This window comes from Phyllobates terribilis, unplaced genomic scaffold, assembly GCF_046119375.1.
Source record: "Phyllobates terribilis strain yellow unplaced genomic scaffold, ASM4611937v1 Scaffold_13__5_contigs__length_258822181, whole genome shotgun sequence".
Lineage (NCBI taxonomy): Eukaryota > Metazoa > Chordata > Amphibia > Anura > Dendrobatidae > Phyllobates > Phyllobates terribilis.
Genome location: NW_027362773.1, coordinates 138,016,955 through 138,089,043, shown reverse-complemented (window position 1 = coordinate 138,089,043; position 72,089 = coordinate 138,016,955).

The following is a 72,089-nucleotide window of genomic DNA, read 5'->3' as shown; positions in this document are numbered from 1 at the left end:
GTTTCGCCAAATTCTCCCCAAAAATTCAATTCACTGTAAATTGATTTGACACAAATCTCAATACCACAAGCCACTAATTGCTTGTAAAAAATGTTTATTACACTCTAAGGTCTCCTATGAGTACAATGAACCTCGTATGAGCACTTTAATGCAAATACAGCCTTAGTAATTTTCAAGTGACCTCAACCTATCTGGTTTTAAATAAAATGGATGGTACTTGTGGTAGCCAACGTTGGCATTTGAGTGGCATATGTGAGCTATTTTAACAAGGGCAACACATCATCAAGTAGCAATTTCAGATATCTCCAAGGTCTCCCGATCTGACCCCCTTAGACTTTTATCTTAGGGGGCATCTGAAGGCAATTGTCTATGCTGCGAAGATACGAGATGTGCAGCATCTGAAACAATGGATACTGGAAGCCTGTGCTAGCATTTCTTCTGCGGTGTTGCTATCAGTGTGTCAAGAGTGGGAGAAGAGGGTTGCATTGACAATCCAACACAATGGGCAGCACTTTGAACACATTTTATAAGTGTTCATAAACTTGTAAGTAAATAACTCATGAAAGAATAAAGTTACATTAAAACTAAGCACAACATTGTTTTTCTTATGAAATTCTCAATAAGTTTGATGTGTCACATGACCCTCTTTCCATTGAAAAAAAATAAAGTTGGATCCAAAATGGCTGACTTCAAAATGGCCACCATTGTCACCACACATCTGGAAAAGTTTTCCCCCTCCCATATACTAATGTGCCACAAGCAGGAAGTTGATATCACCAACCATTCCCATTTTATTTAGGTGTATCTGACTAGCCCAGGGGATGGGGATGACTCGGTATCCGGGCCTTTGCCTGGCCTTGGGGATGTCGCGGTGGTCGGCTCCCGGGCCTGTACCCTGGGGTCACTCTTTAAAAAGGGGCTAATAGGTTTCTTAGTTTTATAAAAGTTTGTGACGCCAACTGTGGCTTCTGGTGAGAATCACCAGCGCTGCGCAGTCCACTGAGGCCGATGATAAGGCAGATCGATGGTATAGCTCCCCACAGGTGGAGCTGGGCCTCAGGGTAGCGTACGGAGAGGGGGATGCAGGACAGGTGAGACCCAGCCGGGTCAGAGCAAGAACAGGGACAGACACGATAGTCACTTCAGTACCTTTTACTGATGGAAATTCAGGCACGTCCCGGAGCACTGTAGGGTGAAGGGTGCATATCAGGATCCTCCCCAATGAGCGGGTATAGGGCCTCCTGTTACTTGCCTCTGGGTAGTAAGTTTCTGACCTGTCTGGAGCTAGGCCTAACTTTGTCTCTGTCCTGCGCTGGCTGATCTTGTGGTAGGGCCTTCTCTTGGAGTACACGCTCCCAGCTTACGGGGCCTATGTGTCTCCCAGCTCTGTTACGTATCAGCACTTTAGCGATCCTGGGACCTGTAGTTCTCCAGGGATTCCGGTTGTGCCTTACTGGGTCATAGAGATCCCGGTAAGCTCGGACCCGGTGTCTGATAAATGCTTCAGGGTGAGCTAGTTAAGCTCCTCTGCCCCCTATGTACTAACTCTCCACTCACCTTCGGCCTACTCAGGCCCTCACTAGGCTATACACACTAACGGCAGCTTGCCGCGCTTCACCGATCTTATGGCGCCGGCACACCTAAAGCTCACTATTCTGAGCTACAACTCAACTGAGCTCAACTCTGCATTCAGACCCATACTTGCTGAACTCTCCAGAGGAACTACTCTGCCTGGCTCCACCTTCCCTATTTATATCCCTAACGGGCTCCCTCTGCTGGTCTGAGGTGGAAGGTGGAGATGTGTGAATGTTTATGGGGGCCTCTTGTGGAGGAATCCATCAATGCACACTTCTAGGATCTGTGATACCAAGCGCAGATGGGCGTCACATTCCCCCCTAGCAAAGCTCAGCACTCCCGGACTGAAGTACATTTTATAAAACAATAGGAAACTTGAACAATCTTCCCTTTATGGGAGGCACCAAGCTTAAATGTTGCATAACAATATAACCAAATACAAAGCGTCCTCAGAGTTCAAGTCTCCTGTGGTGAGGTTCCCAGACAGGATGTCCATCTCACAGGGTAGAGTACTTGGTGGTTTTGAGGGACCTGTCCCAAACCCTCAACGTAGGCCCTGGGGTGGCTGCAGGGCATGAAGATCCCGAGTTGGACCTCCAATAGAGCCACTCCAGACAGGTTTTCCTTCTGAGGTCACCTAAAACGCAGCACTCCAGGGAGTGCAATTATATACAAAAAGCAGTTTTTTGGGCTGCACATAGTCCTCAGCCACGCAGTTCTTAGGCAAATAATAAAGGAATTAATAAAGTAGTGTCCATGTCACTTGAATTGTCTATTTACAAGGCAAAGCACAAATTAATATACATTTGCATCAAAATACACGACAATACAGTACAATAATACACAATACCCCAGGGGTAACTATCTACAATTTCAGAAATTTGACTATTTTACTGCTTGTATCTGGCAGGGGTTTTGCCTCTCGTGCTACGTGTTGGTCTCCGTAGTACCGGTATGCGTGAAGTACTAGTAAGTACACTACCTCCCAATGTGTCAGTACTAGGTGTGGAGGGGCTACATAACTGTATTGACCTCTCTACTGGACTAGCAAGCATACCATTGGCTGGGCCTTCTTGCTCTGTTCCAACCGGGGATCCTTCTTCCGGGGATTCTGCTTGAGCAGGCTCTTCTGCAGCACTTATAGGTTCTTTTTGCTGTGGGTAGAAGGTAATTACAGGGATGACTACTGCACCTCCTAGTTGAGGCCAATCTGCCGGGAAATCTCCTAAGTCAGTGTGGATCACTGTTTCTTTAGGCTCCTCCAAGATAATGAGAGGCGCTTCTTCTTGGGGTTTCAGTAAGTCTGGACACAACTTTACGTGGCCCCTGGACACTGTAGCAGACGTTCTTCCTCCATCTCAACTGATTATGCAAGTCTTCTTGTTATCAAACCTTGATGGTAACACAGTGTAGGGTTCACTCTCCCACTGGTCATCAAGTTTGTGGTTTCGTCTTTTCCTTTTTAGTACTACTTCACCAGGTGTGAAGGGTTCTGCTGGCACGTTTTTGTTGTAGTGCGCCTCCTGCTTTTCCCTCACCCGAGTGAGAGTGTCCTCGACATAGGCTTGTACCCTCCTGTACTGCTCTTGTCTGGTTGTGTCCCAGTCCTCAGTGGTCATATCAGCTTCAGGCTCAACAACACCAAGCTCCAGATCCATGGGCAGCTTTCCTGGCCTTGCCCGCATGAGATATGCCGGAGTGCAATTGGTGGAACTTACTGGTATGTGATTATACAGATCTACTAGGTCAGGTAGTAGGTCTGGCCACTGATTTCTCTCCTCAAGTGGTATGGTCTTTAGCAGGTCGATGATGATGTTATTCATCTTCTCACAGAGACCATTGGTTTGTGGGTGGTACGGTGTAGTTCTTATCTTCATACACACGTAGAGATGGCAGAACTCCTTGAACAACTCAGCCTCAAAGGCCGGGCCTTGGTCCGTTAGCACCTGCTCAGGATAACCATGGGGTCTACAGAAATACTCTTGGAACGTCTTTGCTGCTGTCTCTGCCGTCAGGTGTTTGAGGGGGACGACCACCAGGAAACGTGAGTAGTGATCCACCATGGTCAGAGAATAAGCATACCCTGACCTGCTGGGGGACAGCTTGACATGGTCCAGGGCCACGATCTCCAGGGGTCGAGTCATCTTGATAGGTTTCAGGGGTGCCTTCTGGCTGCTGTAGTCTTTTCTTCTAAGGCCACAGGGTCCACAGTCCCGGCACCACCTCTCAATGGAGCTGCGCATTCCTACCCAGTAGAATCGACACTTCAGCAGGGTCTCTAGCTTTTTCCAGCCAAAGTGCCCTGCCTGATCGTGGTAGGCCTCCAACACTATTTGGATGTCTGTCTTGGGGACCACTATCTGCCATACCATCTCATGGGTTTTTGGATTGCTCCGGCACAGCTTCTCACGGTAGATAAACAGTCGGCTTCTCTCGTTCCACAGCTGCTTTGCTTTGAGAGACGCTTCCTTTTCCAGGGAGGAACCTTCTTGGGTTATCAGCTCCTTGATGCGGCTGACAACTGGGTCACTGTCCTGGGTCTCTTTCCAGCTGTGGTGAGGCAGGGGGTTTAATGTCTTTCCACGCTGCCTCCTGGAGGCTCGTTGCTCGTGGATCATCCCATTCCGGTGAAAGGCATCTAGCTCAATCTCTTCCAGGTCATCCACTTCTTCTTATGTGTCTGACTGGTGAGGCATCCTGGACAGGGCATCGGCGTTGGCGTTGTTGCGGCCCGCCCGGTATTTAATTGTGAATTGATAATTTGACAGCCGAGTCATCCATCGTTGTTCCAGTGCTCCTAGCTTAGCTGTTTCAAGATGAGTCAAGGGGTTGTTATCAGTGAAGGCAGTGTACTTACTGGAGGCCAGATAGTGCTTAAACCTTTCAGTGATGGCCCAGACCAAGGCCAGGAACTCCAACTTAAAGCTGCTATAGTTCTCTGGGTTTCTCTCGGTCGGGCGGAGCTTCCTGCTTGCGTATGCGATCACTTTCTCTTGGCCATTCTGCTTCTGACTTAAGACAGCTCACAATCCTTCATTGCATCTGTATACAGCAGGAACAGTTGGCTGTAGTCAGGGTAGGCTAGGACCTCATCACCTGTCAGGATCTCCTTCATCTCCTGAAATGACTCGGCTTGCTCCTTACCCCAGTGGAATGGGGGGTTTCTGCCTTTGGGGAACTGTCCTACCAGGAGGTCTTGCAGAGGAGCTGCTTTCTTGGTGTAGTCTTTTACAAACCTCTGGTAGTATCCTACTAGTCCCAAGAACTGACGCACCTCCTTGAGGTTCTTCGGCTCCGGCCACTTCTGCATGGCTGTGACCTTCTCCGGGTCTGGTGCTACCCCTCCCGGACTGACAATGTGCCCCAGGTACTGTACCTTTCTCTTGAGCAGGTGGCACTTTGAGGGCTTCAGCTTCATCCCGTACTGGGACAGTGACTCAAGTACCTCTGCCAGGTGTTTCAAGTGGTCCTCGTACGTTTTGGAGTACACTATCACATCGTCCAGGTAAAGTAACAGTCTTGAAGTTGCGGTGTCCCAGGCAGCACTCCATCAATCTCTGGAACGTCCCGGGGGCATTGCAGAGTCCAAATGGCAAACTGTTGAACTCACAGAGTCCCATCGGGGTAGTGAAGGCCGTTTTCTCCCGATCCTCCTCAGCCACAGCTACTTGCCAGTACCCACTAGTGAGGTCAAGGGTGGAAAAGTAATTTGCAGACTTTAAGGCAGCTAGGGACTCCTCTATGCGTGGTAAAGGGTATGCATCTTTATGTGTAATGCGATTTACTTGACGGTAATCAACACACATTCTCATGCTCCCGTCCTTTTTCCTAACTAGCACTAGGGGAGCTGCCCAGGGATTACAACTATCCCTTACTACCCCCGCCTTTCTCATATCGTGCAGCATTTCCTTAGCCTTCTGGTAGTGAGCTGGTGGTATAGGCCTGTAACGTTCTTTGATGGGTGGATGGTCACCTGTGGGGATATGATGTTGAACCCCCTTAATCCTCCCGAAGTCAAGTGGATGTTTACTGAACACCTGCGCGTATTCTTGAACCACCCGGTGTACACCCTGTTTTTGATGGGCAGGAGTGGTGTCTGTCCCAACATGGAACTGTTGACACCAATCCTCCACCTGGGTTGCAGGGTCATTATCCTCCACTTCATCTGGTGAGGTTAAGGACTCCGCCTTGTGAATGCAGTTGTTATTTACAGCATGTAATTTGGCAACAGTGGCATAACGTGGCTATCTGACCTCATCTTCCCCACAATTGAGAAGACAGACGGGCACCCTCCCATTGCGCACATCTACCACTCCTCTGGCGGTTAAGAGCGTGGGTCTGTGCTCAGAGCAAAGGGGTTCTACTACCGCCTGGTAGCTCTGTCCTCAAAGACCTATGGCAGTTCTACACCAGATGAGCATTTCACTCATTGGGGGGATGACAATGGGTATGGGGTCCGTTACCCGCACATTACCGATTTCACCTTCTGTTAACCTTATTTGCTGTTGGTACATCAGGACTCAGATCTCCTTTTGCAACGCCCTCCTCTGTCTTGGTCTGGCAGTGTCAGCTATCTGTTGGAGCAAGAACACAACCTCTCCCAAACAGTTACCAACAATGTTAGTGCCTAGTACCATATATGGAATGGTGTCATCAGGATTAGTCTCTACTACAATTAGTCCCTGGTCCTTTAGCTCCACTCTCCCCACCTTTACAGTCACATTCTTAACCCCGATTAGGTTAAGGGGGAGTCCATTCGAGGCATAAACAGAAAGATTTGGAGCTAGCGGACGTAGGTCGTCCATGGACCAGAACCTCTTGTAGAGGATGTCAGGCATGATGGTTACCTGAGATCCTGTGTCCAGCAGAGTGTGCGTGGGGATCCCGTCCAACACAATGGACAGGAAAGGTCTTCCTCCGACGAACCTGTTGTACCAGTCTGAAGGGCCTGGGGAATCTACTCCTGGGTGTCGGCCATCGGCCCCAGGGTTTTCTCGTTTAAAGGACAATTCTGGGCGGTGTGTCCGGTCTTGCGGCAGCGGTAGCAGGTAGGGTCCTTCTGTGGACGGCGCTGGTCACTGGTCCTCGTAGAGGGTGGTGTTGGCCTCCTCCTCCTTCGCATCCAGGGGACATCCTCAGGGCTATCGGCTAATAGGATTTTCCCTCCTTCCTCGGGCTCCGTCCGCAGCTCCAGGGCACTCAGCACAGTGGTCAGGGTTTTGCTCAACTGGCGCACTTCAGAGCGCAGACTGTCCAGCTCTCTAGGGGACGTTGCTGGAACCTTGGCTTCAGCAGCCACTGGGGAAAAGGTGGGTGTAGCAGTCACTGGGGTAGCCCCACCTTGGTAACATTGGATGGCATTTGTTTCCAGGGGCTGCAGTCCTTTTATAGCCATGTCCTTAAGATTGCCAAAGGTAGCCTCTGGATGATCCAAGGACCACCAACGCACAGTCCTGCTCTCCTCTGGAGACCTCAATCCCCGGACAAACTGTTCCTTCAGCATTTTGTTTTCATTTTTGATGCTGGTCGGACTTACCTGTTTCAGAGCCCGCAGGGCCCCCTGTAGATGCCAGGCGTAGTCCCGAACATTGTCCTCCGGCTGTTGGGAACAATTGTAGAACCTCATCCGGAGGTCCGCCTCAGTAATATCCTCAAAGACAGTCTGTAGCTTTTGAAAGATTGCGGACACTGACTCCTGATCTGCGGCCGACCATGTTTCCACTTCCCGCTCCGCACCACCAGTCAGTTGTCCCAATACAACGGCGGCTCTTTGTTTGCCTGTCATAGAGTACATGTCCAAGATACCGCATATCTTCCGTTTGAATCTAGACAGGGTATCTGGTTTGCCGTTGTACTGTGGAAGCCACTTTGCTCCAGGAATGTACGGTAGAGTTATGGGAATGACAGGAGTTACAGGCGTTACCGGTGGAGCGGCCGCCTCGGCCTGCTTGGCGTCGGGCATGGGTTGGACATCAGGGCCGTTGACCGGTATTCCGGCGTTAGGCTGCTCGTCGGACATTCTGGCGCTCCCCTAGCTAACCGTGGCTTACCTTCTTTTCTTTTCTTCCGGTAGGCCGCAGCTCCGCAGGTGACGGTCGCCTTCAGGACCTTGCGTCGCTTGCGTCCTACGTCAGAGTGTTCGGCGACGCTCCTTACATGACCTGGCGCTTTCTGGTTTGGCGTCGAGGCGTGGGGCGTGTCCGGGGCTTCGCGCTCTTTTGCAGATACGCCCCTCAGTTTCCCGTGGTTACGCCCTTCTTCTCGCTCGGCGGCCCAGCAATGGCGGCACTCTTCACCACAGGCAAATATACAGTTCACTTCAATAAAGGCGCACAGTACCCGGTGGCAACGGGCATAACACTCCATCGTTGCAGCGGGCACGAAATCCTATTTGTGACCCCAGGAGAGATGACTAGCCCAGGGCATGGGGATGACTCGGTACCCGGGCCTTTGCCTGGCCTTGGGGATGTCGCGGTGGTCGGCTCCCGGGCCCGTACCCTGGGGTCACTCTTTGAAAAGGGGCTAATAGGTTTCTTAGTTTTATAAAAGTTTGTGACGCCACCTGTAGCTTCTGGTGAGAATCACCAGCGCTGCGCAGTCCATTGAGGCCGATGATAAGGCAGCTCGATGGTATAGCTCCCCACAGGTGGAGCTGGGCCTCAGGGCAGCGTACGGAGAGGGGGATGCAGGACAGGAGAGACCCAGCCGGGTCAGAGCAAGAACAGGGACAGACACGATAGTCACTTCAGTACCTTTTACTGATGGAAATTCAGGCACGTCCCAGAGCACTGTAGGGTGAAGGGTGCATATCAGGATCCTCCCCAAAGAGCGGGTGTAGGGCCTCCTGTTACTTGCCTCTGCGTAGTAAGTTTCTGACCTGCCTGGAGCTAGGCCTAACTTTGTCTCTGTCCTGCGCTGGCTGACCTTGTGGTAGGGCCTTCTCTTGGAGGGCACGCTCCCAGCTTACGGGGCCTATGTGTCTCCCGGTTCTGTTACGTATCAGCACTTTAGCGATCCTGGGACCTGTAGTTCTCCAGGGATTCCGGTTGTGCCTTACTGGGTCATAGAGATCCCGGTAAGCTCGGACCCGGTGTCCGGTAAATTGTTTCGGGGTGAGCTAGTTATGCTCCTCTGCCCTCTATGTACTAACTCTCCACTCGCCTTCGGCCTACTTGGGCCCTCACTAGGCTATACACACTAACGGCAGCATGCCGCGCTTCACCGATCTTATGGCGCCTGCACACCTAAAGCTCACTATTCTGAGCTACAACTCAACTGAGCTCAACTCTGCATTCAGACCCGTACTTCCTGAACTCTCCAGAGGAACTACTCTGCCTGGCTCCACCTTCCCTATTTATATCCCTAAAAGGCTCCCTCTGCTGGTCTGAGGTGGAAGGTGGAGATGTGTGAATGTTTATGGGGGCCTCTTGTGGAGGAATCCATCAATGCACACTTCTAGGATCTGTGATACCAAGCGCAGCTGGGCGTCACATTTCCATATAAATGGCCCTGTAGGCTATAAATCATGTCCTACTGGCTAGACATTCCACAATATCTAAATTAGGTTTCATCCCTGCTCCATATGCTCTCTTACCAAATGTCTATTAATGGATGAGCAAATTTGACGAAATGTCCCCCAGTGAAGAACACTGAGAAAGCCTTTGCAATACAACCAGAAAAAAAAAACGGCATACATAAGGTAAGTATATTCAAAATAATTGGTAAAGGAGATGCAGATGCAATAGGCTCACCTTTTGTAGTTGTTCAGAGATGGGCACAAGAATAGGATAGGTTTTGAAAGATGGGATGAGAATGCTGCCACTGATCTTACTCTTTAGCAGCATTTACCAAGTCTAGCTCAGAGTAAAGTAATCAGAACCATAGGATGATGTGAGATGATGCCCCTCAAAATGATGATGTGGATGCAAGAAATCCTTAAGCACGACAATTGTCAATAATTTTGATTAGAGATGAGCGGATTGATCTCTGGGGGATTCAGTTTGAATGGAATTTCCTGAAATTCACAGTTTCATGTATATTCGAACGCTTTGAGATTTGATTCAATGTTCACAAAAAAATAAGTTGCTCAGCTCCATTTTCATCACTTCTGAAACATCAGAGAGCATACTTATGTCTATTGTGTGGCCATGAGGGCTTCCCCAGCAGCTATGACATCTAGCGGATTATCATACCCTGTACAGGGGAGGGGGTTAGTACCTGGGCCATCACAGATCAGCGGTTCACAGCAGAGCAGAGTTTGTATGGCAGAGTCATTTTCCATCTTCAGAGTCACTTGATATGTCTCTCTCTTTTAAAGAGTGCAAGCTTTTATGGTCAGCAGGGTCCTCTCTGCGTTTCTCCTCTCCACCACATGTATCTTACAAGCAATTACAAGCTTTTCAGTATTGAGATTCGTACAAATTTATTTGCCGCATATCGAATTTTTGGGGTAAATTCGGCAAAGCCGGCAAATTTGAATTTCAAAAGATCCATTCATCTCTAATGGTGATGTTGGTTTATTGGAAAGATCTCAGAATCAATTTGCTTCAAGGATTGACGTCCCTTTATCAAGTCACAGTGATGGAATACATAAAAAAGGACATGAGGTAAATAAATCCCTCCTAAATGGCACCAAATGAGAATGGTACCACCTCTAGAACAAAATAAATTGATTTGCAAACAATAAGATTTGTAAATTAATACATATGAATAGTAAAAAAGCATGCATAGGGCTTACAAATAAAATTAGGTGAAATGGATGATAGATAAAACAAAACATCGGCAGTAAAGTTTATATGGAAAGTGTTCATGTAGTTGCAATTGAGTCGGAATCTATTCGATGCTCATAGAGTGTGAGCTGAGTAACCATAGGAATTGGACACCAGAAAACATTTGAAGCCAAATGTTGCATGTGCTAGGTGGAGCCGGTGCATTAATACAGAGACAAGAGATATTTCTCAAAAGCTAGATGATGCCAAAAATAAAAGGTACAGAGCATTCTGATACATGACAACATCTTTGGATTATAATAGAGCATCATTAATATATAGGCTTAGACTGGCCCACAGGAGAACAGGAGAATTCTCCAGTGGGCCCCCTCCCTCTTATATGAGCAGTAACATAGTAACATAGTTTTTAAGGTTGAAGGAAGACTAAGTCCATCTAGTTCAACCCATAGCCTAACATGTTGTTCCAAAGGAAGGCAAAAAACCTCATGTGGCAAACGCTAAGCTCCACATTGGGGAAAAAAATTCCTTCCTGACTGCACATACGGCAATCAGACTAGTTCCCTGAATCAATGCCCTATCAAGGAATCTAGTATATATAACCTATAATATTATACTTTTCAAGAAAGGCATCCATGCCCTTCTTAAATTTTAGTAGTGAATCACTCATTACAACATCATGCGGCAGAGAGTTCCATAGTCTCACTGCTCTTACAGTAAAGAATCCGTGTCTGTGATTATGATTAAACCTTCTTTCCTCAAGACATAGTAGAGGCCCCCTTGTCCCAGTCTCAGGCCTCAGAGTAAAAAGATCAGTAGAAAGGTCTTTGTACTGTCCCCTCATATACTTGTACATAGTAATAAGATCACCCCTAAGCCTTCGTTTTTCCAAACTAAATAACCCCAAGTGTAATAACCTGTCTTGGTATTGCAGACCCCCCAGTCCTCTAATAACCTTGGTCGCTCTTCTCTGCACCCGCTCTAGTTCAGCTATGTCTTTCTTATACACCGGAGACCAGAACTGTACACAGTATTCTAAGTGTGGTCGCACTAGTGACTTGTATAGAGGTAAAATTATGTTCTCCTCATGAGTATCTATGCCTCTTTTAATGCTTCCCTTTTTTTTTTTGCCTTTTTAGCAGCTGCCTGACACTGGCCACCAAACGTGAGCTTGTCGTCCACCAATACACCCAGGTCTTTTTCAGTGACAGTTTTGCCCAGTGTTTTACAATTAAGCATATAATTATACATTTTATTTCCTCTGCCCAAGTGCATTACCTTACATTTATCCCCATTAAAGCTCATTTGCCATTTATCAGCCAAAGCTTCTAGTTTACATAGATCCTCCTGTAATATAAAATTGTCCGCCTCTGTAATGATTACCCTGTCATCTGCAAATATTGAAATACCACTCTGTATGCCCCCTACAAGGTCATTAAAAAATATGTTAAAAAGAGGGGGGCCCAATACTGACCCCTGTGGTACCCCACTGTTAACTGTGACCCAGTCTGAGTGTGTTCCATTAATCACCCTTTGTTTCCTATCACTGTTCGCCAGTTCTTAACGCACTTACATATATTTTCCCCTATCCCCATTGTTCTCATTTTATGTATCAACCTTTTGTGTGGAACCGTATCAAAAGCTTTTGAAAAGTCTATATGCACAACATCCACTGCATTTCCTTGGTCCAGTCCGGAACCTGCCTCATCATAAAAGCTGATCAGATTAGTTTGACAGGAACGGTCCCTCATAAACCCATGCTGATATTGGGTCATGAGGTTATTCTTCTTCAGATACTCTAGTATTACATCTCTTAGAAAACCCTTGAGGATTTTACCCACAGTAGAGGTTATGCTTACTGGCCGATAATTCCAAAGTTCGGTTTTTGTCCCATTTTTTAATATTGGCACCACATTTGCTATACGCCAGTCCTGTGGTACAGACCCTGTTATTATGGAATCTTTAAAGATTAAAAATAATGGTCTATCTATGACTTTACTTAATTCCTGCAGTACTCGTGGGTGTATCCCATCCGGGCCCGGGAATTTGTCAACTTTACTGATTTTTAGACGCCGCCGTACTTCCTGCTGGGTTAAGCAAGTGACATTTAATGGAGAATTTTTGTTATCACTAATCATGTTTTCTGTCATGCGATTTTTTTGTGTAAATACGGTTGAAAAAAAATCATTTAGCATATTGACTTTTTCCTCATCCTCATCCACCATTTCTGCCAGACTATTTTTAAGGGGGCCAACTCTATCATTTTTTAGTTACTTACTATTTATGTAGTTAAAAGATATTTTGGGATTATTTTTACTTTCTCTGGCAATGAGTCTCTCTGTCTAAATCTTTGCTGCCTTGATTTGGTTTTTACAGCATTTATTTAATTTTCTGTATTTATTTAATGCCTCATCACTACCCACTTACTTTAGTACTCTAAATGCTTTCTTTTTGTCACTTATTGCGCCCCTTACAGCTCTATTTAGCCATAGTGGTTTCCTCCTATTTCTAGCATGTTTATTCCCATAGGGTATATATTGTGCACAGGTCCTATTCAGGATGCTAAAAAATGTCTCCCATTTGCTTTGTGTAGTTTTATCTCTCAGGATATTGTCCCAGTTTATTGCACTAAGATCATCTCTCAACCATTGGAAATTTGCCTTCCTGAAGCTTAGTGTCCTTGTAACCCCTCTACTGCACATCTTATTAAAGGATACATGAAAGCTTATTATTTTGTGATCACTATTACCCAAGTGACCCCCAACTCGCATATTTGATATGCGGCCTGGCCTGTTGGTTAATATTAGGTCTAGCAGTGCCCCCCTTCTTGTTGGGTCCTGAACCAGTTGTGAAAGGTAATTGTCTATCATAGTTGTCAAAAACCTATTACCTTTGCTGTAACTACAGGTTTCTGTTCCCCAATGTATTTCAGGGCAGTTAAAGTCCCCCATAATAATGACTTCGACTTGAGTCGCTGCTTCATCTATTTGCTTTATGAGGATATTCTCCTTTGCTTCCATTATTTTTGGAGACTTGTAACAAACCCCTATCAGTAATTTATAATTTTTTCCCTCTCCCCTTATCTCCACCCACAGGGACTCTACATTTTCATTAGATTCACATATGTTCTCACGCAAGATGGGTTTTAAGGATGATTTTACATATAAACACCCACCCCTCGCTTGTTTGTACGGTCATTTCTGAACAGACTATAGCCCTGTAAATTAACTGCCCAGTCATGGCTCTCGTCCAGCCATGTCTCAGATATCCCTACCATGTCATAATTATTTTCCAACAAAATTAATTCTAATTCCTCAATTTTGTTGGTGAGGCTTCTGGCATTAGTGTACATGCATTTTATGTATCTCTCTGTACCTCTAGTCCTTCTTACTATATTGACTGTTCTAACCCCACCCCCAATTTCTTTATTTGTGCCCAGGTCACTATCTGCACTATCTTCCCCACCTATAAAATGAATACCCTCCCCCCAATCCCTAGTTTAAACACGCCTCCAAGTACATGGCACAATATACTTGAATCACTATGTACAGACAAAGGCAGCATCTTATTCATTTAACAATCTATACAGCTCATTGTTACATAAATTTGTGATTGAGGATAATGTCACATCTGCATATAGTTTAAAAGTCGGGCCCTGGAGTTGGTCCCTTGGGTTAAGTGCATTCAAATTATTTACTACACAGTCATCCCATCTGCATGGACTTGTATACAAGTGGCACTTTTTTTAAAGCATTTGACAAAACAATAATTCAACCTTTGAACATCTTTCTATTCACCACAGCCAACTTTTCCATCTACTGTAGCTCATGTTCATATATCCGATGCTGCCACAAAAGATGGCTGATAGATGATAGCATCCACTGTACAGTCATGACATTGTATTGTAATTCTGTGATATTGTCACACATTGGAATGCTCAGTATCCTTTATTTTGACATCTGTGGAGTAATGCGTCGGGTTCATCAAGCAAATTATAAAATTTTCCAGTATCCAGTTCCTCTAGTGACGCTGATCGCCCTCTATGCACATGTGTGGCTTGCATTCTTGCCTATCATACAAAATAGGACAAATACTTATGACAGGTTTTTTTTATATATATATGTATTATCTATTTTCACCTGTTTTTATGTATGGTTCTTTACTTTTCATTTGTATGAATTTCAAAATAATTGTATTGTTTGCAAAGTATTGTGTTTTAGGGATGGTGTAATCTGCTTTATGGCACCTTTTAGATAGTATTGACATCGGTCATGTTTGTTGTTTTGTATTCTGACGTCGGTGGTCGCGTGACCTGTCACATGACTAAATGACATCATGGCAGGTCCTTTCACACCACCGCGACCCATACAACAGACCTGACATAGTGGAGAAAACACCGGGGGCCATCAGAAGGTAAGTATAATCATTATTCTTTTTTTTTTACCATTCTTATTCTTTATTTTTAACTATTACTTGGTCACACTATATAAATCCATGCCGGTTGCATGGATTAATATAGTGTGACCAAGTTGTCAAGCACTTTTCCAAGTGATGCTAAAATCTCTTGGAAAAGCGCTTGATAACCCGCATGCGGAAATGCATGCAAAAACGCTTGACAAACGCTTCTACCTGGCAGGAAAAACGCATGTAAAAACCGCATGCGTTTTCCTGCCAGGAAGAAGCGGAAAAAATATGCAGCATTTCTGCATCATGGGCACTTAGCCTGAGGGACATCTCTGTCTGATTCTCCATTGGTTCCTCTTTGAGAAAGGAACAGCAATCAAATTCCAACTCCATGAAGGATTTTTATAAAATACTAAAAAGGTAAATAAATTCTTACCTCCTTTACAGTTGTGCTCAAAAGTTTATATACCCCGACAGAATTTTTAATTTCTTGGCCTTGTTTCAGAGAATATGAATGATAACAAAAAACATTTTCTCCACTCATGGTTATTGGTTGGGTGAAGCCATTTATTGTCAAACTACTGTGTTTTCTCTTTTTAAATCTTAATGACAACCAAAAACATCCAAATGATCCTAATCAAAAGTTCACATACCCTAGTTCTTAATACCGTGTATTGCCCCCTGTAACATCAATGACAGCTTGAAGTCTTTTGTGGTAGTTGTTCATGAGGTTCTTTATTTTCTCAGATGGTAAAGCTGCCCATTCTTCTTGGCAAAAGCCTCTAGTTTCTGTAAATTCCTGGGTTGTCTAGCATGAACTGCAGACTTGAGATCTCACCAGAGTGGCTCAATGATATTGAGGTCAAGAGACTGAGATGGCCACTCCAGAACCTTCACTTTGTTCTGTTGTAACCAATGACAGGTCGACTTGGCTTTGTGTTTTGGATTGTTGTCATATTGGAACATCCAAGTACGTCCCATGCACAGCTTCTGAGCTGATGAGTTCAAATTTGCCTCCAGTATTTGCTGATAACGTGCTGCATTCATCATTCCTTCAACTTTTACCAAGTTTCCTGTGCCTTTGCAGCTCACACATCGCCAAAACATCAGTGATCCACCTCCGTGCTTTACTGTAGGAATGGTGTTCCTTTCATCATAGGCCTTGTTGACCTCTCTCCGAATGTAAAGTTTATGGTTGTGGCCAAAAAGTTCAAATTTGGTCTCATCATTCCAAATTACCTTGTTCCAGAAGTTTTGAGGCTTGTCTCTGTGCTGTTTGGTGTATTGTAGTCAAGATACTTTGTGGCATTTGCGCAGTAATGGCTTTCTTCTGGCAACTCGGCCATGCAGCCCATTTTTCTTCAAGTGCCTTCTTATTGTGCATATTGAAACGGCCACACCGCTAGCTTTCAGAGAGTCCTGAATTTCAGCTGATGTTCTTTGTGGGTTTTTCTTTGCATCCCAAACAATTTTCCTGGCAGTTTTGTCTGAAATTCTTGTTGGTTTATCTGACCGTGGTTTGGTTTTTACAGAGCCCCTGATTTTCCGTTTGTTAATCACAGTTTGAGCTCTGCTGACTGGCATTATCAATTCCTTGGATATCTTTTTTTATCCCTTTCCTGTGTTATACAGTTCAACTACCTTTTCCCATAGATCCGTTGACAATTATTTTGCTTTCCCTATGACTCACAATTCAGAAATGTCAGTGGCTGGATGAGAGATGCAAGAGTCTGTCTGGATCCCAGAAACTCTCTCAGCTTTTATGCACACACACTGATTACAAGCAAACAGGTCAAGGTGAGGATGTTACCTTTAGTAGCCATTCAAACCCATTTGTGTCAGATTCTGTGCTTGTTATCAGGCCAAAATCACCAGGGTATGTGAACTTTTGATCAGGGTCATTTGGATGTTTTTGGTTGTCATTAAGATTTAAAAAGAGAAAACACAGTAGTTTGACAATAAATGGCTTCACCCAACCAATAACCATGAGTGGAGAAACATTTTTTTTGTTATCATTCATATTCTCTGAAACAAGGCCAAGAAAGCAAAAATTCTGCCGGCTTATGTAAATTTTTGAGCACAACTGTATATTACTTTAGGAACACAAAAAAACAACAACACAACCAATTGACTTTTTTGTAATTTGTTTTCCTTCTATAGCAAGACTAATTATTATTGGAGCCATGAATTTTACAAAATTTAACAGTGTTTATGATATTTGCTTCACAGGTAATTATGAAGGTATACATAGTGCTTTGGATACATACAAGGCAGATATTTTTGGAGAAGTTTGTCAACACAGCAACGTCCAGACTGTGCAGTGCATAAAAAAAGTAAGTTGCATCTATTACTCGCTATCTATTTTATTCTATGAAAAAAAGTAAAAAAAAACAGTTGATAATGTAATGAATTATTCTAGTGCTGATGGCCAGAGAGTTTCTCCAGACATTATATAAGTATTACTTCATCTGTTGTATAAAAACTGATGCCCAAATGTTTATATATATACGTATATGTATATATATATATATATATATATATATATATATATATATATATATATATACAGTACAGACCAAAAGTTTGGACACACCTTCTCATTTAAAGATTTTTCTGCATTTTCATAAGTATGAAAATTGTACATTCACACTGAAGGCATCAAAACTATGAATTAACACATGTGGAATTATATACTTAACAAAAAGTGTGAAACATGCAGGGAGGGTGCCCGAGTTCCTACCCGGAAATACTCGCCGAGAGCCGAGCTTGTCGAGCAACATGATGCTCGGGCGAGTACCGAGTAGTGGCAAGCGCGTTCGCTCATCACTAGTTGTAATGAAATAAAGAGTAAAAAATGTAAAGGGGTCTGGATACTTTCCGTACCCACTGTATATATATATATATATATATATATATATATATATACAGACCAAAAGTTTGGACACACCTTCTCATTTAAAGATTTTTCTGTATTTTCATGACTTTGAAAATTGTACATTCACACTGAAGGCATCAAAACTATGAATTAACACATGTGGAATTATATACTTAACAAAAAAGTGTGAAACAACTGAAAATATGTCTTATATTCTAGATTCTTCAAAGTAGCCACCTTTTGCTTTGATGACTGCTTTGCACACTCTTGGCATTCTCTTGATGAGCTTCAAGAGGTAGTCGCCGGAAATGGTTTTCACTTCACAGGTGTGCCCTGTCAGGTTTAATAAGTGGGATTTCTTGCCTTATAAATGGGGTTGGGACCATCAGTTGTGTTGTGCAGAAGTCAGGTGGATACACAGCTGATAGGTGTCCTGCACCTGTCATTGCACACTCTCAAGTAGCAGCATCAGAAAGCACGTCCATGTCCTTGTCCCAGCGCAGCGTTCAGTTGTCCATACCCCAGTCCTTGGAACACAAGAACAAATATGCAGCCAACGCCCCACAGGCCACACTACTAAATTTTCACATTAAACCAAGCAATGTGAACTGAGGTCTAAGATGGTACACATGCGAGAAATAGGAGCATGTTCACACTAGCAAAAAGAAGCAAAACCTACAAAAGACAAAAAATATATCTCATACCCTACCATCATTATATATAAATGTAAAGCAAAGTTGCATATTAAATATAGGGTACTTAGTGAACTATTTTTGATCAAAAAAAGTATACAAGCCGTCCCACCAGCGACAAGGTGACCCTAAATTGGGACGGTACCTACACTGTCTATATTAAAAACCTTACTGTATATCAAAGTTGAAGTAATGCATATAAAAGGGTAGACAAATAGGACCGGGTCCCAACTCCAGACCACCTAGGCCCGTGGTAAGCTACATATATACTAATCAGCTCAACAAAGGGGATGCCACACCCTTAATTTGCACAGAATGCAAACAAGACAAAAAACCAAGCAATGTGAACTGAGGTCTAAGATGGTACACATGCAAGAAATAGGAGCATGTTCACACTAGCAAAAAGAAGCAAAACCTACAAAAGACAAAAAATATATCTCATACCCTACCATCATTATATATAAATGTAAAGCAAAGTTGCATATTAAATATAGGGTACTTAGTGAACTATTTTTGATCAAAAAAAGTATACAAGCCGTCCCACCAGCGGCAAGGTGACCCTAAATTGGGACGGTACCTACACTGTCTATATTAAAAACCTTACTGTATATCAAAGTTGAAGTAATGCATATAAAAGGGTAGACAAATAGGACCGGGTCCCAACTCCAGACCACCTAGGCCCGTGGTAAGCTACATATATACTAATCAGCTCAACAAAGGGGATGCCACCCCCTTAATTTGCACAGAATGCAAACAAGACAAAAAAACAAGCAATGTGAACTTGTCTTTTGTAGGTTTTGCTAAATTTTCACATTTCACGACTGCTTGCGCTCAAAATGTTGCCTTTTAGACTCGTGGAGACGGAAGCATTCCGCTACCTGATGGCCGTGGCCGTCCCTCGGCACTCGGTCCACAGCAACCACTATTTCTCCCAGTGTGCCATCCCCGCATTACACAAGCACGTGTCCCAAAACATTAGCCGTACTCTCAACAACGCAGTTACTGGTAAAGTCTACCTAACCACGGACATGTGGACAAGTGCTTGTGGGCATGGACTGTACATCTCGCTGACGGCACACTGGGTTAACATAGTGGAAGCCGGGACCCAGTCGGACCTTGGGATGGAAAACGTCCTCCCGACGCCAAGGATTGCGGACCCTAGGTCAATCAGGGTTGCCTCCACGGTCTACTGCTCCTGCACCTCATCCTCCTCAGCCTCTTCCTCCTCTTCAGCCTCCATATCTGAAATGACCACATCAGTCACAAGCTGGAAGCACTGCAGCACTGCCTCGGCCAAGCGGCAACAGGCTGTGCTGAAGCTAATATGCTTAGGTGACAAACCGCACAATGCTGAAGAGTTGTGGACAGCTCTGAAAGAGCAGGCAGATCTGTGGCTCACACCACTGAACCTACAGCCAGGAATGGTCGTGTGTGAAAATGGCCGGAACCTGGTGGCGGCTCTGTGGAGTGGCGAGCACACACACGTACCATGCCTGGCCCATGTGCTGAACCTCGAGGTTCAGCGGTTTCTCAAATCCTACCCGGAGCTGCCGGTTCTGCTTGTAGAAGTACGCCGCCTGTGTGCCCATTTTAGACAGTCAGCTACAGCTTCCGCCGCCCTTGCAGTGTTTCAGCAGTGTTTGCAGCTTCTGGCTCACAGACTGGTGTGTGATGTCCCCACGTGTTGGAACTCTACACTGCAGATGTTGGGAAGGATTTGTGAGCAGAAGAGGGCAGTTGTTGAGTACCAGCATCAACAAGGACGTCGGTATTCAGTTCAGACTCCACACATAAGACCTCAGGAGTGGACATGGATGTCAGACATATGTACCATCCTCCAAAACTTTGAGGACTCCACCAAGATGGTGAGCGGCGATGACGCCATAATTAGCGTCACCATCCCGCTTCAATGTCTTCTGAAATGCTCTCTGCTCACAATAAAAGAGGAAGCATTGCAGGCGGAGCACGATGAGATGGAGCAAGGAACCATACAGGGTGATTACACACAGCCAAGCCTCATCTCATCCCAACGTGGATTGGGTGACAATGAGGAAGAGGAGGAGAAGGAGGAGGAAGAACAGGAGCTAGTTTCATGCACTATAGACGGTTGTACCTGCACAGCGGTCATACCGTTTGTTCAGCGTGGATGGCCAGAGGACAGAGAGGAGGAGGTGGAGAGCATGGTCAGTCATCCTCTTGGTGAGGACATGGAAGTCTTGCCTGTTAGTAGTCTGGCACGCATGGCTGAGTTTATGTTATACTGCTTTTCCCATGACCCTCGCGTTCTAAAAATTTTGGGTGACAGCCATTACTGGCTGGTGACACTTCTAGACCCACGCTACAAGGAGAACTTTATATCTCTTATTCCTGAGGTGGACAGGTCTACAAAAATGGGGCTGTACTAGAAGGCCCTTGTTGCGGAACTATTAAAAAAATTCCCATCTGAAAACGCTGGCGGCAGAGGGCACACTTCGTTGGACAACCAAGGAGTACAGGCAAGAGAGACACAACTTCAATCCATCAGAGGCAGGGGAACACTGTCAAAGTTCTGGGAGACTTTTCTCAGACCCTCCCTTTGGACAGGCCCTGAGGCACGGGATACTCTCACAAGGAGTGCAAAGTTTGGGAAGATGCTGAGGGAGTACCTTGCCGACCGTACCAAGTACTCCGTGATTCCGCTGTGCCTTATAATTATTGGGTATCCAAGCTGGATACGTGGAATGAACTGGCTCTCTATGCCTTGGAGGTCCTGGCCTGCCCTGCCGCCAGTGTTTTATCAGAGTGGGTTTTTAGTGGCGCTGGTGGAATTATAACTGATAAGCGCATCCGCTTGTAAACTGAAAATGCTGACAGGCTGACTCTTATAAATATGAACAAGGGCTGGATTGGACCAGACTACTCAACACCACCGAATGATAGCAGCGTAACATAAACTCCAATCCAGTGTCTTTTCTTGAGAGGTGTATTCCCATGCACCTTTTCACACCCACACATGGGTATATGCTTCATGATTTTGGCTTTTTGATCTTGTCCTCCTCCTTCTCCTCATCCTCCACCACCATATCACCAGGGTGACCGTGGTCCGTGATGCAACACCCAGCTAATTTTTTTAAAGGGTGTTTATGATGCCCGTAAAAAAAATTTTTGATACTGTATGTTCATGTATACCCCCAGGGATAAATGTTTGTCAGCCCATACACCTAGTGCATGGGCATTACAAGTATAGGAGGCCCGCTCCTTTCTAATGGGAACATTTTTTGATGAGGCCCTCCTCCACGTCTCTTCCAAGGGGCATTGAAGTGCCTCCAGATTTTTGGCTGCCCTTGCATTCACTGCATAGGCTAACACTATGGGAGACTCTCTCCTTTCTAATACGAATTTGTCGTTACTGCGGCCCTGCTCTGTGTGTCTTTAAATTCTTAGTGGGGTTTTTACTAAAAGTAGTCAGCCATTGGACTCACTGCATACCCTATAACTGTATAGCAGACCCTCTCCTTTCTAATGGGAACATGTCGTACCTTGTTACTGTGGCCCTGCTCCGTGTGTCTTTAAATTCTTAGTGGGGTTTTTCCTAAAAGTAGTCAGCCATTGGACTCACTGCATACCCTATAACTGTATAGCAGACCCTCTCCTTTCTAATGGGAACATGTCGTACCTTGTTACTATGGCCCTGCTCTGTGTGTCTTTAAATTCTTAGTGAGGTTTTTCCTAAAATTAGTCAGCTGTTGGACTCACTGCAAACCCTATAACTGTATAGCAGACCCTCTTCTTTCAAATGGGAACATGTCGTACCTTGTTACTGTGGCCTTGTTCCGTGTGTCTTTAAATTCTTAGTGGGGTTTTTCCTAAAATTAGTCAACTGTTGGACTCACTGCATACCCTATAACTGTATAGCAGACCCTCTCCTTTCAAATGGGAACATGTCGTACCTTGTTACTGTGGCCCTGCTCTGTGTGTCTTTAAATTCTTAGTGGGGTTTTTCCTAACATTAGTCAGCCGTTGGACTCCCTGCATACCCTATAACTGTATAGCAGACCTTCTCCTTTCTAATGGGAACATGTCGTACCTTGTTACTGTGGCCCTGCTCCGTGTGTTTTTAAATTCTTAGTGGGGTTTTTCCCAAATTTTGCCAGCCCTTGCAGTCACAGCATGGGCATTACCACTATATGAGACCCGCTCCTTTATAAGGGGAACATTTTTTTTACTGAGACCCTCCTCTATGTCTCTTCAAAGGGGTATTGGGTTGCATCCAAATTTTTGGCAGCCCTTACAGTCACTGGATATGCAATAACAGTATAGGAGACCCACTTGTTAATAATGGGAACAACAAATCATAGCCGGCTGATGGCTCTCTAACAATAGCTAGAGCCGACTGCTGGCCTTTTAAGAATAGTAAGGGCCGTCTGATGTCCCTATAAAAATAGGCTTTATGACTTTCAGAGTCCCTCCATCATAAATAAAACAGGAAGTGTCTGATGATTTGTCACACACCATATTGTCAGCTCAGTTTGTAAAATGTTAAAATGACATTTCCCAGTGAATGCATTTGTCTTAAAAAAAACGTAAAAAAAACAAAACAATAGGATCTTTCTTTAGTATAAAAAACAGCGTCACCAATTTAACAACAATGTAATCACATTGTTCAGCTCATGCACCTCCTCCTCCATCTCCGAAATGACCACATCAATAACAAGCTGACAGCACTTCAGCACTGCCTTGGCCAAGCGGCAACAGGCTGTGCTGAAGATAACATGCTTAATGCTTAATTGACAAACCACCCAGCGCTGCAGAGTTGTTGAAAGCTGTAACACAGCAGCCTGATCTATGGCTCTCACCGGTGAACTTACAGCCAGGCATGGTCATGTGTGACAATGGGCGGAACCTGGTGACGGAGAAATGACCGCCGGGGTAGATACGGTTTCCCTCTATGCCAGTCCTTTCACCAAGCTAAAGAATATGGATGTGGTGAAATACAACTCCCACTGAGAAGCAGTTTCAGATTGAAAAACATTGTGCCCACCAGAGGATTTGATTCTGATGGCTAACCTTTCTCCCCCGCTCAAGAGCCCCATAGCAGCTGCAAAGTTAGCGCTATCATGAACTTTCCTGAGGTAGAAGCCAAGGCACACCAGAGGATTCTCTGGTGGGACCGTCCAACCCTGCCAAGAAGCAGTCCTGGCTAAGAAAAGTGTGTGGAAAGTTTCCCGGACAATCTATGGCTGCTTTTTTACTGACGTGGAAACCCACACAAACACTGGGAGAACATACAAAGTCCTTGCAGATGTTGTCCTTGCTGGGATTTGAACCCAGGATCCCAGCGCTGCAAGTCTTCAGTGCTAACCACTGATCCAATGTGCTGCCGTTAACCCTCTAATATCTAACAGGCTGGCGAAACTTTCACCTGCTGCCACTCTATCTTCAGCTCCTTTGTGAGAAAATGTATTTGGGTAGCCACTCAGTCTACCAAGTAAAATTCCTGAGAAGGAAATAGGGGATGGCTTCGCTACTGGTGCTGGGGGCAATGATAATACCATGGCGTCGTACCATAGTTTGCTGGAAATATTACAGGCTGGTAGGAGGCAAGCAAATTCCCACAGAAAAGTACCAGGAGTAATGTTCAGGGACCCGCGCTTGTAGAAGATGGAGGCAACACCGAGAGAAATAGTGACGGCTGGGGACCGAGTACGGACACGAGGCATGAGGCAAGTGGTTGTGAAAAGCTTCCGCCTCCACGAGCCTAAAAGGCCACATTTCAAGTGCAAGAAGCTTTACAGGACTTTCTGTGAGAAATGACATGCAGGATAGATAGGGTTTCCCTCTATGCCATTCCTTTCACCGAGCTAAATACAACTGTCAGCAAAAAAAGTTGTGAACTGGCTCCGTACCGTCCCTGGCCACATTCACCTGTCCACGTGTTTGTGGTTAGGCGGTCCTTCCCAGTAAGTGCACTGGCGATGGCATGGGTAATGTTGTGGGACCCGTGCTTGTGGAAGGCGGAGGCGATACCGGTAAATATAGTGGCGGCTGGGGACCGAGTATGGACACCCGGCCGCCGCCGGCATGAGGTTGTGAAAAGCTTCCGCCTCCACGAGCTTAAAAGGCCATATTTCAAGTGCAAAAAGCTGCCCAGAAATCTGCCAGTTTAGTGTTGCGGCCTGTGGGTGGGTGGGTGGCTGGCTGCATTCTTGCGCTTGCATTCCAAGTAACAGAAAACTAAGCAGATGGTGGCCTCTATCATCACCATGGCCTCACCTTGGCATTATGAACTCTCCTGAAGGAAAGGCCAGGGCCCGCCGGAGGAGTCTCCGGTTCTCTGGTGGGCCCGTCCAACCCTGCCGAAAAGCAGCCCTGGCTAAGAAAAGTGTGGGGGAAGGTTCCCGGACACTCTACGGCTGTTTTTTTTATGTGGATCGGCCATGCTTATGCATGTTATTTCTCAAACCGCATTGCAGATCAGCCCATTGTCCATCTCTGTATTCAAGAAATTAAATGCGCAAAGAAAGATGTGTGTGTGTGTGTCAAAGCACCACCGACAAGGGTGAGTTGATGTTGGACAGGCTGCCATTGCTTCTGCAACAAGCTGCATTACAGGACTTCCTGTGAGAAATGACATGCAGGGTAGATAGGGTTTCCCTCTATGCCATTCCTTTCACCGAGCTAAATACAACTGTCAGCAAAAAAAGTTGTGGACTGGCTCCGTACCGTCCCTGGCCACATTCACCTGTCCACGTGTTTGTGGTTAGGCGGTCCTTCACAGTAGGTGCACTGGGGAGGGCACAGGTAATGTTGTGGGACCCGTGCTTGTGGAAGGCGGAGGCGATACCGGGAAATATAGTGGCGGCTGGGGACCGAGTATGGACACCTGGCCGCCGCCGGCATGAGGTTGTGAAAAGCTTCTGCCTCCACGAGCTTAATAGGCCACATTTCAAGGGCAAGCAGCTGTTAAAAATTTGGCAGTATAGTTTTGCAGCCTGTGGGTGGGTGGGTGGCTGGCTGCATACTTGCGCTTGCATTCCAAGGAATGGGGTAGGGACAACTGAACGCTGCAGTGGGACAAGGAAGTTGATGGTGATTGTTGCAAGTCTGCAATGACAGGTGCATGGTGGGAGGCATCTTCGCATGCTCCAAGGATCACTTATAATGGGCACACTTTTAGGCAGTGACCTGGAAATCAGAGATGCTTTCAGAGGTTTTCCACATGCTGTTCCCATGTCTTTTCAGCACTGTATGCTTGTGTCTGATGATGTGTAACACACCACATGGCAAGATAAGGTTGAAAAATGTTAAAATGACATTTCTTGGTGAATGCATTTGTCTTGGTTGAAAGCAATGCAAAAGTGCAAAAACACATCAAAAACGCAACGTGTGAACATAGCCCAAGGTGTGGAGGAGTATTTTTGGTTTTGGTTATTTATTTTGCCTTCTATACAAGTCATTACTCTGGAAAGGATGTTCCTTAACATATTTCCCAGGAAATATGAGTCCGTAAAAGTGGCGTAATACTCTGACAACGTTGTTAACAGCAATGACCTGGAAGTCAGAAATGCTTCCAGGGGTCTTCCCCATGCTGCTCCCATGTCATTTGAGCACTGTTCCCATCGATTTGGGCAATTTTTAGGCCCTCTGCAGACCGCCGGGGGGAGCCGTCTGAAAAATGCTCGAGTTTCCCATAGACTTACATTGGGCTCGTTGCTCGGGTCGAGCACCCGAGTATTCCAATTTGCTCGACCCGAGCAATGAGTACCCGAGCATTTTAGTGCTCACTCATCACTAATTACAGCCATTTGGTAAATTTTAAACAGCTAATTTTTTTTCTGTACCCCATATTGACTGAAAAAAAACAGAAATGTAGAAATTTTTGCAAATTTATTAAAAAATAAAAATTGAAATATCACATGGTCATAAGCATTCAGACCCTTTACTCAATATTGAGTAGAAGAACCCTTTTGAAGTAGAACAACCATGAGTCTTCTTGTGAATGATGCAACAAGTTTTTCATACCTGGATTTGGGTATCCTCTGCCAATCTTCCTTTCAGATCCTCTCCAGTTCCGTCAGGTTGGATGGTGAACGTTGGTGGACAGCCATTTTCAGGTCTTTTCAGAGATGCTCAATTGGGTTTAGCTCAGGGCTCTCGCTTGGCCAGTGAAGAATGGTCACAGAGTTGTTCTGAAGCCACTCCTTTATTATTTTAGCTGTGTGCTTAGGGTCATTGTCTTGCTGGAACTTGAACCTTCCGCCAAGTCTAAGGTCCAGAGCACTCTGGAAGAGGTTTTCATCCAGGATATCTCTGTACTTGGCCACATTCATTTTTCCATCAATTGCAACCAGTCGTCTTGTCCCTGCAGCTGAAAAACACCCCAATAGCATGATGCTGCCATCACCATGTTTCACTGTTGGGATTGTATTGGGCAACTGATGAGCAGTGGCTGGTTTTGTCCACACATACCGCTTAGAATTATCACCAAAAAGTTCTATTTTTGTCTCATCAGACCAGAGAATCTTATTTCTCATAGTCTTGGAGTCCTTCATGTATTTTTGAGCAAACTCTATGTGGGCATTCATATGTCTTGCACTGAGGAGAGGCTTCTGTCTGGCCATTCTGCCATAAAGGCCCACCTGGTGGAGGGCTAAAGTGATAGTTGACTTTTTGGAACTTTCTCCCATCTCCCTACTGCATCTCTGGAGCTCAACCACAGTGATCTTGGGGTTCTTCTTTACCTCTCTCACCAAGGCTCTTCTCCCTCTCTCCCCAACCTCTTCAACAACTGTTAAGAGTAGACTTTATGCAGCAGGCCTTCATGGTAAAATAGCTGCTAGGAAACCACTGCTAAGGACAGGCAACAAGCAGAAGAGACTTGTTTGGGCTAAAGAACACAAGGAATGGACATTAGACCAGTGGAAATCTGTGCTTTGTCTGATGAGTCCAAATTTGAGATCTTTGGTTCCATCCACCGTGTCTTTGTGCGATGCAGAAAAGGTGAACGGATGGACTCTACATGCCTGGAGGAGGAGGTGTGATGGTGTGGGGGTGCTTTGCTGGTGACACTGTTGGGGATTTATTCAAAATTGAAGGCATACTGAACCAGCATGGCTACCACAGCATCTTGCAGCGGCATGCTATTCCATCCACTTTGCGTTTAGTTGGACCATCATTTATTTTTCAACCGGACAATGACCCCAAACACACCTCCAGGCTGTGTAAGGGCTATTTGACCAAGTAGGAGAGTGATGTGGTGCTACGCCAGATGACCTGGCCTCCACAGTCACCAGACCTGAACCCAATCGAGATGGTTTGGGGTGAGCTGGACCGCAGAGTGAAGGCAAAAGGGCCAACAAGTGCTATGCATCTCTGGGAACTCCTTCAAGATTGTTGGAAGACCATTTCCGGTGACTACCTCTTGAAGCTCATCAAGAGAATGTCAAGAGTGTGCAAAGCAGTCATCAAAGCAAAAGGTGGCTACTTTGAAGAACCTAGAATATAAGACATGTTTTCAGTTGTTTCACACTTTTTTGTTAAGTATATAATTCCACATGTGTTAATTCATAGTTTTGATGCCTTCAGTGTGAATGTACACTTTTCATAGTCATGAAAATACAGAAAAATCTTTAAATGAGAAGGTGTGTCCAATCTTTTGGTCTGTATATATATATATATACAGTATATATATATATATATATATATATATATATATATAAATAGTCCAATGCAAATATATATTGTTCAATATAAATATCAAATTAGTTATCAGAATTTATAAAAGTAAAAATTACCCATTTTTGTATTTCAGCAGCTCACCAGCCAGTATCCCCAACGCATGTTTCTCGTGTGTAGCTTCCTCAGGGGTACATTTGATATTTATATTGGACTATATATTTTTGCATATTTATATTGGATTCTATATAATTGCACTTTATATTTGTTATCTAATGTATGGCAGTCACTGCAATCTAGCTACAAGATATAATTAATAGAGCCATGCAAGGAAATACAATTAACTAACTAATATGAGTAATATGGGTAATTAACACATATGGATTTGCATATATTGTACAAATTACATATTTATGATTAATGACATTTCTTATGCAAATTATAATATCCAATATATATATGGGTATTTGGTCACAGGTTTTTATTTTATTTTTCAGTTAAAATTACATTTTATATAGCCTTACAGACTTTTGGATCTCCTTTTTTTATATAATTTTGAGTCGCTATGCTCATGGGCAATGATTTTCTGATCGATATGTAGATCTGGAATTATATAGAAATTCCATTTTATGCTATGGTAGTTATAGTAAAAGCTGGGTGACGCCCTCAGCTGTTTACATAGCTTTTATAGCTTGGCAAGCTCCTATCACCAGTTTGGTAGGCAGAAAATCAGTAAAGGCAACTTTTTCTAGTGCACATAGTTGAAAACTGTGTTGGGAGGAATAGTCCTGAAGAACGAATCCCATCTTCATTCTTCAGGAGCATACTGTTCCATAGCCTCCCATCCCAGCTCCAGACGTCCTGTGAGATAGTGTGCTCCTCATGATTTATAGGTCAGACCAGTGACATGTTTGTTCTGCTGGTCTCTTATGCAGTCTCTTATGCAGTCTTTTATGCTGTACACAAAGGCATTGGAGGAACACAATGACGTTGTAGCATGCTGAATCCAGTATCAAAGAAGTGCTTACAAGCTACATTGGATCCAGCATACTAGCATTTCGCTCTTTGTCTAGGAAGCCAACCACCTCAGATAGACTGCAGAGGTGGCCGGTAACCTAGGAAATAATTAGTAAACAATATAAATATAAATCCCTCCATTCCTTAGACTAGAAAGGATTTGTAATAATAGTAAATTGCATTATCTTGAAGAAAATGAGACAACCTCTTTAGGTAGAGCATATTTTGAAATAATTACTATACTGTAGCTGATGGATATTTTTGTTTTTTAAAAGCTGTAAATGTTTGAAAATTTGGTAACTTATTTTAAAATCTAAAACAACATGGCAACAATTATCAAAAATGTCTCTTCCTATTTTCCAGAATGAAACATGTGAGATGTTCTCTAAACTTCCTGAGCTGGCTGACTGTGTTTTACGTTTGAATGTCGAACCCTACGTAGAGATCTGTAAACTGTCCCACTGCGTGTGTAATGCTAGTGAATCCCAGGCTTTATTTTGCATGTGTAGCACCATGTCTGAATATTCCAAACAGTGTGCTAACGCTTATGGAAAACCAGGAAACTGGAGGAGCCAAGGAATATGCGGCAAGTACCAGTTATTTATGAAGACATGTACTTCCCATACATTATATAGTGGTTGTATAGTCTACATTGCTGGACACCAAAAATAATCACCCTCCTAAGTTCCTGTTGATAAATGGACTCACAATAGAAATTCTATATCTAAACATATCAACTTCATAGGAGGTCAAAGGTGAGGTTCACTTTACTTCAGAATCCCAAATTTTTTTTTTTAAAATAAAGCCAAGAAGCTATTTATATTCAAGGAGAAGAAAAGAAGAGTAGGCTATTTTTGGCTAAGACTAGATTTATGCAAAAAGGAAAAGGAGCTATTCCTCAGAAATAGTGATAAGCGAACCCCTGGATGTTTGGGTCCAGCAGGTTCAGCCGAACATCTAAAAAAATGTTGGTTCGGGTACCAGAAAGGTACCCGGACCTGAACCTGAACCCGAACCCCATCACATGAAAGGGAGACCCGAACATCCATTGTTAGAAGATGACGTGTGAGCCAGCAGCACTGACAGGCATTGACTGATGAGAGTACTACTCCAATCAGCATATGCCTACTGTCGCCGAAAGCAGTGAGAGCAGGTGCCGCTGATGAGAATTTTCATCAGCCGGCATCTGTGCATTAAATAATTAAATAATTTAAAAAAGATGTGCGGTTCCTCTATGTTTGATTACCGGCGCAGGAAAAAAACAACAGCTGCAGGCTGCATCCCTCAGCTGTCAGCTTTATCATGGCTTTATCATTTAAAAAAATGACGGGTGTCAACTCCCTTTTTGTTGACAACCAGCAAGCTAAATCAGATTGCTGTGGGCTGGTATTCTCAGACTGGCAAGGGGCCATGGATATTGCCCCTCCCAGCCTAAAAATAGCAGCTCGCAACCACCCCAGAAAGATGCACCAATTCCGGTGCTTTTCCCAGCTCTTCCTACTTACCCTGGTGTGATGGCAAGTGGAGTAATGGTTGTGGAGTTGATGTCAGCTGTTTTATGGCCTCTGACATCAACCCTACAGGTTAGTAATGGAGAGATTTCTATAAAACACTCGCATTATGAACCTTAAAGTAAGATTGTAACCTGTAAAAAAACTGAAAATAACAACCATTGTACTCACTTTTAAGCCTAATCCACCAATGCCCATGTCCCCTGCCCCCTGGAAAAGAAGAAAAATAATAAGCAGTCATATCCCTCACCAGTCCGATGTGAAGACAATCTATACTGTTCGACGACAATGAATTGGAAAGCAGTCACATCAGTGACTGCTCTCCTCGCCATCTGGCTCACACTGACACAGAAGCGTAATCGCTCCTGCAGTATGTAGTGCTGAGCTGCCATGAAAAAGTTCACCGAAGTTCAAAGCTGATGAACCCCAATGACCTCACAGCACCTCTCGCTGCATGAGAACTTTCTTTCAATCCCACAACTTTTACCCCACTTGCCACCAGGACAAGTGGAAAAGCCAGGCATAGCGCCAGGATTGTCGCATCTAATAGATGAGCATTTTCTGGGGCAGCTGTGGCTGCTATTTTTAGGCTGGGAAGGGCCAATATCCATGGCCCCTTCCCAGTCTGAGAATACCAGCCCCCAGCTGTCTGATTTAGCTTGGCTGGTTTTCAAAAATGGGGGCGATCCCATGCCATTTTTTTTAATTATTTCTTTAAATAGTTAAAAAAAACGGCATGGGACCCCTCTATTCTTGATAACCAGCCATGATAAAGCTGACAGCTCAGGGTTGCAGCCCGCAGCTGTCAGTTTTCGCCTGCACTGGCTATCAAAAATAGAGGGACGTGGGAACCGCAGCTCTCTAACCTGTGTTAAAGATGCTACCACCAATCAGAGCAGCCAGTGTTTCTCGTGCTGTCACACAGATGACAGCATGGAAAACAGCCGATGTTCAGGCAGCCGAACCCGAACAGTAACACGGACTTCCTGGAGAAGTCCGTGTTCTGGGTTCGTGCCTGAACACTAGGTTCGCCCATCACTACTCAGAAATTCAAAGAATGAGGTTAAATCAGGTTAACTAAAATAAACAATGACCCGATTCAGAAGAAAGGCTTTCAATTAATGCCGATCTCAGTAGCCTGAGTCTCAAGTGTTGCTTGGTATAAAAAAAACATTTATTTATTTATTTACACTCTATGGGGAGACATAAAAAGTAGGGGCTTGATTCATTATTGCATTTTCACTTTTTTTGTCTAGTTTTTGGTGTTTTTCATTTATTTATTTTTTGTACCTTATGCTTCTTTTAATTTGTGCCTTTATTTAAAGACTAATTTATAGTCGTTTGCCTGTGGGACTTTTTATGCTGGTGTTTGTGGGTGGTGTTTAGGGTTTCCAGATGTTTTCTGATCCATCAATTGCAACTTTTAAAAACTTGCAAAAAAATAATCTTTATTTTTATATAGCGCCAACATATTCCGCAGCGCTTTACATACATTATCATTGCTGTCCCCAATGGGGCTCACAATCTACATTCTCTATCAGTATGTTTTTGGAGTGTGTGAAAAAAACAGAGAACCCGGAGGAAACCCACCCAAACACGGGGAGAACATACTAACTCATTGACGATGTTGTCCTTAGTGGGATTTGAACTAAGGACCCCAGTGCTGAAAGGTTGCAGTCCTAACCACTGAGCCATCGTGCTGCCCATTGATTTATGAAAATAAATTAAAATGGCAAATACTCTTTAATGAATGTATTCACCTGTCAAATTCAGCAACAAATCTCCCGTAGTCCCCAATAGTGTTGAGCCACCCCCGTAGTGTTCGAGTTCGGTTCGGTTCGTCGAACACCCATGTGTTCGCCGAACTGTTCGTCGAACTGTTCGTCGAACACCTTCGAACACCATTAAAACCAATGGCAGGCAAACAAAAACACATAGAAACACATAGAAAACACCTTCAAAGGTGTCCAAAAGCTGACAAACTGCTCAGAAGACATAACTAACACATGGAAAAGTGACAAGTACATATAGTCATGCGAAAAGAAAAGAGGTGGAGGAGTAAAATGAGGGGGAGACACAGATATAGGCATGTCAGGCCCTTCTAAAATCCAAAAAGTGAGAAGCCGACACGGCCAGTCCGCTCCTGCCCGTGCCACCTCCGTGTCGCCGGGTTTGTGTCAGAGCCGCGGTGGACCCTGACTGCCAGCCCACCTCTCCCAATACTGGTGCCTGTCCGCTGGTGGGTCGAGCGAGCCCCCCTGTGGTGGAGGCAGCTCTAAGCTTTTCAATTTAAATTGTCTCTCTAATTTGAATGAATACACTTTAAATCATTTTACAAGGATCTATTGGAGGGCAAGTCTCATGCCAGCAGCCGCGTAATTCCAGCTCCAGTAGCGTCCACTAAAGCTGCTGCAGTTAAAAAGCTTTTATAAGGATCGAGCTCAGCTGTCCACCGCAAGGCATCCTACCGCCAGTCCGAGCCCCTATGCCTTGGGGTGCCTCCTGATGCTCTTCACTGAGTGTCCCGTGGTCCCGAAGCATTTCCTTTGAAAAAATTAAGTGTCCAAACTACAGGTGGTGTAGCTTGCTTAACAGCCGGGATAATCCGCTGACTAGCAGACACTGCTACTAGGCACAAAATATTTCCTGGGCTAGATGCAGTTAAAAATTTGTAATTAGATACTCTCGTTGGATGCTGAGAAAGCATTCCATAGAGTCTCCTGGCACGCCATATATTATTCTCTTAAAAAGCTTAGGGAAGGGGTCTAGGGGACCCTTTTATAGCCAAAATCACGACCCTGTATCGCAATACGTCACCTAGGCTGAAGATAAATGGAACTGTAGCACCCTGAGGGCTCGGTTGCTACAGAGGTATTGCACCTCACCCAGAGGTGTGATATCTCACTCTCAGGTAAGGATGGAGTGTGGATCAGGACCCGACACCTGCATGCATTACACCACATTGCCGTGGGTCAGGGAGACCAATATGCCCCTGAGATGGGCACGACAGTCCCTGTCCCTGGCTGGAGTGGGGGGAGGGAACACTGAGGAAGGGGAACCCTGTAGTGCAGGAGCAGGGAGGAAGCAGTTGCTGGGTGCATTGAGAAGGGAGTATAAAAGGTGGGCACCATCTTAGTTCAGTGCAGAGAAGTCTGAGCAGAAGTGACAGGGAGCAGAGGCTCTGCATGAGCTCTGCTCCGGAGCCGGGCCATGTAACAGAGGCCCTTGCCTGGAAGAGGGAGAAGGAAGGAAGAGAAGCGGAGAAGGCTCCAGGAACGAGGAACGAAGGGATCCCAGGGGTGCGGATGGGCGAGCCGCCACCGTACGCCCGAATCCACCTGCGTGGAGGGGTCAGGCCAAAGGGGGAGACCGGTCCCCGAAACTAGTGGAAGCGGGAAACGACCCTCAGCTAGAAACCGGAGGCTGTGACATTTTATGTGGCGCAGCCCCTCGCTACACCGGCTAGGAAGGCACCACATAGGGTCAGGGAAACTGGCGCCAAGTTTACCAAGAGGAGCCGGACAGAAGGGTTGGTAAGAAAGGCCAGACAAAGGACACACAAAGGGGGTCCTGTGAAGCGCTCCAAAGTTATCTGGGAGTTGTCTGAGCCCCTCACCTGGTGAGCACAGTACGACATGGGCAGCCGTTACCTGCAGAAGTGGTCTGGATAATAAGAACTGTGAGTAAAGGCCCTGGACTGCATCACTGACTCCGTGTCGTTACTTCTGCTGCCCTGCACCATCACCCCCATCCTCCGCATACACTGCCCTGAGGCTATACTCCTCCTGTAGGGAGTTATGCTACGCTCTGCTGCACCCAGAACACCAGCCTCAGCGGTCTGCCCTGCAGCGGCGGTTCACTCTGACCGCAATCCACGGGTGGCGTAGTCGGACATTTAAACATCAAAACCACATAAATAGTTCCGCCACTGCTTTGACCGCCCTGAGCCACAGAATCGGGTCGCCGCCACGGAGACTACAACCACCAGCATCCACCAAAAAGGGTCCGGCTCTGGGTGTCCCAAGGCCCAGGGGGCGCGTCAGAACATTTTCATCACCTTTCATAATCACCAATGGGACAAGGCAGGGATGTCCTCTGTCCCCTCTCTTATACATCCTAGTGACGGAGCACCTGCTCTCATCAATTCGCCATAACCCCAATATTAGGTGGATTGAGGTGGGAGGCACCGAGTACAAGTGCTCTCTAGTTGCTGATGATGTCCTAGTATATATCACTCAATCACATATATCCATCCCTGCTGTTATGGCTGAAATAGATCACTTTGTTACATGGTCAAATTTTAAAATCAATGCAGCGAAGTCTGAGGCCCTCGATGTCTCCCTCCCCAAATCCATACCGGATTCCATCCAGTCCAACTTTCCCTTTGCCTGGCCCTCACAGGGTATCAAATACTTACGAATTCCTATTCATAGAGACCTCTCCCGTCTATGTTATCTTAATTTTGGGCCCTTTATTGAACAACTCCATACAGACCACGGTTGGCAAGTTAGAACTGTAAGATTTACTACGTGAACCACTGGTGTTTTGTGGAAAAGCACATGTACACTGTGTTCCAAATTATTATGCAAAAAGTGTTTAGGAGTGATAAGGGAAGAATTTGTTTGTTTGTTAGTTAAACTCATTAATGGTGATGTGTGTCAGGGCTCTTTATATCACTGTAAGCAATTGCAGACACCTGTGCTAATTAGTTTGGCAGGTGTGTCCAATGAAAGGCAAGACAACTTAAGAAGGCTTTCCCACATTATTAAGCAGCCTACATTTTCTGCCAAAATGGGAAAGAAAAAGGATGTGTCGGCTGCTGAGAAGCAACAAATTGTGGAGTGTTTAGGTCAAGGCATGACTACAATCAACATTGTGCGATGATCAGGATGAAGTGTCTTGGCAATCAAGAAGTATGTAGCTGATTCACAGTACACATGTGTGCGTGCTGATAAGGGCAAATTTAGGACTCTTTCCTACAGGCAATTACATCAGGTTAAAAGAGCAGCGGCAAAAAAGCCTTGTCATAGCAGCAGACAAGTTTTTGAAGCTGCTGGTGCCGCCAACGTCCCCCGATCAACCAGATGCAGGGTCCTTCAGAGGTTTGCAGCTGTGCGTACGCCATCCTGTCGACCTCCTCTATCCACTTCACACAAGCAGAAACGGCTCCAGTGGGCCAAACATTACATGAAGACTGATTTCAAAACTGTTTTGTTCACGGATGAGTGCCATGCAACTCTCGATGGTCCAGATGTATGGAGTGGAGGATGGCTGGTTGATGGACACCCCACGCAAACACGGCAACAGCGCCAACAAGGAGGAGGTGGAGTAATGTTTTGGGCTGGAATCATGGGGAGAGAGATTGTCGGCCCCTTTAGGATCCCTGAAGGGGTAAAGATGAACTCCATAATGTATGTGGAGTTTCTCAAACAGCACTTCCTGCCATGGTTCAAGAAGAAGAACCGTGTATTCCACAGCAACATCATTTTTATGCATGATAATGCACCGTCTTATGCTGCACATAACGCATCTGCATCTCTGGCTGATATGGGCATAAAAGGGGACAAACTTATGGTGTGACCCCCATGCTCCCCTGACCTCTACCCCATTCAGAACCTCTGGAGCATCATCAAAAGGAGTGTCTATGATGGCGGGAGGCAGTTCACATCTAAGCAACAGCTCTGGGAGGGTATTCTGTCCTCATGCAAAACAAATGAAGCAGAAACCATCCAAAACCTGACAAATTCAATGGACGAGAGAGTTCAGAAGCTCCTTTCGAACAAGGCGTCCTATGTGCAAATGTAATATCACCTAGAATAAAGTTTTGAGTTGAAAACTGTTTGATTTCAGTTTCTAATAACCTGCTAATGCTTATAATTTCAAAAATGACCATTTTTTTGGTCTTTATTAAAATGAAAAGGTTGATCGAAGAGTGTGGGGGATCTAAGAGTGTGGCAACCCAGTAGTCAGGATTACTTTGAATTCTGACAATCTGAGGGTCATGTTGCAGGTAGTGCAGCAAGAAGGCACTTATGTGTCTTGCGCATCTCGGAGCCCCAAAATTATTTTCCGGGCTAGATGCAGCTAAAAATTATTATTAATTTTAAATCTGGTGGAGCTTAGTATAGATGGCCTAATAGAATCAGTACTGCACACTGCTACAAAGCCCAAACTATTTTCCAGCCAAGATACAGATAAACATGATTAGCAATTTTAAATCTGGTGGAGCTTAGTATAGATGGCCTATTAGAATCAGTGCTGCACACTGCTACAAAGCCCAAATTATTTTCCAGCCAAGATACAGATAAACATGATTAGTAATTTGAAAGCTTAAAACGGTTGGTGAGGTGATTTTAACCAATCATCAAGCTTTTACTCTCCCCAGGATGACACAGGGGTAGAAAAGTCGTTTCGGATCCATGATTTGTTCATCTTTATGAACGTGAGTCTGTCTACATTATCAGTGGAGAGCCGCGTGCGCTTATCTGTCAGCACACCACCAGCAGCGCTGAACACACGTTCAGACAGAATGCTGGCTGCGGGGCATGACAAGATCTCCAAGGCGTAAGTGGCTTGCTCCGGCCATTTATCCAGATTGGAAGCCCAAAAAGAGCAAGGGTCCAGTGACACAGTCATGGCTTCAATGTTTACTTGGAGATACTCCTGTACCATCGTCTCTAGGCGTTGACTATGTGTCAGACTTCTTGTCTCCTGTGGCCTTGCAAAGGATGGGCTAAAAAAGTGGTGAAATGATTCCGCAAAATTGATGTTACCAGCAGATACTGTGGTTCTGTTACGGTTTGAGTGCTGAACACTCGACGGTCCCACGGTTGGCAATTTGGAACTGTGAGATTCACTACGTGCACCACTGGTGTTTTGTGGAAAAGCACATGTAAGATTCTGCAACAGTCTCTGCTGATACTCCTGCATGCGTGCATCCCTTTCTATGGCAGGAATAATTTCTGCAAATTTACTTTTGTACCGGGGATCTAACAGTGTGGCAACCCAGTAGTCAGGATTATTTCTAATTCTCACAATTCGAGGGTCATGTTGCATGTAGTGCAGCAAGAAGGCACTCATGTGTCTTGCGCATCCAGGAGCACCAAGTCCCTGTTGTGTTAGTGGCGAGGTAACAATCATGCTTCCTTCCTCTGTCCTCTCCCCCCAACCTCGCACAACAGAAATGTGATCAAGGTCTCCCTCATCTGATGAGTCTTCCATCAGTTCGTCCTCCACTCCTTCCTGGGCTCCTGCACCTTCCTCACTAGTTTGGCTGCTAACATGCGCCCTGGTAAAACCATCTCCCCCACCCTCACATGCCTGCCGCCTTGGCGCTGCCGACCGTCTGGACCTTGCAGATGTTAGCCCTTCCGCATACAACTCCTCCTCCTCTACTTCCTTCACCTCCTCTTGTGCCACCACCTGACTCCGAATTCTGTTTAACATGTGCTCCAGCATGTAAATCACCGGAATAGTCATGCTGATAATGGCATCGTCAGCACTAAACATCTTCGTCGCCATTTCAAAACTGTGCAGAAGGGTGCATAGGTCCCTGATCTGAGACCACTCCTCCAGCGTGATTTGCCCCACCTCTGGATCTCGTTGGCCCAGGCTATACGTCAGAACTTATTGCACCAGGGCTTGTCGGTGCTGCCACAGTCGCTGCAACATGTGCAGAGTTGAATTCCACCGGGTAGGCACATCACATTTTAGCCGGTGAAGTGGCAGGCTCAACGTCTTCTGTAGAGATGTAAGTCGCTGAGCTGCGGGATGCGAACAGCGGAAGTGAGCACACAGCGACCGTGCCCTCTGCAGAAGTCCATCTAGTCCGGGATAGTGGGCTAAAAATTGCTGGACAACCAGGTTCAACACGTGAGCCATACAAGGCACGTGTGTGACATTGCCCCGGCGAAGGGCCGCACCCAGGTTTGCAGCATTGTCGCACACGGCCTTCCCTGGTTTCAGGTCCAGTGGAGACAACCATTCATGAAATTGGTTCTCCAGAGCTGACCACAACTCCTCAGCTATGTGACTCACATTTCCCAGACATTTCAAAGTAAAAACGGCCTGATGACGTTGAGCCCTACTGCCAGCATAGTAAGGAGGTGTGCAGGATCCCTTCTGCGCAGTTAGAAAGCTTGTGGCATGACCAGACAGGCTTTGGGTGCAGGTGGAGGACCGAGAGGAGGTTGAGGAGGCAGAAGCAGTGGAGGAACTTTGAGATAAAGAGGATTGACGCACAACTCGTGGGGACGGCAAGACTTGGACAGCAGCCCCTTGTCCTGCTGTCACCATAGTTACCCAGTGCCCAGTCAGCGACATGTAACGCCCCTGTCCATGCCTACTCGTCCAAGTGTCTGTGGTGAAATGCACCCTGTCACACACAGAGTTTCTCAAAGAAGCGGTGATGTTGTGTGCGACATGCTGGTGGAGCGCAGGCACACCTTTCTTTGAGAAATAGTGCCGACTGGGCATCTGGTACTGGGGCACTGCGACGGACATAAGGTCTCGAAAATCCTCTGTGTCCACCAGGAGGAAAGGAAGCATTTCTGTAGCCAAGAGCTTGCAGATGGTGAAATTCAACCTCTTAGCTTCTCATGGCTAGTAGGAAATGGTCTTTTACTTGTCCACATCTGAGGGACCGAGGGCTGGCTATTGTGCTTAGACGGGGTTGATAAAGGTGTCCCCGGCAAACTGCCGGTCTGTGAGGAAGATGCAGGCGGACATGTTAGGTTGCCTTGATCCAATGGTGGTGCTATCGATGTCGGACAGCGCTCAAAACCAGCTGGTGTTACCACCTCCAAAGAAAATGATGACCTGCCAATCACGCTGGCTGTTGCGGGTAAAGAGGTGGCAGGTCTGCGTCCCAAAACAGGTGTGACTGCTGTCCCCCCAGTCACAGAGGATGAAGAGGCCGCGGATGCACAAGATATGGCAGACGGCGGTTGGCCCGGCCGGCTAGGCCGCATTGTAGCACAGTGAGCTTCCCACTGCAACTTATGCTTCATGTCCATGTGCCAGTTCATGCATGAAGTACTCAAACTATGTATTTTTTGGACTTAGCTTTTGCTGACAAATGTTACAGATAACACGAGTTGGGTCATCTTTATCGATCTGAAAAAATGCCCAGGCTATGCAAGGCTTAGCACCCATGCGACCTGAAGAGCCACAATGACTTGTGGTGAGAGGCAGAGTTGTGTTTGAGGATGCAGTTGTTGACGTGCTTCCAGTACTACGTCTCTGTCCAGGAAGGCGCAACCTGACCTCATCGTCACTAGCATTCTCCTCTATCTCCTCTGCTGACCTCATCTCTTGGCTGACTGTGGGTTGACAGTAAGTGGGATCTCCAACCTCATCATCATCACCCTGTGCGTTATCACACCCGTCGTCCTCAGATCCAACCTGTTCCTGCCCTGACAAAAAACTAAAGTTGTCGCTCCAATCAGGTATTTGAGTCTCATCATCGTCTTCCTCATTGTCTCCACCAACAGGAGTTACAGTTTGGGAATGAGGGTCTACATTATGGTCAGAACCTTCAGCGTCTGGTCCTGGATCCGACTCATAAAGATTCTGGGCATCAGTGCAGATCATTTCCTCGTCTGGATTCACAGAAGCGCTGGAGCCGATCTCTGATTCCCAGGCTATAGTATGAGTAAACAGCTCTGCAGACTCAACCATCTGTTCTACCTCATACTCAGACGGGCAGCTGGAGATTGGGAGCTGTGAGGAAGCAAATGCGATTGGGGTGACACCTTTGAGGACTGGAGTATTTGTGATGTTGAAGTTGATGTGGAGGAGAGCCCACTTAAAGGAGCACTTGATATCTGTTGAAGCACCTGCTGTTTTTTTGCCTCATCTGGAATTTGTAGCGATTGGCGTGGCCGTGAGAAAGGAATCTTATCACATTGTCCGCTAAAAGAAGTAGACATTTTAGTTTGGCTGGAAGATGGTCTTTCTTCTGCAGATGTTACTGTTGCTTTAACACCTACCACACGGACACAACCTTTTTTCCCCTTCCCAACACGCCTATTCCCCTTTCCACCAGCAGCAGGCCTTTTTCCACTCATTTTGGTGGTTAACTAATTCACAACTCTGGAGTTGTTTGCACAAAAAAACAATGGATGGTAACCGAGCAGAGCTGAGTGGCCAAACTGTGGTATTAGGCCAAAATATTGGCTGGGTTAGATGCAGAAACAAATTATATTCAATTTGCAACCTGATGGAGGTCAGTATAGATGGATTAATAGACCAAGTCCCACACACTGCTAGAAGCCCAAATATTTTTTCAGAGCTAGATGCAGAAAAAAATTATATTCAATTTGCAACCTGATGGAGGTCAGTATAGATGGACTAATAGACCAAGTCCCACACATTGCTAGAAGCCCAAATATTTTTTCAGAGCTAGATGAAGAAAAAAATTATTTTTAATTTGCAACCTGATGGAGGTCAGTATAGATGGACTAATAGACCAAGTCCCACACACTGCTAGAAGCCCAAATATTTTTTCAGAGCTAGATGCAGAAAAAAATTATATTGAATTTGCAACCTGATGGAGGTCAGTATAGATGGACTAATAGACCAAGTCCCACACACTGCTAGAAGCCCAAATATTTTTTCAGAGCTAGATGCAGAAAAAAATTATATTGAATTTGCAACCTGATGGAGGTCAGAATAGATGGACTAATAGACCATGTCCCACACACTGCTAGAAGCCCAAATATTTTTTCAGAGCTAGATGCAGAAAAAAATTATTTTTAATTTGCAACCTGATGGAGGTCAGTATAGATGGACTAATAGACCAAGTCCCACACACTGCTAGAAGCCCAAATATTTTTTCAGAGCTAGATGCAGAAAAAAATTATATTCAATTTGCAACCTGATGGAGGTCAGTATAGATGGACTAATAGACCAAGTCCCACACACTGCTAGATGCCCAAATATTTTTTCAGAGCTAGATGCAGAAAAAAAATATTTTTAATTTGCAACCTGATGGAGGTCAGAATAGATGGACTAATAGACCAAGTCCCACACACTGCTAGAAACCCAAATATTTTTTCAGAGCTAGATGCAGAAAAAAATTATATTCAATTTGCAACCTGATGGAGGTCAGTATAGATGGACTAATAGAACAAGTCTCACACACTGCTAGAAGCCCAAATATTTTTTCAGAGCTAGATGAAGAAAAAAATTATTTTTAATTTGCAACCTGATGGAGGTCAGTATAGATGGACTAATAGACCAAGTCCCACACACTGCTTGAAGCCCAAATATTTTTTTCAGAGCTAGATGCAGAAAAAAATTATATTCAATTTGCAACCTGATGGAGGTCAGTATAGATGGACTAATAGACCAAGTCCCACACACTGCTAGAAGCCCAAATATTTTTTCAGAGCTAGATGCAGAAAAAAATTATATTCAATTTGCAACCTGATGGAGGTCAGAATAGATGGACTAATAGAATGATGCTATGCCCAAAAGGTTTTACTTCACTAGGTGCAGTAAAAAAATTGGTATTCTATACATAGGTGGTGTAGCTTGCAACACAGATAGGCTACTCCACTGACTAACACACTCTGCAATAGGCCAAAAAGGATTAGCTTTGCTAGATTTAGCCAAATGCTGTGAAAAAAACTCATAGAATCATAGAATGGTAGAGTTGGAAGGGACCTCCTGGGTCATCTGGTCCAACCCCCTGCTCAAAGCAGGATTCACTAAATCATCTCAGACAGATGTCTGTCCAGCCTCTGTTTGAAGACGTCCATTGAAGGGGAACTCACCACCTCTCGTGGCAGTCTGTTCCACTCATTAATCACCCTAACTGTCAAAAAGTTTTTTTCTAATATCTAATCTGTGTCTCCTCCCATTTAGTTTCATCCCATTGCTTCTAGTCTTTCCTTGTGCAAATGAGAATAAAGATGATCCTTCTACAATGTGACAGCCCTTGACATATTTGTATACAGCTGTTAAGTCTCCTCTCAGTCTTCTTTTTTGCAAGCTAAACATTCCCAAATCCTGCAACCGTTCCTCATAGGACATGGTTTGCAGACCAGTCACCATTCTGGTCGCTCTTCTCTGAACTTGCTCCAGTTTGTCTATGTCTTTGTCTATGTCTATGTCTATGCCTGGCAAAAACTGATAGGAACTGATGTAACCTAGCCCTCAAAAGGACTGCAATTACAATTAGTCTTTACTCCCAACCTATCTATTTAACAGCACAGACCTGCCTGATGAAAGTCGTAGGAAATGCTGTAACCTAGTCCTTAAAAGGACTGCAATCACAACTATTCCCTACTCCCAAGCTATCTGTAGATTTGTGCGAAAATTGGCTTGAAATTAACAAGGTATAGCGCACACAGCAACAGCGGTGCCGTCTAACACGCAGCTGCAGCAGTGAGAAAATGGTGGTGACGGGGAAAATGGCTGGGTCTTATAGGGCAAGGACATGTGACATACACTGCCAATGACACATGCCCTTGCTTGTGTGAAAAAAAGCACTTCGCTCCGTGTGTGCGCTGCTGATAGGCTGACAGATTGCACCTCCCCACTGTAAATGCGGGAAAGAGAAAAAAAAATGGAGATCTTCATTATTCCTGCAGAGATCCATCCCCTGCCCCTCCCCCCGCCCCGCTGAATACTCAAACCGCGTATTAACATTAATTTTCAGCATTACTGAGAAAAAATCCAGTTATGATTTTGGTGCACGAACAGTTATCGAACATAACCTCGAACAGCCGAATTTTTTTCAAATCGTTCGTGTTCGCCGAACGGCTCGAACACCGCCCAAAACAGCTCGAATTTGAGATTGGCGAACAGTTCGAGTCGAACAACGCTCATTTCTAGTCCCCAATCCCAATGGCATCATGAATATCTATTTAATTTCTGCAACCAATTGCATATATTCAGATATAGTATTATTGATTTATGAATAAAAAAATAAATGACCGCTATTTTTTAAAGGGGTGTTGCCACTGTAAAGATATATGACATATCGACCAATCAATGCAAGTCTCAGTTATGGGACCTGCATCTTTTTTGAAAACAGGAATCTGTCTTTCACCAATGTGAATAGTGAATTGGTCGTACAAGTCTGAGAGACTATTTTTTAAACTTCCATAGAAGTGACTCTCTATTCACAGCAGTAGAAGGGCCACTTTCTTGAGATATCAGTTATTTATTGCATGGCATAATAAATAACAGTGATACTCAACAGGAACAACTTTAATGTCTCGAAATATAGATTATTATTTTATAGAGACATTACCTTCCATGGTGCATTACGGGTGAAGCCCAGACGGGTGTAAATATATAATATGGGCAAGCCACAAATCAACTACGAGTTGCATGTGCCTTGTCTGTGATTTGGCTCCTTTTTTTACAGCAAAATTGCAGGTCTAAAATTGTCGCACGACATCAAGTTGCAGAAAAGTTGCCATATGTTTTTGTTAGTGGGACTTTCTGAAAATTGCTGATGAGTGACATATGTTGATATTTATACCTGCTTTATGCAGTAAGAGAATAATTGATCAGTAAAAGTGAAATACATTTAGAAAAGAAAAAAACAACAAAAAATTCTCATAAAGGAGTTATTATTATGGAAAAATAAAAATAATAAAACCTAAAAAGAACATTTGGAATCGCTGGTAAATTGACTGCTTTATTATTATTTTATGAATGTGATGGGGTTATAATTTTGTGGTACTTACAAGTATATAAGTATTATTACAGGTTCAAAATCAGTAATATTTGTAAAGGCAGTCCCCGGGTCACAAACTAAATGTCTTCTGTAGGTTTGTTCGCAACCCAAATTTGTTTTTAAGTTGGATAAGGGCTGGGAATGAAAAACCTTACAGTCACCTCACTGCTGACCAATCTGACTGCTCTTCAACCACAATCCACTCCTCTTCTTTCCACCAACGTGTGCCATCTCTTTTCCCTCTCCATTATAGATTATGACTTTCAGCCATGTCCAAGGTTACTGCTTGCCATAAGGTCACGACGTTAACATTGCGACCTTATGGCGTGCAATGACTTCTTGAAGGTGCGGCCCGAAGACGGAAAGAAGAGGACCGCAAGCAGCAAGGTGATCGGAGAGGTGAGTCTTATTTTTTTTAAATAATACTCTCCCATCTGGTCGCCCTGTTGCTCATCGTCTAATCTTCTTCTTTCCATCATCGGGCTATAGACTAGGACTTCCAGCCACGTCCAGGTTGGAACTCATCGTCTAATCTTCTTCTTTCCATCATCGGACTATAGACTAGGACTTCCAGCCACGTCCAGGTTGGAACTCATTGTCTAATCTTCTTCTTTCCATCATCGGGTTATAGACTAGGACCTCCAGCCATGTCCAGGTTGGAACTCATCGTATAGTCTTCTTCTTTCCATCATCGGGCTATAGACTAGGACTTCCAGCTATGTGCAGGTGCAGGTCGGAACTCACTGCGTATAATAAGGTCGCAATGATGACGCAATCTAATGAACTTCAGTAAACTCTGGCCTGGATGCGGTCATAAAACCAAGCCTATAGTGCAAAAGGCAGAATATGAAGCATGTGACACCGGAAAGATGAGGACTGGATGGCGGCTAAAGAGGTCACTGGTGACGTATTAGGTTTCTTTTTTTATTTTTTTTAATTTTTTGAACATCTGTCTAACTAGGGGTTATACTTAAGTCAGATGTTCATAATTCAAGGATTACCGATATGTTACTAAGAGTTATAAAATCATGTTCCCAACACACCTGTTATAATATAAATCAAGTGGCCAACAGTCAGAGGCAACTCATATATAAATTCCTACTTTACAAACAGAAGGAAGGGGCCCATAGTAAAGTCACATTGTTGTACTTTGTTTTTAGAAATGTCATGCCTAGAAACCATGGAGCACAATGAATGTGGTTCTGCTTGTGAAAAGTCCTGCAGCAATCAGAAACCCGGGATTTGCATACAAAAGTGTGTCAGTGGTTGCTTCTGCAAAAATGGTAGGTGGTTAGTAAATTTATCTCTGAAGTTTCCCTTATGTGAATTACTAATCTTAGGAAATCAATGTGCAGATTCAAGTTTCTACTCTAGAATTAAAAAGGGTATGCTATGTATGCTCCTATGTAATGTAATTAAGAAAGTTGCAAGAAATTATTCGGGAGAGCAAGAAATAATTTGAGAGAGCCACTCATCCATAGGCACCTTTCAATTCCTTACAGTGCACAAACAATGCACAAAGGATCAGTCTTCTCAAGACAGATATGGTTCCCCCCGCTGGAGCACACATCTAACGAGATTTTACGCCTCTACGGCTGAGGTTAGACGGCCATATATTCTCTCATGAGAGAGAATCGGACCGATTATGCTAACGAGTCTTGGCTCAAACTCTGAGTTTGAGCTGAGTGTCATCTTAGTGTGATTACATTCTCTTGCGTGAGAGAATCGCAGGTGCGGAGAAGATGGAAAACTTAATTTCTCCATCTTCTTCATTGTCTCTGTCGGCGCAAATCTGACTGCACTCGGATGATATCCAAGTGCAGTCTGATGTTTTACACGCGCCCATAGGCTTGTATGGTCAGATTATAATTATCAGATATACTCGCAGCATACTGCGATTTTTTTTCTCGGACATCACTCGGCCATGTTATATGCTCATGTGAGCGAGCCCTTACTCTGAATGCCTTTGGGGTTATGGGAGCACCGACAGGCATGCTAGGTCAAAAGAATGTAACTACTTTCTGCAGGAAGCCAGGTCATTTACATTAATGGCTAAGATAAATTAAACATGCAAGATTTATCATTTGATTCACAGCATAAATTAACAAGCCTGTATGAGTGAATTTACACAAAATGGTTTTCTGGCATTTTTTTTTTCAAAATCATGGCAAAAAAACAGGAATAATACACAGTTGCTTTACAATGTTATGGTTTTGAAGAAAAAAAATACTGAAGTTTTTCCTTACTTTTTCATGAACTTTGGGATATTTGTGGCATACTCTGTTTTTCTGAGGCTTAAATTTTACCCAGGAGTCATCAGGAAAGATTAAACACAGAGATTATATATTACTGATATTATATGTCTCGTAAAATTCATTAGACTTTTAGATAATCTCAATCCACTAAAAATTTGGAACACCAAAATCCTCAAAGAAATCCACACTAATATTTCTTATTTTTATATCCAGGCACAATATTTGATGATGTTAGAGATTATAAATGTATCCCACCATCTCAATGTCACTGCAAGTACGCAGGAGAAACCTACTCTACTGGGGAACAAATATCTCTTCCATGTGAAAACTGGTAAAAAATATATGAGTTAAATATGTAAAAAAAAATAAAGGTTGTAGAAGACTTTATCAAAGTGAATGAGGTGTTTTCCCAAGCCGAGCACATACCCGAAATCCACCTTTTTGTTTGCCATTCATATCCTTTTGTGGTCATCGTCCATACTCTGTCAGACTGGGCAGTGGCACAGTAACGATCCAGGAATGGACTAGGGAACAATGTTACATTTTCTTAACGGAGAAAAAGGAGAATCCACAATATAAAATTTTCTAGCTTTATTTAATCCTTTAAAAATCGAGTCAATGGGTACAAACCACTGTGGGGGGTGTGAGGGGAATGGAAAACGCAGCACACTAGATGAGTTTCGAGCACATTACATGCTCTTGAACTCAGTGTGATGAGCTCAGCTACACATGAATGTATATAATGAGTCAGATACGTGATCACTGGTTGAGATCCTGGGCATAAACAGATGGACAACTCATTAATTAACCAGGCACTATTAACACAAGGTATGAGCTGAAACAAATAAAATGATAAAAAAAACCACATAATAAAATACAATAACTGTTGTGCAAAGACATAATAACATGAAATCCACTGAGCAGTCAGATATGAAAAAGAGAAAATATGTTGAAACAAACAAAATTATATAACATCCAAAAACGATGGGACTGTGTGAACATGGAACAAAAGACTCCATTTGAAGACCAATAAATGCATGAAAAAGAAGTATATAATCAGAAATGCATGTAGTCTTTAAAATTACGTTTCCTGCCTTTGTGCTAATATTGTACTTCTGTTAATTTTAAAGACTACATGCATTTCTGATTATATACTTCTATTACATGCATTTATTGGTCTTCAAATTGAGTCTTTTGTTCCATGTTCACACAGTCCCACAGTACTTTCGATTGTTTCAACGTGTTTTCCCTTTTTCATATCTGACTGCTCAGTGGATTTCATGTTATTATTAGTGTTGAGCGAGCACTAAAATGCTCGGGTGCTCGAAGCTCGGGCCGAGCTCATCGTGATAATCGGGTGCTCGACCCAAGCAACGAGCCCAATGTTAGTCTATGGGAGACCCGAGCATTTTTGCGGTGGCACCCCCGGCAGTCTGTAGAAAGCCTAAAAAGTGCCCAAAACGATAGTGATAGTGCTCAAATGACATGGGACAGCATGGGGAACGCAGCAGGAAGCATCTCTGACCCCCAGGTCACTGCTGTCAACAGCGTGGTCAGAGGTATTAAGCCACTTTTACGGGCTCACAATAAAACGTTCAAAAACGAAACTGAAACGGTTTTCCTGTGAAATATGTTAAGGAACTTCCTTTCCAGGGTAAAGACTTGTGTATAAGGTAAAATAAATAACCCCCCAAAAAAATACTCCTCCACACCATGGGCTATGTTCACAAGTAGCATTTTTTAATGCATTTTTGCACTTTTGTATTGCTTTCAACCGTGACAAATGCATTCACCGGGAAATGTCATTTTAACATTTTACAATCTTATCTGGCCATGTGCTGTGTGACACATGCATACAGTCCTGAAAAGACATGGGAACAGCATGGGGAAAACTCCTCGAAGCATCTCTGACACCCAGGTCACTGCCTAAAAGTGTGCCCATCAGAAGTGATCCTTTCCGCATCATAAGATGCAGACTTGCAACTATCCCAGTGCAAGTCCTTGTCCCAGGGCATTGTTCAATTGTAACTCCCCCATTCCTTGCAAAGCTAGTGTAAGTGTGCAACCTGCCATCCACCCACCCCCAGGCTGCAATACCATACTGCTAGCTTGCTTGCACTTGAAATGGGGCCTTTTAGTTTGGAGGAGGCCAAAGCTGGCCACTACATCATGGCTGCTTCAGCAGCGAGGTATCCATAAACGGTCCCCAGCCGCCCCTATTTCTCCTTGGAACATCCCCCCACACACTTTTCTTAGCCCGGCCTGCTTTAGGGCAGCATTGGACGAGCCCACCAGAGAACCAGACTCCTCCGGTGGGCCCTGGCTTCCCCCTTCAGGGGAGTTGAGAGTGCCAAGGTGAGGAGCAGGATGATGATGATAGAAGTTAGCATCTGCATTGTTTTCTTGGAATGCAAGCGCATGTATGTAGTAGCGGCTAGGCCTGAGGTGGTCAGCGTTTTGGCGCATATCCTACCTCCTCCGAGGATTGCTGGATGTTTTCCTGCTACTATCCCAGTTCTATAACTCCCATTAAAACAAAGCTTCTGGTGATGAATGATGGATGAGGTGGTGGCAAAGGAGAAAGAGCAGGAGGAACAGGGACCATTCACATCAATATCAGGCCAGTCAACCACACATGTCTAGTAGGATATGTTTCTGTACCAAAAGGAGTGGTTCGGCTACACAGTTATAGGGCATGCAGTGAGTGCAATGCCTACCAAAAATTTCGAGGCACTCCAATGCCCCTTGGAAGTGACATGGAGGTCAGAGGGCCTTAACTAAACCGTTTTTTCCATTTATAGCAACTGGGTCTCCTGTGCACTGTTGGCCTAAACAGTGAATGGAAGGCTTTCCAAAAATTATGAGGAACTGCAATGCCCCTTGAAACAGACGTGGATTACAGCATACTAAAAACCTTCTACCCATTATTGGGGAATGGGTCTCCCTTAGTGTTCATCTATGCACTGAAAAGCAAAAGCTGACTAAAATTAGGAGGAAATGCAATGCCCGTTGGAAGAATGGCAGAGTTCGCAGGGATATAAAAATACAAAATCAATGACCCTTGAAAAAGTGGTGGAGGTCTCAGTAGCTTAACAAGATGATTTTAATGCCCCTTGGAATAGTGGAGAAAGTCTCAGTTGCTTAACAAGACGGTTTAAATGCCCCTTGGAAGAAACGTGGAGGTCGCAGAAGCTTAACAAGATGATTTTAATGCCCCTTGGAAGAGACATGGAGGTCGCAGTAGCTTAACAAGACAGTTTAAATGCCCCTTGGAAGAGATGTGGAGATTGCAGTAGCTTAAAAGATTGTTTAAATGCCCTTTGGAAGAAACATGGAGGTGACAGTAGCTTAACAAGACGGTTTTAATGCCCCTTGGAAGAGAGGTGGAGGTTGCAGTGGCTTAACAAGACGGTTTTAATGCCCCTTGGAAGAGATATGGAGATTGCAGAAGCTTAACAAGATGGTTTTAATGCACCTTGGAAGAGACGTGGAGGTTGCAGTAGCTTAACAGGACGGTTTTAATGCCCCTTGGAAGAGACGTGGAGGTCGCAGTAGCTTAAAAATACTGTTTAAATGCCCCTTGGAAGAGACGTGGAGGTCGCAGTAGCTTAACAAGACGGTTTTAATGCCCCTTGGAAGAGACGTGGAGGTCGCAGTAGCTTAACCAGATGGTTTAAATGCCCTTTGGAAGAGACGTGGAGGTCGCAGTAGCTTAACAAAATGGTTTAAATGCCCCTTGGAAGAATGGTGAAGGTCACAGTAGCCTAACAAGACGGTTTTAATGCCCCTTGGAAGAGACGTGGAGGTCTCAGTAGCTTAACAAGACAGTTTTAATGCCCCTTGGAAGAGACGTGGAGGTCGCAGTAGCTTAACAGGACAGATTTAATGCCCCTTGGAAGAGACATGGAGGTCGCAGTAGCTTAACAAGACGGTTTTAATGCCCCTTGGAAGAGACATGGAGGTAGCAGTAGCTTAATAGTACTGTTTTAATAGGACTGTTTTAATGCCCCTTGGAAGAGACATGGAGGTCGCAGTAGCTTAACAAGACGGATTAAATGCCCCTTGGAAGAATGGTGGAGGCCGCAGTATCTTAACAAGACGGTTTTAATGCCCCTTGGAAGAGACGTGGAGCTTGCAGTAGCTTAACAAGATGGTGTTCATGCCCTTTGGTAGAGACGTGGAGGTCGCAGTAGCTTAACAAGACAGTTAAATGCCCCTTGGAGGAGACGTGGAGGTCGCAGTAGCTTAACAAGACTGTTTTAATGCCCCTTGGAAGAATGGTGGAGCTCGCAGTAGCTTAACAAGATGGTTTAAATGCCCCTAGGTAGAGAAGTGGAGGTTGCAGTAGCTTAACAAGACGGTGTTAATGCCCTTTGGTAGAGACGTGGAGGTCGCAGTAGCTTAACAAGACTGTTTAAATGCCCCTTGGAAGAGATGTGGTGGTTGCAGTAGCTTAACAAGACGGTTTTAATGCCCCTTGGAAGAGACATGGAGGGCGCAGTAGCTTAACCAGACGGTTTAAATGCCCCTTGGAAGAATGGTAGAGGTCGCAGTAGCTTAACAAGATGGTTTAAATGCCCCTTGGAAGAATGGTGAAGGTCGCAGTAGCTTAACAAAATGGTTTAAATGCCCCTTGGAAGAGACGTGGAGGTTGCAGTAGCTTAACTAGACAGTTTTAATGCCCCTTGGAAGAGAAGTGGAGGTCTCAGTAGCTTAACAAGATGGTTTAAATGCCCCTTGGAAGAGACGTGGAGGTCGCAGTAGCTTAACAACACGGTTTTACTGCCCCTTGGAAGAGACATGGAGGTCGCAGTAGCTTAACAAGACGGATTAAATGCCCCTTGGAAGAATGGTGGAGGGCGCAGTAGCTTAACAAGACGGTTTTAATGCCCCTTGGAAGAGACGTGGAACTTGCAGTAGCTTAACAAGATGGTGTTAATGCCCTTTGGTAGAGACGTGGAGGTCGCAGTTGCTTAACAAGACAGTTAAATGCCCCTTGGAGGAGACGTGGAGGTCGCAGTAGCTTAACAAGACTGTTTTAATGCCCCTTGGAAGAATGGTGGAGCTCGCAGTAGCTTAACAAGATGGTTTAAATGCCCCTAGGTAGAGAAGTGGAGGTTGCAGTAGCTTAACAAGACGGTGTTAATGCCCTTTGGTAGAGACGTGGAGGTCGCAGTAGCTTAACAAGATGGTTTAAATGCCCCTTGGAAGAATGGTGAAGGTCGCAGTAGCTTAACAAAATGGTTTAAATGCCCCTTGGAAGAGACGTGGAGGTTGCAGTAGCTTAACTAGACAGTTTTAATGCCCCTTGGAAGAGAAGTGGAGGTCTCAGTAGCTTAACAAGATGGTTTAAATGCCCCTTGGAAGAGACGTTGAGGTCGCAGTAGCTTAACAACACGGTTTTAATGCCCCTTGGAAGAGACGTGGAGGTCGCAGTAGCTTAACAAGACGGTTTAAATGCCCCTTTGAAGAATGGTGGAGGTCGCAGTAGCTTAACAAGACGGTTAAAATGCCCCTTGGAAGAGACGTGGAGGTTGCAGTAGCTTAACAAGACGGTTTTAATGCCCCTTGGAAGAGACGTGGAGGTCGCAATAGCTTAACAAGACGGTTTAAATGCCACTTGGAGGAGACGTGGAGGTCGCAGTAGCTTAACAAGACAGTTTAATGCCCCTTGGAAGAGACATGGAGGTCGCAGTAGCTTAACAAGACGGTTTAAATGCCCCTTGGAAGAGACATGGTGGTTGCAGTAGCTTAAAATGATGGTTTTAATGCCCCGTGGAAGAGACGTGGAGGTTGCAGTAGCTTAACCAGACGGTTAAAATGCCCCTTGGAAGAATAGTGGAGGTCGCAGTAGCTTAACAAGATGGTTTAAATGCCCCTTGGAAGAATGGTGAAGGTCGCAGTAGATTAACAAGATGGTTTAAATGCCCCTTGGAAGAGACGTGGAGGTTGCAGTAGCTTAACAAGACGGTATTAATGCCCCTTGGAAGAGACGTGGAGGTCTCAGTAGCTTAACAAGACAGTTTAAATGCCCCATAGAAGAGACGTGGAGGTCGCAGTAGCTTAACAAGAGGGTTTTAATGCCCCTTCGAAGAGACGTGGTGGTCGCAGTAGCTTAACAAGATGGTTTAAATGCCCCTTGGAAGAATGGCGGAGGTCGCAGTAGCTTAACAAGATGGTTTAAATGCCCCTTGGAAGAATAGTGGAGGTCGAAGTAGCTTAACAAGATGGTTTAAATGCCCCTTGGAAGAGATGTGGAGGTCGCAGTAGCTTAACAAGATGGTTTTAATGCCCCTTGGAAGAGACGTGGTGGTCGCAGTAGCTTAACAATACGGTTTAAATGCCCATTGGAAGAATGGTGGAGGTCGCAGTAGCTTAACAAGATGGTTTAAATGCCCCTTGGAAGAGACGTGGAGGTTGCAGTAGCTTAACAAGACGGTGTTAATGCCCTTTGGTAGAGACGTGGAGGTTGTAGTAGCTTAACAAGACATTTAAATGCCCCTTGGAGGAGACATGGAGGTCGCAGTAGCTTAACAAGACGGTTTAAATGCCCCTTGGAAGAATGGTGGAGGTCGCAGTAGCTAAACAAGATGGTGTTAATGCCCTTTGGTAGAGACGTGGAGGTCGCAGTTGCTTAACAAGACAGTTAAATGCCCCTTGGAGGAGACGTGGAGGTCGCAGTAGCTTAACAAGACTGTTTTAATGCCCCTTGGAAGAATGGTGGAGCTCGCAGTAGCTTAACAAGATGGTTTAAATGCCCCTAGGTAGAGAAGTGGAGGTTGCAGTAGCTTAACAAGACGGTGTTAATGCCCTTTGGTAGAGACGTGGAGGTCGCAGTAGCTTAACAAGATGGTTTAAATGCCCCTTGGAAGAATGGTGAAGGTCGCAGTAGCTTAACAAAATGGTTTAAATGCCCCTTGGAAGAGACGTGGAGGTTGCAGTAGCTTAACTAGACAGTTTTAATGCCCCTTGGAAGAGAAGTGGAGGTCTCAGTAGCTTAACAAGATGGTTTAAATGCCCCTTGGAAGAGACGTGGAGGTCGCAGTAGCTTAACAACACGGTTTTAATGCCCCTTGGAAGAGACGTGGAGGTCGCAGTAGCGTAACAAGACGGTTTAAATGCCCCTTTGAAGAATGGTGGAGGTCGCAGTAGCTTAACAAGACGGTTAAAATGCCCCTTGGAAGAGACGTGGAGGTTGCAGTAGCTTAACAAGACGGTTTTAATGCCCCTTGGAAGAGACGTGGAGGTCGCAATAGCTTAACAAGACGGTTTAAATGCCACTTGGAGGAGACGTGGAGGTCGCAGTAGCTTAACAAGACAGTTTAATGCCCCTTGGAAGAGACATGGAGGTCGCAGTAGCTTAACAAGACGGTTTAAATGCCCCTTGGAAGAGACATGGTGGTTGCAGTAGCTTAAAATGATGGTTTTAATGCCCCGTGGAAGAGACGTGGAGGTTGCAGTAGCTTAACCAGACGGTTAAAATGCCCCTTGGAAGAATAGTGGAGGTCGCAGTAGCTTAACAAGATGGTTTAAATGCCCCTTGGAAGAATGGTGAAGGTCGCAGTAGATTAACAAGATGGTTTAAATGCCCCTTGGAAGAGACGTGGAGGTTGCAGTAGCTTAACAAGACGGTATTAATGCCCCTTGGAAGAGACGTGGAGGTCTCAGTAGCTTAACAAGACAGTTTAAATGCCCCATAGAAGAGACGTGGAGGTCGCAGTAGCTTAACAAGAGGCTTTTAATGCCCCTTCGAAGAGACGTGGTGGTCGCAGTAGCTTAACAAGATGGTTTAAATGCCCCTTGGAAGAATGGCGGAGGTCGCAGTAGCTTAACAAGATGGTTTAAATGCCCCTTGGAAGAATAGTGGAGGTCGAAGTAGCTTAACAAGATGGTTTAAATGCCCCTTGGAAGAGATGTGGAGGTCGCAGTAGCTTAACAAGATGGTTTTAATGCCCCTTGGAAGAGACGTGGTGGTCGCAGTAGCTTAACAATACGGTTTAAATGCCCATTGGAAGAATGGTGGAGGTCGCAGTAGCTTAACAAGATGGTTTAAATGCCCCTTGGAAGAGACGTGGAGGTTGCAGTAGCTTAACAAGACGGTGTTAATGCCCTTTGGTAGAGACGTGGAGGTTGTAGTAGCTTAACAAGACATTTAAATGCCCCTTGGAGGAGACATGGAGGTCGCAGTAGCTTAACAAGACGGTTTAAATGCCCCTTGGAAGAATGGTGGAGGTCGCAGTAGCTAAACAAGATGGTTTTAATGCCCTTTGGTAGAGACGTGGAGGTCGCAGTAGCTTAACAAGATGGTTTAAATGCCCCTTGAAAGAGACGTGGAGGTTGCAGTAGCTTAACAAGACGGTGTTAATGCCGTTTGGTAGAGACGTGGAGGTCGCAGTAGCTTAACTAGACGGTTTAAATGCCCCTTGGAGGAGACGTGGAGGTCGCAGTTGCTTAACAAGATGGTTTAAATGCCCCTTGGAAGAGACGTGGAGGTTGCAGTAGCTTAAGAAGATGGTTTTAATGCCCCTTGGAAGAGACTTGGAGGTCGCAGTAGCTTAACAAGACGGTTTTAATGCCCCTTGGAAGAGACATGGTGGTTGCAGTAGCTTAACAAGACGGTTTTAATGCACCTTGGAAGAGACGTGGTGGTTGCAGTAGCTTAACAAGACGGTTTTAATGCCCCTTGGAAGAGACGTGGAGGTTGCAGTAGCTTAAGAAGATGGTTTTAATGCCCCTTGGAAGAGACTTGGAGGTCGCAGTAGCTTAACAAGACGGTTTTAATGCCCCTTGGAAGAGATATGGTGGTTGCAGTAGCTTAACAAGACGGTTTTAATGCACCTTGGAAGAGACGTGGTGGTTGCAGTAGCTTAACAAGACGGTTTTAATGCCCCTTGGAAGAGACGTGGAGGTCGCAGTAGCTTAACAACATGGTTTAAATGCCCCTTCGAAGAGACGTGGAGGTTGCAGTAGCTTAACAAGACGGTTTTAATGCCCCTTGGAAGAGACGTGAAGGTCTCATTAGCTTAACAAGATGGTTTTAATGCCCCTAGGAAGAGACGTGGAGGTCGCAGTAGCTTAAGAAGACGGTTTAAATGCCCCTTGGAAGAATGGTGGAGGTTGCAGTAGCTTAACAAGATGGTTTAAATGCCCCTTGGAAGAGATGTGGAGGTTTCAGTAGCTTAACAAGATGGTTTTAATGCCCCTTGGAAGAATGGTGGAGGTTGCAGTAGCTTAACAAGACGGTTTTAATGCCCCTTGGAAGAGAAGTGGAGTTTGCAGTAGCTTAACAAGACGGTTTTAATGCCCCTTGAAAGAGACGTGGAGGTCGCAGTAGCTTAACAAGATAGTCTAAATGCCCCTTGGAAGAATGGTGGAGGTCGCAGTAGCTTAACAAGATGGTTTAAATGCCCCTTATAAGAATGTGGAGGTCGCAGTAGCTTAACAAAATGGTTTAAATGCCCCTTGGAAGATTGGTGGAGGTCGCAGTAGCTTAACAAGACGATTTTAATTCCCCTTACAAGAGCCCTGCAGTACAGTATATTAAAAACACTATTCCTATTATTGGGGAGTGGGTCTCCCGTAGTCTTTGCCTATGCCTTTAAAGCAAAAGCTGACAAAAATTAGGATGGAGGAACTTGCAATGCTGGCAACACGGACCACGGTTACCCTGGTGGTATAGTGGTGGTGGAAGCTGAGGATAAGGAGAAGAGCAAAATACAGCCAAAATGAGGAAGCGTATACCCATGTGTGGGTGTGAAGCGGTGCATGGGAATACACCTCCCAAAATAACACAGTGGATTTGATTTTATGTTCCTCTGCTGTCATTTGGTGGTGATGAGAAGTCTGCCCCAGTCCAGCCCTTGTTCATTTTGATAAGTGTCAGCTTGTCAGCACTGTCAGTTGACAGGCGAGTGCGCTTATAAGTTATAATTCCCCCAGCGGCACTAAAAACACGCTCCGATAACACGCTAGCGGTAGGCAGGCCAGGACCTCCATGGCATACAGAGCGAGTTCATTCCAAGTGTCCAGCTTGGATACCCAATAATTAAAATTCACAGAGGAATCATGGAGGACGCTGGCACGGTCGGCAAGGTACTCCCTCACCATGTTTTGAAACTTTCCACTCCTTGTGAGAGTACCCCGCGCCTCAGGGCCTGTAAGCTGGGTGGGTCTCAGAAAACTGTCCCAGATGTTGACAGTGTTCCCCTGCCTCTGCTGGATTGGAGTTGCGTCTTCCTCGCCTGTACGCCTTAGTTGGTCAACGAACTGTGACCTCTGCCACTAGCGTGTTCAGATGGGAATTTTTTTAACAGTTCTGCAGCAAGGGCCTTCTGGTACTGCCACATTTTTGTAGACCTCTCCACATCAGGAATAAGAGAGTGAAAGTTGTCCTTGTAGCTTGGGTCTAAAAGTGTCACCAACCAGTAATGACAGTCACCCAACATTTTGACAACGCGAGAGTCACGGTTAAGGCAGCGTAACATAAAGTCAGCCATGCGTGCCAGACTGGTAATGGGCAAGACTTCCGTGTCCTTACCAAGATGACGACTGACCATGCTCTCCTCCTCCTCCCCCCTGTCCTCACACCACCCACGCTGAACCGACTGTATCACAGTTGTACAGGTACTATCGTCTACAGTGCATGATACCAGCTCCTGTTCTTCCTCCTCCTCCTCTCCCTCATTGTCCCCCAATGCATGTTGGGATGAGATGAGGCTGGGCTGTGTGTAATCGCCCGCTGCGGCTTCTTGATCCATCTCATCATACTCTGGCTGCAATGTCTCCTCTTTTATTCTCTGCAGAGAGCGTTGCAAAAGACAGACAAGTGGAATGCTGATGCTAATGATGGCGTCACCGCCACTCACCATCTTGGTGGACTCCTCAAAGTTAGTCAGGATGGTAATTATGTCAGACATCCAGGTCCACTCCTGAGGTCTTATGTGTGGAGTCTGACCTGAATATCGACGCCCTTGTTGCAGCTGGTACTCCACAACTGCTCTCTTCTGCTCACAAAACCTTTGCAACATGTGGAGGGTAGAGTTCAAACGTGTGGGGACATCACACACCATTCGGTGTGCCGGAAGCTGCAAACGCTGCTGCAACACAGCAAGGGCGGCAGAAGCTGTAGCCGACTTGCGAAAATGAGCTGACAGGCGGCGTACTTTGACAAGCAGATCTGGCAACTCAGGGTACGATTTAAGAAACCGCTGAACCACGAGGTTAAGCACATGAGCCAGGCATGGTACGTGTGTGATCTTGCCTCGCCTCAGAGCCGCCACCAGGTTACGGCCATTGTCACACACGACCATGCCTGGATTTAGGTTCAGCGGTCTCAGCCACAGATCTGTCTGCTCTTTCACAGCTGTCCACAACTCACAAGGAGTGTGAGGTTTATCACCTAAGCTTATGAGTTTCAGCACAGCCTGTTGCCGCTTGGCTGAGGCAGTACTGCAGTGCTTCCAGCTTGTAACTGATGTGGTGATATCTGAGATGGAGGCTGAACATGAGGAGGAGGAGGAGGAGGAGGATGATGAGCAGGAGCTGTACACTGTGGGGGAAACTCTGACTGACATAGGGCCTGCAATCCTCGGTGTAGGGAGGATGTGTTCCATCCCAAGATCCGACTGGGTCCCGGCTTCCACTATGTTTACCCAGTGTGCCGTCAGGGAGATGTACCGTCCCTGGCCACAAGCACTTGTCCACGTGTCCGTTGTCAGGTGGACACTCCCAGTAACTGCGTTGTTGAGGGCACGGCAGATGTTTTGGGACACGTGCTTGTGTAGTGCGGGGATGGCACACCGGGCAGAATAGTGTCGGCTGGGGACCGAGTACCAAGGGACGGCCACCGCCATAAGGTTGCGCAAGGATTCCGTCTCCACCAGCCTAAAAGGCAGCATTTCCAATGCAAGCAGTTGTGAAATGTGCAAATTTAGGACTGTGGCCTGTGGGGCGTTGGCTGCGAATTTGCGCTTTCGTTCAAAGCTCTGGGATATGGACAATTGAACGCTGCGGTGGGACGTGGACGTGGACGTTGATGCTGTTTCTTGAGAAACTGCCAAAACAAGTGAAGACTGAGAAGAGGGGGTAGTATGGACAGGGGATTGCCTTGCAAGCCCAACAGGGGGCTCTATTGCAAGCACAACAGCGGAAGAAGCAGTGGTGACACCCGCTGACACTGGTCATGGACCCTGGGGTTCACCCCACAAAGTCGGGTGCTTTGCTGCCATGTGCCTGATCATGCTGGTGGTGGTCAGGCTGGTAGTTTTGTCACCCCTGCTGATGCTGGCATGGCAGGTGGTACAAATGGCCTTTTTGGGGTTATCAGCAGAGTCTTTAAAAAATTCCAGACTCTGGAAGACCTACCGGTTGTACTGGCAACATCCCTCGTGTTGGTGTTATGGGGAACGGTTGCCCGCCTTCTGTCTGCAGCCACCACACTGCTTCTTCCTGCCTGTTGGGGTACTCTGCCTCCCTCCCCCTGTGTGCTGCTGGCTTCGCTCTGCGTGTCCTCCTGCCACGTTGGGTCAGTTACTAGATCATCCACCACCTCCTCCTCTTCCACTTGCGCACCTTGACCCTCCTCCTCACTTTGTGGCAATTGTGTCTCGTCATCGTCCACCTCTTGTGACAAATTGCCAGCGTCGACTTCCTCTGGCCGTGGCTGTTCAAATATTTGGGCATCGCTACATGGGATCTCCTCTTCCACCACTTCAAGCGGAGCAGGCGAGGAGCACAAATATGTAAATGGACCAGTGAACAGCTCTTCAGAGTGTCCAAGTGTGGGATCAGTTGCTGTCTGACGACACTCGGCATGGTGGGAGAAAGGAGCATCAGGATGAAGAGGAGTATGGGGTCGAGACTCACGGCTACTAAAACTTGACCGTGTGGAAGACAGACCAGGGTGGTGGTGCCCAGGTAACTGGAAGTATTATCTGCTATCCAATTAATAACCTGTTCACACTGATCAGTTTGCAATAGTGGTCTTGTTGTTGTGTGCTTCCCTAGTAATTCGGTCAAGAACTGGGAACGAGAAGATGTGGCTGTTGGTTGTGGCACATTTTCACCTTGGCCACGGCCCCGTACTCTACACGCACCATCACCAGAAGGTCCAGTTCCACATCCCTTGCCACGCGCCTTGCCCATTGTAAATGAAGTAAAATAGCTTACACTCGCACTATCAATGGAAAAAGGGTAAGAAAAAGGAGATTAGAACCGTGGAAGAGGAAAACCACAGTTATATTTTTCTGGCCTACACCAGAATTTTTCAAACAGATATATTTGTGTCTGAGCAGTCATGGAGACACTATTACAGTTTTTTTTTACTGCAAAAAATGCCTAAAAAAAGGATAATACAGAGATTTGACCTGTGGAACTGCAAAACCACAGTTATACTTTTCTGGCCTACACCAGAATCTTTCAAACAGATATATTTGTGCCTGAACAATGAGGGAGACACTATTACTGTTTTTTTATGGCAAAAAATGGAAAAAAAAGGATAATACAGAGATTTGACCCGTGGAACTGCAAAACCACAGTTATATTTTTCTGGCCTACACCGGACTCTTTTAAACAATTATATTTGTGTCTGACCAGTCAGGGAGACATTATTACAGTTTTTTTAATGTCACAAAATGCCAAAAAAGGATAATACAGAGATTTGACCTGTGGAACTGCAAAACCACAGTTATACTTTTCTGGCCTACACCAGAATCTTTCAAACAGATATATTTGTGTCTGAGCAATCAGGGAGACACTATTACTGTTTATTTAAGGCAAAAAATGCCAAAAAAAGGATAATACAGAGACTTGACCCGTGGAATTGCAAAACCACAGTTATATTTTTCTGGCCTACACCAGACTCTTTTAAACAGATATATTAGTGCCTGAACAGTCACAGACGCACTCGATTTTTTTGGGGGGCGGGGGAAATACCGAAAGGTTAATAAGACGCGTATTTGGACAGTCTGACTGAGGAAAAAAAAAATACAGGATTTAGATGAGAAAAAAAAGGATTTTTCCTGGCCCCTGAGACCGGGGAATACGTCTAGCAATTTGACCAGCAGGAGCACACAGGACTGTAATACAGCGTTTGCTGTTATAACCACTGTGTCTCCTATACAGCCTGCCTGCCTGATATCTGGGATGGATATTAGTCCTGAGAAGGACTGTTTGTTTGATTTGGCAGGCATTAGAGACCCTACACTACCTATTTCGCAGTATAACTCTCTCCCTAGGTCAGCGACACTCTCCCTACACTGTCTGATCCGGAGCGATTGTGTCCAAGATAGCGGCGCCCGGTTTTTAATACTCGAGGTGACGCTGTGAGGCCAGCCAATCACTGTAATGCCTACAAACAACATGGCTGCGGCATTACAGTGACTGGCTGGCAATCCCTGCATGTTCATTGGCTCTGTAAAGAGCGCCAAACGTGCAGGGCGGACACCCGAGCTCCCGTCCGAGTAACCCGGAAATGCTCGGTGCTCGCCAAACATCCCGAGTAGTGAGATGCTCGGGGGAGTACCGAGCAGTGTCGAGCATGCTCGCTCACACTAGTTATTATGTATTTGCACAACATTTATTGTATTTTATTATGTGGTTTTTAACATTATTTTCTTTGTTTCAGCTCATACCTTGTGTTAATAGTGCCTGGTTAATTAATGAGTTGTCCATCTGTTTTCGCCCAGGATCTCAACCAGTGATCACATATCTGACGCATTATATACAGTGGGTATGAAAAGTATTCAGACCCCTTTAAATTTTTCACTCTTTGTTTCATTGCAGCCATTTGGTAAATTCTAAAAAGTTATTTTTTTTTCTCATTAAAGTACACTCTGCACTCTTAACTGAAAAAAATAGAAATGTAGAAATTGTTGCACATTTATTAAAAAGGAAAAACTGAAATATCACATGGTCATAAGTATTCAGACCCTTTGCTCAGACACTCATATTTAAGTCACATGCTGTCCATTTCCCTGTGATCCTCCTTGAGATGGTTCTACTCCTTCATTGGAGTCCAGCTGTGTTTAATTAAACTGATAGGTCTTGATTTGGAAAGGCACACACCTGTCTATAAAAGACCTCAAAGCTCACAATGCATGTCAGACCAAATGAAAATCATCTCAAAGGAACTGCCCAAGGAGCTCAGAGAGAGAATTGAGGCAAGGCACAGATCTGGCCAAGGTTATCAACGATTTTCTGCATTACTCAAGGTTCCTAAGAACACAGTGGCCTCCATAACCCTTAAATGGAAGAAGTTTGGAACCACCAGAAGTCTTCCTAGATCTGGCCATCTAGACAAACTGAGCAATCGTGGGAGAAGAGCCTTGGTGAGAGAGGTAAAGAACAACCTCAAGATCACTGTGGCTGAGCTTCAAAGATGCAGTACGGAGATGGGAGAAAGTTCCACAAAGTCAACTATCACTGCAGCCCTCTACCAGTCGGGCCTTTTTGGCAGAGTGGCCCGACGAAAGCCTCTCCTCAGTGCAAGACATGAAAGTTTGCATAGAGTTTGCTCAAAAACACATGAAGGACTCCCAAACTATGAGAAATAAGATTCTCTGGTCTGATAAGATGAAGATAGAACTGTTTGGTGATAATTCTAAGCAGTATGTGTGGAGAAAACCAGGCACTGCTCATCACCTGCCAAATACAATCCCAACAATGAAACATGGTGTTGGCAGCATTATGCTATGATGCTATGGGGGTGTATTTCAGCTGCAGGGACAGGACGACTGGTTGCAATTGAAGGAAACATGAATGCGGCCAAGTACAGAGATATCCTGGATGAAAGCCTCTTCCAGAGTGCTCTGGACCTCAGACTTGGCTGAAGGTTCACCTTCCAACAAGACAATGACCCTAAGCACAGAGCTAAAATAATAAAGGAGTGGCTTCAGAACAACTCTGTGACCATTCTTCACTGGCCAAGCCAGAGCCCTGACCTAAACCCAATTGAGCATCTCTGGAGAGACCTGAAAATGGCTGTCCACCAACGTTCACCATCCAACCTGACAGAACTGGAGAGGATCTGCAAGGAAGAATGGCAGAGGATCCCCAAATCCAGGTGTTAAAAACGTGTTGCATCATTCCCAAGAAGACTCATGGCTCTACTAGCTTAAAAGGGTGTTTCTACTCAATACTGAGCAAAGGGTCTGAATACTTATGGGCATGTGATATTTCAGTTTTTCTTTTTAAATAAATTTACAAAAATGTCTACATTTCTGTTTTTTTCAGTCAAGATTGGGTGCAGAGTGTACATTAGTGAGAAAAAAATGAACATTTTAGAATTTACCAAATGGCTGCAATGAAACAAAGAGTGAAAAATTGAAAGGGATCTGAATACTTTCCATACCCACTGTACATTCATGTGTATCTGAGCACATCACATTGAGTGCAAGAGCATGTAATGTGCTCGAAACACGTCTAGTGTGCTGCATTTTCCTTTCCCCTCACACCTCCCCCAGTGGTTTGTACCCATGTCTCGAATTTTAAAGGATTAAATAAAGATAGAAGATTTTATATTTTGGAAGCTGGATTCTCCTTTTTCTCCGTTGTGGACTGTGTCTGGCAGAGACACTATCCGTGCTTCATACTACGAATCTGGGACAGCACGGAAGGGTGAGCTGATTACTCTCTGGTCTACGTGTTTTACATTTTCTTAGCCATGTGGAAAGGTTGGGAAATCCATTAAGGAGCTTTTTCCACTGCAAGTGGCACATTGAGTCCCCGGTTTTCCTCACCAATCCATTTAATAACCAATATTAAAGACTCAGTGAGGCTGATTTGTCATCTCAGTTGCTGCTGCCATTGCCTACGCAGCGGTCAATATAACTTTGTGATTGGCTGCTAGGCTCTGCAAAGGCAAGTGACTGAGATAAGAAAGCTCAGTATAATAAAGTATTGAATGTGCAAGCATTTTGACAACCAAAATATCATTATAGTGAGACTTGCAAGAAAAAGAAATGGAAAAGAGCGCAGTGTGAAGGACCAAATGAAACACTTAAAAATGAGGACGACCAAGGGGCCACTCACCTACTGGAGTTGTGCAACCCTGCACAACCCCGGTGGCCACCTGGAAATTGAGGGCTGGTAGCTCTCGCCGCACAATGCGGACCGGTGCTCCCACCGCGTGCTGTGGACCACTGTCTGTAACCGCTAATTTCGAGTTGCTGGTCGCGGACCATGTGACTTACCGCGGGCCGCGTGACTGGAGGCTGAGTGCGCGTCACCGCAGGTCCTTTAGAATTAGGGAGGGAGACTCCGGTGCTGCAGGTCCTCATAAGATTGGGTGGGGAGTTATGGGGATGATTTAATAAGTGGTCAGCCACTGCTCCTGCCGCTAACCCTCTGAGAGGGAATAGAATTAGCAAAGTATAAAAAACAAAAGTGGTCTATGGAGCACTGGATTGATCACTGAAAGACATGATTGGGGCTAAAAACCATTTAATAAGCCCTCTCCACAATTCGTTTCGATAGCCAAACTATCTTCATCAGGTAGTACCACAACTACAAGTTCGCTTTGTTCTTTACCTGCTTCATAATCAGCCAGTTTTTTTTAAATGTTGCCTATCTGCATTTTAGCACCCATATCTTTTTTTTTCACTGATGTGGCTGTATGAGACTATGTTTTGTGCAGTTGCGTAAGAGAAATTGAATTAATTTTTGCTGCATAATTTATGATAAGCAAAACTAAGCATTACCAGAGATTCTTCTCAGGGGGCTTGAAGTTTTTTCCATACTTGATGTTAACCAATCATAAGTAGCAGGCATCATGCAAGGAAAAAAGAACACACCATCAGATGATCAGAAGAGCTTGCTTTCTCCTGTGAGATGTAATGATAGACAGTCCTGCTCTCAGCATTGATCTCTGCATATACTGTGTAGTATAGATCAGAGGTGAATGTGGATACAAATTCCTTCAGATTTTCTCTCATGGCAGTGCCAATGTGGAATGAAGAACAGAGCTGTGAGAGGAGAACTGCATTTGCACCTTTGTTTTTGCAATCACACTCAGCTCTGCTGTCTATCTTCTCCCCCCACACTGCCTGCTGTAACAACAGATCAGGAAGTGTTTATATTCACACTCAGCTCTGATCTATACTATACAGCCAAGATCAGAGCTGAGAACAAAGATGTCTATCATTACATCTCACAGAGCAAATCAAGTTCTTCTGCCTTCCTGGGGAAGTATTCTTTTGTACTCAGTATGACACATCCTGCTTATGATTGGTCAATGTCATGCAGCAGAAAATATACACGCTCCCAGAGAAGAATTTCTAGTAATGCCCAAATGGCTAATCATAAATTACAACCTAGCCTTAACATGCTAATATCTTTACAATGGAGATGAGAAATTAAAAAATAAAAATACATTTTATTCAGCTTTGCAGGTACTATTCCATAATCTGGCCAGTTAAACATGCTTAAAGTGGTGAAGGGTCCTCTTTAAGAGCACTTTCCTATACTAAAGGTCACAAAACAAATAAGTATGTTGTTTTTTCTTTGTAATGGCTTCCAAGGGTGGGCAGATGTCTATACATCCAACTTTACTGCTGTGGCTATTGCAGCCATCCAAAATGTGGGTACTGTTGGGTGTATGCTTCCTGAGCGGATGTGCCCAACAGTAGCGACACCATTATAGTACATGTATCAGTGATGAATCATGTAATAAATGCTTGCGTCATTATTACTTGAGAAAGGACAGATTTTTATATCCAATAAAGGTAATTCATGAATGTTCCTGTTTAATGAATTCAAGTAGAGAGTTTGAAATCCACAAGGAATTGATAGAGATATTAGAGAAAACTTTTCAATATATTATGATCAAACTTTTTTTGCTAAACCAGAATACCTCTTTATTATGAGTGCACTGAAGTGTATTCTCTGAACAATAATGACACTAAACCTTTCTCTCTGTATAGTACCTGTAAAGAAGGAATATGGGATTGTGTAAAAAAGTTGTGTCCAGCAACCTGTGCTGTTGAAGGTGGATCCCATGTCACAACTTTTGATCAGAGACTTTACACCTTTCATGGGAAATGTTCTTATATCCTCTCTCAGGTAAAAGCTGTAACTATTATTGGAGTGGACAATAACAGTGTATCTAATATGTAATCAAATATGTAGATGATAACAACATTCATATATCACTTATATTTAAACAATTGACTTTATAGCCCCCGGTCTGATGGGCGTCACAGTCTTGATCCGGTGCCTCATCTCTTCTTTCGATCGCAGTCCCCCTTCTTGCTTTCTATGTCATCCACACAGTGTCCTCCATCACGCTCCTGCACAGGTGCACTTCCCTCTGTCCCGTTGAGGACGGAGCAAAGTATTGTAATGCTCATAGCAAGGAAAGAGCATAGAGTGGCAGCACATGCACACTACAATACTTTGTTCTGTCCTCGGCAAGGCAGAGAGAAGTGCGTGTCGCAGGAGCATGATGGAGGACACTGTGTGGATGACATTGAATGCGTCATCCACATGAAGCAAAAAGGGGGATGGCGATCACAAGAAGAGAGGAGGCACTGAATCAAGACCAGCGACGCCCAATGGACCACTTTGCACCATAGGTGAGTATAATAAAAGCAATTTTTGTGTTATGCAGAGCACATTGGGGTCTTATATACAGTATTCTAGAATGCAGGTGCTGGCCCTATTTTATATGGGAAAAACTTGGTGACAGGTTCCCTTTAAAGAAGATATGACACTTGTCATAATCCCCCCCCACCCAGTGAAAATTTTGCCACTCTCATGAATCTGGCATTGCTTTACTTTTCTTCCTGAATCACTCAATTCATGAGATATGTCCCTTTCTCTGAGGCATAGTAGTCATTAAGCATTCAAATAAAAGAAAGTGTGGTTGTATCATTTATTTATTCTTATGAATTATTATCTTACAGATATATCCTGTTGCCTGGGAGTAGTTTTTGGCTCATTGAGGTGTTTGTTTTCTTTTAGCTGTGTGCAGGCTTCTTATTCACCATCTATGGATCACTTAGACCTTGTTGGAATCATGATGAGCTTGAGACTTGTCTATCAAAAGTCCGTCTGATTATAAAGAACCCCAATATTGTAAGTATCCTCATATATTGACAGATATAACTTGGTTTATCTTGACTTAAAGTAATGACATGAAGTGATGACATATTGTTAAGATAATACCATAATTTTATTAATACTGGTCCTTTGCGAAAAACGAAACAGCAGTACTGCCATAGTATATAGCTTATAGCATAATATATAGCATAGTATATAGCATATATTATAGTATATAGCAAACAGCATAAGGCCTAGAATATAGCTAGGCCTTAAAGTGGATGTTACAAGATTTTGCAATGCAAATTGTATGTATTATTAAATATATCTTAGACCTGATGGGACTGGTGTATTTCCTTTGAAAATCCAGTCTAATGATAAAATTAGCATTTTTTTGAGTCCTGCTATAGAATGAAATAGTTTTATTAATTCTCCGCCCAACAAGCTTGACTGAGAGCTGTAGCAGATTCTACCAAGCAGTGTGAAATCTCACAAAGGATCCGTCAATCAAGCTAGGTGGGTCGAAAATGAGTTTACTTTTGGAAAGGATTATACAGCCATTCTAATTATCAAAGAAAATACAGCATCCTTATGAAGTGTAGAAAATCTATGTAATAAAATATGCTGTTTGTGTATTGTGAATTCCTGCAACAGATCCAGTTTTTTCTTGCACAGAGGCACTCAGGCCCTCTGGAACAGCAGCACATCTCTTTTGAAGTGAATTTAGCCAGCTGCAGTTTCTTCCACAGCTGGGTGGACAATAGTCCAGCTGTGGATAATTTGGAAGGGCACTCTGGTTAGAATGAGAGTCTAGAGGTCTGACAACCAATGGTTATAAAAAGGTGATATATTACATGCCATTAATTTTGAAAGGAAACCTGTCATGTTAAAAATGGTATCTGATCTCCAGGCAGGATGTTATTGAGCTATAAGTGCTTGTCAAATTAATCCACATTTTAGAAGGAAAAGTTTCAGTAAAACTTATATTTTATTCATTGAAATGGCTTGTGTTTGTTTACATATAAGTCCAGTGGATGGTCCTATTCAGTGACTGAAGTCTTCCCTATTTGACTGTTATTATTATTATATCGCCATTTATTCCATGGCGCTTTACATATGTATATACAGATACAGTACATAATAAAAAACAAGTATAATAATTAGTGATGAGCGAGCACTAAAATGCTCGGGTACTCGTTGCTCGGGTTGAACAAATTGGAATACTCGGGTGCTCGACTCAAGCATTGAGCCCAATGTAAGTCTGCAGAGGGCCTAAAAATTGCCCAAGTCTATGGGAACAGTGCTCAAATGATATGGGAACAGCATGGGGAAGACCCCTGGAAGATTTTCTGACTCCCAGGTCACTGCTGTCAACAACGCTGTCAGAGGTATTACGCCACTTTTACGGACTCACAATAAAACATACAGAAACGAATCCAAAATGGATTTTCCTGGGAAATATGTTAAGGAACATCCTTTCCAGGGTAATGACTTGAATATAAGTCAAAATAAATAACCAAAACCAAAAATACTCCTCCACACCTTGGGCTATGTTCAACGTTTTTTATGCGTTTTTGCACTTTTGCATTGGTTTCAACCAAGACGAATGCATTCACTGGGAAATGTCATTTTAACATTTTACAACCTTATCTGGCCAAGTGGTGTGTGACACATCATCAGACACATGCATACAGTGCTGAAAAGACATGGGAACAGCATGGGGAAGACTCCTGGAAGCATCTCTGACTCCCAGGTCACTGCCTAAAAGTGTGCCAATCATAAGTGATCCTTGGCGCATTCAAAGATGCCTCCCAACATGCACCTGTTGCTGCAGACTTGCAACAATCACCGTCCACATCATTGTCCCAGTGCAGCGTTCAGTTGTCCCTACCCCATTCCATGGAATGCAAGCGCAAGTATGCAGCCAGCCAACACAGGCTGCAATACTATACTGCCAAATTTTTGACAGCTGCTTGCACTTGAAATATGGTTTAGGCTCATGGAGGCGGAAGCTGTCCACAATCTTACGGCTGCGGTGACTGGGTATCTATACTCGGTCCTCAGCCGCCACTATTTGTATCAGTGTCGTCTCTGCCTTCCACAAGCACGGGTTCCACAACATTACCCGTGCCCTCCCCAGTGCACTTACTGGGAAGGACTGCCTAACCAGAAACACATGGACAGGTGAATGTGGCCAGGGACGGTACGGAGCCAGTCCACAGCTTTTTTTGCTGAGTTGTATTTCACCACATCCATATTCTTTAGCTTGGTGAAAGGACTTGGGAAACCATATCTACTCCATCTGTAATTTCTCCCAGGAAGTCCTCTAAAGCTGCTTTCACTTGAAATGTGGCCGCCTTTGAGGCTCGTGGAGGAGGAAGCTTTTCACAACCTCATGGCGGCGGCGGCCTGGTGTCCATACTCGGTCCCCAGCCGCCACTATTTTTCCCTTTATCGTCTCTGCCTTCCACAAGCATGGGTCCTACAACATTACCCTTGCCCTCCCCAGTGCACTTACTGGGAAGGACCGCCTAACCATAAACACGTGGACAGGTGAATGTGGCCAGGGACGGTACGGAGCCAGTCCACAGCTTTTTTTGCTGAGAGTTGTATTTCACCACAGCCATATTCTTTAGCTCGGTGAAAGGACTGGTATAGAGGGAAGCCATATCTACTCTGGGTGTCATTTCTCCCAGGAAGTCCTCTAATGCAGCTTGTTGCAGAAGCAATGGCAGCCCGTCCAACATCGCACTTGTCGGTGGTGCTTTGACACACACACATCTTTCTTTGCGCGTTTAATTTCATGACTACAGAGTTGGGCAATGGCCTGATCTGCAATGCGGTTTGAGAAATAACATACATAAGCATGTCCGATTCACATTAAAAAAGCAGCCATAGAGTGTCCAGGAACCTTCACCCACACTTTTCTTAGCCAGGGCTGCTTCTCGGCAGGGTTGGACGGGCCCACCAGAAAACCGGAGACTCCTCCAGTGGGCCCTGGCTTCTCCTTCAGGAGAGTTCATAGTGCCGAGGTGAGGCCATGTTGATGATAGAGGCCACCATCTATTTGTTTTCTGTTACTTGGAATGCAAGCTCAAGTATGCCGCCAGCCAATACAGGCCGCAATACTAAGCTGCCAGATTTCTGGGCAGATGCTTGCACTGGAAATGTGTCCTTTTAGGCTCATGGAGGCAGAAGCTTTTCACAACCTCATGCCGACGGCGGCCAGGTGTCCATACTTGGTCCCCAACCATCACTATTTCTCCGGTGTTGTCTCCTCCTTCCACAAGCACGGTTCCCACAACATTACCCGTGCCCTCCCCAGTGAACTTACTGGGAAGGACCACCTACCCACAAACACGTGGTCAAGTGAATGTGGCCAGGGATGGTACAGAGCTAGTCAACAGCTTTTTTTGCTGAGTTGTATTTCACCATAGCCATATTCTTTAGCTTGGTGAAAGGACTTGGGAACTTGGTGAAAGGACTTGGGAAACCATATCTACTCCAGCTGTCATTTCTCCCAGGAAGTCCTGTAAAGCTGCTTTCACTTGAAATGTGACTTTTTAGGCTCATGGAGGCGGAAGCTTTTCACAACCTCATGCCTCATGCCTCGTGTACATACTCTTTCCCCAGCCGTCACTATTTCTCCCGGTGTTGTCTCCACCTTCTACAAGCGCGGGTCCCTGAACATTACTGCTGGTAATTTTCTGTCGGAATCTGCTTGCCTCCTACCAGCCTGGAATATTTGCAGTAAACTATGGTACAATGCCATGGTATTAGCACTGGCCGCAGTACCAGTAGCGAAGCCATCCCCAATTTCCTTCTCAGGAATTTTATTTGGTAGACTGAGTGGCGGCCCAAATACATTAGTTTCTCACAAAGAGCTGAAGGTGCAAGTTTCTCCAGCCTGTTAGATATCAGAGGGTGAATGGCAGCACATTGGATCAGTGGTTAGCACTGAAGCCTTGCAGCACTGGGATTCTGGGTTCAAATCCCAGCAAGGACTACATCTGCAAGGATTTTGTATGTTCTCCCCATATTTGCGTGGGTTTCCACCTCAGTAAAAAAGCAGCCATAGAGTGTCCGGGAACCTTCCCACACACTTTTATTAGCCAGGAATGCTTCTCGGCAGGGTTGGACGGTCCCACCAGAGAATCCTCTGGTGTGCCTTGGCTTCTATATCAGGAGAGTTCATGATAGCGCTAACTTTGCAGCTGCTATGGGGCTCTTGAGTGGGAGAGAAAGGTGAGCCCTCAGAATCAAATCCTCTGGTGGGCCAAATGTTTTTCAATTTGAAACAGCTTCTCAGTGGGAGTTGTATTTTACCACAGCCATATTCTTTAGCTCGGTGAAACGACTGGCATAGAGGGAAACCGTATCTACTCCAGCTGTCATTTCTCCATCAGCAGGTTCTGCCCATTGTCAGACACGACCATGCCTGGCTGTATGTTCAGCGTTGAGAGCCACAGCATTCAACAACTCTTCAGCGCTGGGCTGTTTGTCACCTAAGAATTAAGCATGTTATTTTCAGCACAGCCTGATGCCGCTTGGCCAAAGCAGTGCTGCAGTGCTTTCAGCTTGTGACTGATGTAGTCATTTCAGACATGGAGGAGGAGGTGCATGAGCTGAACAATGTGATTAAATTGAGATTACATTGGCGACTCTGTTTTTTATACTAAAGAAAGATCTTACTGTTTTTTTTTTTATATTATTTTTTAAGACAAATGCATTCACCGGGAAATGTCATTTTAACATTTTATATCCTTATCTGGTAATGTGGTGTGTGACACATTATCAAAACCATCCTGTTTCATTTATGATGGAGGGACTCTGAAAGTCACAAAGCCTAGTTTTATAGGGCCATCAGGCGGTCCTTACTATTTTTAAAAGGCCAGCAGTCGGCCCTCGATATTGTTAGAGAGCCATCAGCTGGCTATGCTTTGTTGTTCCCATTATTAACAAGTGGGTCTCCTATACTGTTATTGCGTATGCAGTGACTGCAAGGGCTGCCAAAATTTGGGAAAAACTCCACTAAGAATTTAAAGACACATAGAACAGGGCCACAGTAACGACTATGACATGTTCCCATTAGAAAGGAGAGAGTATGCTATAAAGTTATAGGGTATGCAGTGAGTCTAACAGCTGACCAAATTTAGGAAAAAACCCACTAAGAATTTAAAGACACAAAGAGGAGGGCCACAGTAACTAGTACGACATGTTCCCATTAGAAAGGAGAGAGTCTGCTATACAGTTATAGTGTATGCAGTGAGTCCAACGGCTGACCAAATTTAGGAAAAACCCCACTAAGAATTTAAAGATGCATAAAGCAGGGTCACAGTAACGACTATGACATGTTCCCAATAGAAAGGAGAGAGTCTGCTATACAGTTATAGGGTATGCAGTGAGTCCAACAGCTGACCAAATTTAGGAAAAACCCCACTAAGAATTTAAAGACTCATAGAGCAGGGCCACAGTAACGAGTACGACATGTTCCCATTAGAAAGGAGAGAGTCTGCTATACAGTTATAGGGTATGCAGAGAGTCCAACGGCTGACCAAATTTTGTAAAAACCCCACTAAGAATTTAAAGACACATAAAGAAGGGCCACAGTAACGAGTAAGACATGTTACCATTAGAAAGCAGAGAGTCTGCA